The sequence below is a fragment of the Vidua macroura genome, chromosome 1 (assembly GCF_024509145.1).
Source record: "Vidua macroura isolate BioBank_ID:100142 chromosome 1, ASM2450914v1, whole genome shotgun sequence".
Taxonomy (NCBI): domain Eukaryota; kingdom Metazoa; phylum Chordata; class Aves; order Passeriformes; family Viduidae; genus Vidua; species Vidua macroura.
In genome coordinates this window covers 127,920,577-127,992,665 of record NC_071571.1, presented here as the reverse complement: position 1 = coordinate 127,992,665, position 72,089 = coordinate 127,920,577, and positions in this window count along the sequence as shown.

The following is a 72,089-nucleotide window of genomic DNA, read 5'->3' as shown; positions in this document are numbered from 1 at the left end:
TTGACAATCTTTAGCAACTGCATTGCTGCAGCTTAGCAACTTTCCCGTGTTATACTAAAATTAAATAATTTCCATTTTCAGAATGGAACTAAATCTCTACACCCCGTTCTTCCCTACAGCAGGTATGATATTTTTCAAGTAGTATTGTGCATCACAAAAAAATTTAAGATATATTATTTATAGCTTAAAGCAATGCTGCTGCCAAATGGTGCATTCTAACACTAGGAGAGGTTTTTTGCCCATCAAACATGTACAGTTAATGTCTGTTTGTCCTTGTTAAACACTATTGCTCTTAAAAGCTTTTGCTAGTATTAATATAATGTGGTTGAAAATTACTTTTAAGACCTTTCACTGATTTAGTGTTTCAGATAAGTGAATTTCTACTAACAATAGTTGAATGGAAAATGTATGAAATTTCTTATTGTAAGACCTATTATTTGAAGGACTGTAATAGTCACCTATTTTGTATTACACTCTGTATAAACACTAGCATATGCTACAAAAACAATCCTGTTTTGGGGCCCATTCTTGGACCATACTTTTGTCTCAGTTGAAACATTTGCTTTTAAAGATACATTTTAAACAACAGACTATCTTCAAAACAATGAGTGAAGTCAGCTAAATTGTAGTACATTTAATAAAACTTCTCTATTAAGTGACCAAAACAGTAGAAACATTTCTTTCCTAATTTCTTAACACTAACTTAATGTTTTTGCTGACATTTTTTATTTGCACATTACTGAAATTTCTAACTCAGCAGCTTTCCTGGACACATAAAACAGCAAATTCGTGCATAGACAAGAAAATAATTAAAAGGTAAATGGGATGGAGCAAGAAAAAATAAAGCTGTTTTCAGATTTTTGAGGTTCTGTTTCCATGGGTACCTCAGACTGCTTCACCAAAAGCTGTTGTATTAACTAGTTTCATGCTGCTCATAATAATCAGTAAAACACAGTAATAGCAGTTCCCAAATACATTAGAAGAGTTACAGGTCAGTCATGAATCAGCATATATATAAGTATGCTACTGCCCTAGTCACAATGAATTAATCTGCCAAAACAATTGATAAAACACAGAATTATGATCTTAACTCAAGATCAAGCATCACTATGAAACATGCCAGATAAATGGACATTCAGATTAGGTCTCTCTCACTCTATTTGAATCCATTGTGTTTCTGACAGTTTCTGTTTTCTTCATCAGCATGCTTTCTCATGGAAATGGGTAGGATTTTTAAACCCCATCATGGTAGCATAAATACAGCAATGACATTAATTTAGTTGAATCTAGTATATCCCTTATCTAGGAGCAGCACTAAAACCAGTGATGTAACCTTTTCTGGTGGGTAAAACAATTCAGACCATCCTTTACTTTGGCACATCATGTTCAAGGGATATGTATTCAAACATATTTTCCAGTTTTTTATTTTTCTGCATAGGTAATAGTAAATATCATGACCCAAAATGAAAATTAATATCACAAAGCTGCAAAGAAAATTGAAACCATAAATTGAATATGTTATCTATAACTGTAGTTTAATGTAATTGATTTTAGGAATTCATTTGGTACACATTTCTCTTCCATCAGCTCAGGAAATGGGGGGGCTTTTGGATGACATTTATTGTTTTAGTAGGAGCTGCTTTGATTGTGCTCTTGTTTCTTTGAGAAACATCAGATGGGAGAATTTCCTTTTGTTAAACCGCATGACCTTGCTCAATACCTTAAAATTCTTTAACACATAAGCAGGCACATGATAACATTCTGTATTTTACTAGTTACACTATTATTTCTTCTTTGTTCTCAGTATTTTTATATTTGCTAGCTCATAATTAACTACAGAATAAATGTTATCAACTTTATTTAATAGATAGGCATACTGAGGCAGCACAGCGTTGACTTTTACTAAAAGAGGACAATGAACTAGTGTACTGGTTTTAGTGGAAATGGACCTCTTTTTTTTTATAGCAGATGATATGGGGCTGCATTTTGGAATTGCTGAAACAGTGTCGATAAGTCAGGGATGTTTCAGCTGAGCACTGCTTATATAGCAGCAAGGGCTTCTCATCCCACCACACTGTTGAGGAGGCTGGGGGTGTACAAGAATTTGGGAGGGGACACAGCTAGGACAGCTGACCCCCAACTGACCCAAGAGATATTCCAGATCCTGTAGTGTTGTGGTCATCATATAATGCTGGGGGAACAAGAAGGAAGTGTGGGCGGGGGAAGTTCAGAGTGAAGACACTTGTCTTCCCAGGTAACCAACAGACATGATGAAGCCCTGCTTTCCTGGAGATGTCTGGACACCTGCCTGCCCATGGGAAGTGGTGAAAGAGCTCTGAAGTTTCTTTGCTTGCTCACACAGCAGAAGTGAGTAGCTCTGTGGGCTTAGCTGCCTATTGGAATTAAACCACCACTCCACATCTCTCAACTTCTGATGATTGAATTAAATGGAGAATACATTTACTGTCTTTTTAAATGCCCTCATTACTTTTTACTTTCAATATATTTTGTAAATCCATTTTGAAAAAAAAATAGGTATTTTAAGTTTCATACAAGAAAAAAACTAAAATGTATGGTTTAAATATAATTACATAGTCCAACTTTGGCAGTGTAGGTTGTCATCAAAATATTATTGGATAGATTGTTCTAGTTCTTCTAAGGTCTTGAACAGAAAAAAAGATGTTTTTCTTTTCCAAATGTGATTTTTTTATCATTGATAATCATAGAACAATACTTGATTATATGAAACATCAGGGTAAATTTAAGCTAAATGGCAGAATCACACATAGTGCATGGATTTTTAGCATTTTGATAGTCTGCATTCAACAGAAACATTGTAGTGCTGGAAGCAGGAGGTCTACAGAAAGTGAGATTACATGAGTAGAGAAATTCTACATTATGCAGATGAACTGTAGTGACTGTCTTTTATCAAGGAGTTCTTGATATTGGCCCCCTAAGCACTCATCAGTACAGCTACATGTGTCAGCTGGGTGACATTTATTCTTCATTGGCCTCTTCAGTACCTTTGGGCCTGGCTCGAGAAATGAAAGAATGGAAAATGCTCTTGTTTTTTGAGAATTGGCTTCCTTAGAACTTACAGATGTCCATCGGCCACCACTTGTACTTACTAATATTAAACTTTGGTACTGTAATGCATTAGTCACCTCAGTGCAGTCAGCAAATGCCTCTCTGTCTTTGAGAGTGGTTCCAGAAACTGTCCTACATTGAATACAGAACAAGGACGGACTATCCAATTCTAGGTAGTAAAACTTTTTTTATTTCTAGCACTTCATTTAAATTTAGATGATGCAAATATAGTCCTTTGCTTGCACAGCTAACTATTCCATGACAACTTGAATAATTTTCCAGCAGATTAATCTAACCTGGAGTTTTTAACTGAAATATCTAATTGCAAAGCCTCCTTAGTCTAGGTTGCCTCTATATTGACTTCATGGCACACTGATTTGGAGACAGGAAGCACTGAATCTCTGCTCAGACCAGAACAGACTGGTCTGACCTCTTGAAGTGCAGCTACATGTCCATTGTCAATTCATGAAGGGGGCAACCTGGCTGCCCAAACCACTGCATGCATTGCCAGTAGCATACTGGACAACGTCACTGAACTGGGAACGCCCTCCCATTTATGAGAGGATGGGAAGTCTGCTTAAAAACATGTTAGAGAACTGAGGCTTTCAACACCTATAGATTTTGGAAGCCAACAGATATGCATTTTCCTGCTAATCTTCACCTGTCTTCTAGCCCCTAAATTAGGCCTCTGCAGAGACTTTTCTTCAGGATTTACAGGATGAGGTAACATCTATAAGTTGATAGAATTAGAAACTTCAAGCTCTGAAAAAAGTTTCCTGGTTAAAACTGACGCTGTAGTTTCATGATATGGAAACAACAATTTGGAACACATGGAATCAGGAATCCCCTGATTCAAGGTGATTCATTATTATCTTTACTAAATGATAGAAAAAAATCATTTAATTGATTTGTCAGCGTTATCGCTGCTATTACCACAACAGACAGTACAAACACTGTCCTCCACTCAATATCCAGAGGGACGCCATGAAGCACCAGAGACAATGAATGAACCAAAACAGGGAAGTCACTGGCTTAGGCCAGGAGGTGAGAACACTGACAGCATGTAGACCATAGCTACTTTAGTCAAGGGAAAAAAAACCTAAAAGAAAGAAAAAGCTGTTATAGCAAAATTAGTTTATAATCATATTGATGAGGAAAAAAGTGAATTTTGTTCAAGTAACTAGCAATCATATTTAAATTTAATATTATAATAGAAATTTAAAGTAAATGTAAACACTTTTTTAGTGAATGGTGACATAAGATTTAATTCATCATATAAATAATTCTGAACAACATTGTTTGCTCTCTTGGCACTTTATTTTTACTTTATTTTTCCCTAAAATACTCTTCCTTCCAATCTTTTAAATGCTTTTCATGAAATTCATTTAAAAAATTAATATTGTAATGATGGAGGGGAAGGAAATAATTTTCAAAGACCTAACTTCATTTTTTTTATTACTCCAGATCCAAGGAGACAGGTAAACATTTGTTAAAATTTTGGAGTTGCCAAAGTTTTTAATGTTAAACACATGCTTGAATTGTTTGTTGGATCCCATGCCTACAACAGAACTGTCATTATGTGTAGTTTGGTAACAAAAAAAATGCAGCCATTTGAAGATAAAATTATTGTATCTTCATGTACTTAGGTACTACTTAGAAATATTTGACTTTATAAATTTGCAGAATATCTCTTGCCTTACAATGTATTGGACTAATAGTACTTGAGATTTGAATTTCCTTTCTTCTGCTTTTAGGTAAGTTTGGTCAGGACTGGAAATTTCTTTTTTTGCAGTAATAATTTTTCCAAAATTTAGCCGAAATTTTCTTTATTCTTTGTGGTTCATTTGTCTTATGATTTTGGTTTAAGTCTTCTGATTCCTAAAGGGTCCATGCACACAATGGCAAATTAACCCAATCCTTATGCCTACGAGACACTTCAGGTGGGAAAAAACCTGACAGAAGTCTCTACCAATCTCACTGCCCAATACTTGCCTATGTTTCCTGTCTTATATCACATCAAAAGTTCTTTGTTTTTTGTCCTCTATTTATTTTGCAGGTCTCTTGGGTCAGTGACTGTATTTTGGCATTATCTTGTTATAACAGTGTAATAGAGTTCCAGAAAGTTCAAATTAAATATAAAGAATTTTTTTTTCCTGATCTCTCCTCTCTGGTCAGTACCTTTGATACAGTGATTTCTGAGAGCTATTCTGAGATACAATTGAGTTGCTTAAATTCAATTTACAGATTAACTTAAAGAGAGTATGAGGGAAATAGTCCATATGCACATACAGTGAAAAGAAAATGTAATTTTTAGTAATTTAATATGTTTTTTTTTTTAGCAAGCCTCTTCTGGTAATGCTTACAACGTTTTAAAAAAATACTACTTGGAGTATTTTTTGTTGTGACTAGCTTGTGACAGCTCTGAGAATCTATTGTAAATACTTATGCTGTCATAAAGCATGGCTGCAAGCAATCTCCATATATATTCATTAGCAGGTGAATGAATTGACATAATAGCTTTCACTCACTTTCTGCTTCACTTTGCATTATTTTTTCCCAGACAAATGTAAAAATATTTATTGCTACAGTCATTTTTAGAGTATTATGCTACTTTGTATTCTTATTTAATGTGTTAGTATGCAATGAGCCATGCAGGAAAATGAATACTCTCATCATAATCTTGTTCAAATCTAATTTCCTCTTGAACAGTTTGAGGAAAATCCTTAGCTGGTGTAACTACTGTAAGTTAGTTCAGCATATACCCTTTCATTCATAAGTAGATGGAATCTCCAGATTCACTCGCATGTGATATTACTGAATATTTTTTTAGCTGTTTGAAGACAAAGCATTTGAGTGACCCAATACAAACCTAAGAGTAAAATAAAAAAAAATAATAAAAATAAACACAGTCTAATAGTTTCCAGGGCTAGTGTTTCTTAATGTGTATTGTACCCACTCTGAAGTACAAATGTTGAAATTTACTATGACTCGTTGAAATGCTTTCCTGTACACGATGCCTTTGATTTGTTTTGTTTTTGGACAAAGATATAATTTATTTTTAAAGTAATTTTCAGACTGACAAATTTTCAGTTTATTGTCACGGCATAATAAATTTATCTAAGGTGCAACCTAAAGGTCTCTTCTGAAGTTTGGAACTAGCCAATACAGTTTGCCTATTACATCAGCAAATTACTGGTCCTGAATTTTCAACTTGCTGACAGGAACTCTTTGACACACCCCAACTATTTCCCTCAAGATCCAAAATAAGTAGTGGAATGTGTGCACAGCCAAATTCATCTGCTTTTCCAAAGCTGGAGAGAGGTTGGATTCTTTGTTACACATTGGATATGTCTACCCCTAAAACTGTTTTGGAATTACATAAACCTCACTTATTTTTTAACTCTTTGTAATACTTCTCATGAAACTCTTAATATAACTTCTGACATGTACACATAGACATGCAACCACAGGGTAAAAGGTAGGTAAAGTGAAAAAGCTAAGAAAACATCCTATTACCATATCCTCTGTATGCTTTTAAAGGAGTGTGATGGAAAATGGAATTTTGCCCAAGATCTCTTCTGTAAAAACTCGATGTTAAATCAGATTTACAGCTCAAAGTACATTTAAGTACATTAAGTAAAGTAACTGTAGAATACTGTCAGGTTTCTCAGGGCTTAATCCTGCAAACACAAACAGGTACATAGAGTTTTATGACAGCTAATTTCCCATGGAGGTAAATGAAATTATGTGGAAAATTAATTTACTCCTGTGTGTGTCTATATTACTGAATCTTTCATTTTGTAACTTCTATAATCACAAAGCAATAAAACCAAAACCACTGAAACAGACTGGTTTGCCCTATAATGCAGGAAAAAGTAGCTAATAATAGAGATTGCCACAGTGGATGCGAAATATAGAATATAGGTCTGTTGAATGAATCAATTGGCTTCTGGCTTTCAAGAGTACTGGCAGGGGTCATTTCCTGAATGACAGGGAAATAATCTGCCCCTGGCAAGGAGAATTACAAACAGTTGTGTAAAGGATGTTCTATGACTCTGTTGTATAACTGTAGGCTATCAGTAATCACACTTTTGAGCAAAGCTAAATGTGGGTTATTGGATAATCATTGCTTTCCCCTGGCCATGGGAATGCACTCTCCAGTTTGAACTGCTGACTGGCAGAATACAATGGATGGAGCAGAGGCTGAATAGGCTAAGCAATATCAATGGTGAGCTACAGCCAGCATCTTCTAAATCTTTCTTTATGATGTTGACCTAGAAACAGCAGTGGAGGCAGACTGGCATCAAGGACACACAACATCAACCACTTCATTTCTCAGAGGGAAAGACTTCAAAAATATACTTATCTCAAGGCAGATCAGGCCAAAGGGCTTTCACCTTTTCTTTTGTAAGCACCATATTTCCTCTGTAGCTCTTTTCCATGTCCTACATGTGCTAGCTCACGACCAAAGTCTGTCTCTTCTGAGGCTGTAACACTGCTCTAACCCCATCATTAGGAGTGCTTGAGAATGCACACTACCAGCAATTTCATGACAAATTTTGTACCTGCAGAAGCAGACTAAATGATGAGCTCTAGTTAAGCTCAGGCTCTTACATTTTGCCCTTACTGTATTATTTTTTTATCGGTTGGTAATAGTGCCTGAGTGTACTCTTTCCATTAACTGCAAGTTTTGACAAGATGATTTCCTGTTCTCAATAAATGATGACTGACAAGTAAGATCTCCACTTTCCTTTCCCAGTCAGTAATAAAGTGAACAGAATTTAATGAATAAATATTCTACCTCACTGGCCAAAATATTATGCCATTAAAAAAATGAATTAAAAACCTTACTAAACAGTAGCAAAAAAGGCTTATTTCAAGTAGCAAATACAGCTGGTAGAAAGTTTAATAATTTCATAAGTAAAACCACCTTGTAAAAATGATAAATATTTAACAGCATGGAGAAAAACTCTCAGCTAAATCTAAAAATTACTGCAGATTTCAACAATTTTTCTTCAATCAGCAGAATAAACTACATTTAACTAGCTCTTAGTCATGAAATAGCACAACATGAACAAGAAAACTAAAATCAGAACATACAAATATAGTTTCCTTTCTAAAAAAAGAGTTCCAAAGAATGCATCACAGAATTGTTAAGTTCATATATTTTAAGACTACAAAATAATCTAAAAAAGAAAGAGTAGTAACTGAAATATTTATTAATTACTGACCAGAAATCAATTGAAAAATAATAAATTAGTATTTACTAATCCATCCATAAGCAAAAGTAAAAAATAATCCTTAAAATATATCATTTGTGTTTTTCAAATGATGAGATACTAGTTATAATTAGTGTAAACACTTCCAAACTAAAACAAATCCTGATGTAATTGAAAATTATTTTTTCACTGAGTAGATATTTAGCTGTTAAAAGGCAAAACCACTCTACCAGATCCTATTCATCAAGGCTAATTATAATGAAATTGCAGAAAGATGAAAGACTGCTTCAAGTCTTTAGAAGTCAACTAGATACAACTTTTGAATTGAACAAGAGCAAGACAAGATAATCAAGTAGGGTGCACCACAAAAATATCATAACCACAGAAAAAAAATTACTTCAGAAGGAAATATTATCCTGTGAGGTTGATGACAGCTATTTTTCTTTAACTTGAACTTTGTGGTAGATATCATCCCAGTACAAAAAATATCAGTAGTTTATAGCACTTAGAACATAATCAACATAGTTACAAAGAGAAAAAAAATAATAATCTGATCGAACAAAAATTTCTGCAAAGTATATATCACTTATGCTGTGGCATGTTATATTGGATAAAATAAAAATTAGCAGCAATAATAGAGCGATTTTGTCAAGGGTAAAAAAAATAAAAAATCCGTCATGGTTCTATAACTTCACATATGGTTCTGAATATTTCTTATAATGAAACTTGCTTCTGCATTTGGTTTCAAAGATTCACTGCTACAGTGAATGTTTAAAACAGCGCTCTTTAAAAGCATGCCTTTTCATGCTGTTTTTTATGTTATCTTCAAGTTCCTTGATAATCTTATCCTACAGTCTTTCTCAGTGGCTTTGACTTTCAAAATTTTATTCACCAGTAATTTCTCTCTGTGTATCATCGCTTCATATGAGTGATAAAATATTATGAGCAAAAAGAATTCATCTCACACCCTTTGATCATTCTTACTAACTGTGTGTCATGAAAGATTTATTACAATAATACAAACTCTGGTTACTTATAATTGCCCTTAAAAGCACACAACTGGTAACCAGGACACTTTCTTTTTCTCTATTTAAGTATGTAATTTCTTCTTCTTCAGAAAGCGCCTGTTAATTCCCACTGATGGAAGGATGTCGTACTGAGTTATGAACAGCCACTCTATCAATTTCAAAACTTGTTGCACTGCTGCCCTGAAAAGCCATAGATAGAACATTATATTATTTAGAAAGGTAGCTGCTTGCATTCGTCAGCAGTCTTATACTTTAAGATCCAGAGGTTTAACAAATGAGAGATGTTACAAGTAAGAACTGGAATTACAGGTTCTCTTTGCAGAAGGATTATCTACAAAACACTTAATGAGATTACGGTCTGACGTTAACTCTGTTGCTATGTTTGGTAGAAAATATCTGCAAAAGAATAAAAAATATATTTAGTATCTATTTCAATATTAGAAAACTGAGAAATGTTGACCTGATATATTCATTGACAAATCAGTCCTTCCCATCTAAGTAGTCACACAGTGAAGTATTCTCCCCTGAAATGTCAGTACTCTCAATGAGGTCAGAAGACACTTGACTTCATCAGCATCCTAGGTACGTGTACATGGGCTAAAAGGTGGCTGTGACTTAACTTCTGAATTTCCCTTTTGTATACTAATCTTTGCCTGATGTAATTTTTAAAAAATTGTGTTTTGGAGGCTGAAATTAATTTTTGGAATTGATTGCTGTTTTTCAAAGTGGTCTATTTATAATTCCACTTCTTTAAAATGGTGCAAATATTTGAAAGTGTAGAGTATGAAAGCTTTTTTTCATATGTGTCCATTTAAAAATTACCTTGCACAGCTATGTTTATTTTTAAAGGATAACTTTCAAGTTCAGATATCCTTATTTAGACATTGGTTTATCTAGCTCTGAATTGATTTCATTTTTATCAAAAATACTCAGCCCAATTTTCTGCCTAGGATGGCCTAAAGATTGAGTTTGAATCTGTTCAATATTTTCTAGCATATTCTATGGAACTAGAAAATTCAGACTGCCTTAAAGCCGTGTAATTCCTGAAATATATGTCTGTTTTCTTTGCAGCATAATAGTTGTTCATAATGTACTTTGTTTTCCCCGGTGTTATTTCATGTATAGCAGCATCCCCTTGGATGGTCTATTATTCTGATCATCTGCAGTGCCTAAGGAAAGAAAAGAGCAAAGAAAAATATTTGCTGGATCACCAGGAATATTTGGCTTCACTTTGCAATTTGCTATCACAAGCACTTGCAGCAGCATCCTGCCAAAGACTATCAGCCAAGGAATCTAACATCATTTTGGAGTATGATGTGCATGATTGCAAAGAAAGAAGACAGCCTCTTAAGGAGTTTGTCTTGGAAGAGTGTGTCTTGTTATGCTTGTTGGTGTAGTGGGTCACTGCAGAAGGTATTGGAAGAGCATGGTGTCTTTGAGTAGAATTTTCTCAGACTATAACCAAAGACATTGACTGTCAAGACTTGTGTTAGCAGTGAAGAACCACATACACCCTGTGTACAGCAGAAATTATTCATAGATTTCCTAATTAAGAAAACCCTGCTGAATTGTAAAGACTACAATGACAATGCACCTCTCTATGAATGAGATCTGTTTAGTGTGAAAATTTCAACCAGAGATTGGACAATACCTTGGAGATCATTTAGTCCAGCCATAAACCTAACATGCAAGGACTGGTCTGATGCTGCAGAAACCAGTTTTCCCAGCATCACAAGGAATGTCAGATTGCTATTACCTCTTATATTGCTTCTGCTAACTTCAGAAAGGTCATAAGATTAATATGACCTTTTCTACCATTTTATTGATATTATATTTTCTACTATTTCCATGCTTTGCTCAATAAATTATTCAATTAGCCCTGGGTGTCCATGCCTTCTTGAGATCCAAAAGGGAACAGTTTATCCTCAGTGCAAAGGAAGGAGTGTCTTACAAGCAAATTATATAAGCAAATTCCTATGTTTCTATGTCAGTAAAATCAGTATTAAATCACCATTTTTCTTGTGTGAAACTAAAACTTCTTCCCTTTAGATTTGAAGCTAATTATTCTTCTTTTCTGTGTAGACAAACTGTCATATACCAATTGTATGAGTTTGCTATACAGAACATATGAGCATTACCAAGTAATGATGGATTAAAAAAAAAAAAAAAACAGTGAAGGAAAACTATACAGCACTAAGACTTTTTGACTATGTTCTCTGTGATGTTGACAAAACAGATCAGATTGATTATGAGCCAATTGATAAGAGGGCCTCAGGCAAAAACTGTATCAAAAAGACACTTTACCGTGACAAGCTTCTACATATAAATTAAAGGGGAAATAGGAATACATGTGAACATGATGTAGATTAACCATGGATTTTTTTACTTTTTTTCCCCCTACAGCTGTAAACACATCAATAAAACAGTTTCTGACTTTTACTCATGATGGTTATTTTGTAGTATGGTTGTTATTACCTAGGAAGTGATTACAGTGCTAGCATAGAGAGCAAGTTTAACAATTTCACCACAACAGAGGTTTTGGCACCAGTTTACTTAATCTAAAATTATGACGTCTGTTCAAACCACAATATTTCATTTCTGGAAAATTCAGGTAACTAAAAATGTTAAAAATGTTTGCTTCATAAATAATTCTGCTCATTTCAAGAATTATTACAAATTTTCTGAAGTAACCTAAAGGGAGAAAGTTGAGATTTGTATGACTGGTCTAGAAAACACTTTAGCTGAATATAGGTTCTCTCTTATTTTTTTAATTTTTTGATCAATGATATTAAAGTGCAAGGTTGCACAAAATAGATTACATGGAAAATGAGAATGAAATCCAAAGCCTTATTAAAAAAAAAAGTCAAATAGAAACATTTAGAGTTTTGTTCTACTTTGGAGGTTTAGATATATGCATAAGTTATGAAGTACCATTAGTGCAGTTACTGGCCATGGGTCTAAAAATATCAGGCAAGTACTCGCTTATGTTATAAAGTCAGTTATCACCAGGAGAAATCTCAGTTTCTGTTGCTTTCCTTTTCCCCCTGTCCAGCATATGTACAAATACAGTTACTATAGAGGAGACATGGAGTAAGTCACCCTGGAGCAACAATTTAAATGCACTGGAGCCCTAAGAAGTGCTTACAAAATAGGTAGATTTGTAAATATCTGTTGTTTTTTAACTAGGTCTACAAAGCCCTGTATCTTGGAAGGAATTAATTTGGTTTCATTGTTTAATAAATTTGAATCCATTACCACCAACTCCATCTTATTACCTTCCAGTGTGTTAAGGCTTCTCTATGTGAGAGATTACTCTGGTACAGCTGTTTTTCAGCTGCTTTTCCTGATTCACTCTTTTGTGGGAAACCTTCAGTTTTGGAATAAGAGAGACAACTGGAATGAGACATTTTCTGGAATTAGAGAAATTGCAGATGAATCTAATCAAGATGACTTAAGTCAGTTTAAATTGACAGCTTACCCTATTCCAAATAAGTTTGCAAGCATAGGGATTATGAACATTAAGTGTCAATTTGAAAGCAATGGATTTACACTGAACTTGGGTGAAAAAATTTCCTCCCTCATAAGAATGTTCAAGAAATTTTGATTCTTTTTGTTAATATTTTTCTCTACTGTAATTATTAGTCTTCTCCCAAAAGGAAAAAGAAAACCCAAAAATCTTTAACTAGAAAATACAATAATAAAATGCTGTTAGTGGAAACTTGCACTAAAAGGTGATGACCTATAAAAGAGAATAATTTCCAATTAATTGTTTCTACTAAAAATTCCCATCTGTGTCAAAGGTTAATTATACTACAGCAGAGGTTCATTATCTGAGAAGAAACCTGTTATTATGCTTACCTCCAACATTTAGTATTCCAAACTACTATCAGAGAATATTCAGGATTTTTATATGTATAACCAAATTAGAGATGTTAAACAAATTACAAAGCCTTTATTCCAAAACAGACTACTTATTTCAGCTACATCCATTATATCTAAAGTTTTGGTATTGGAATGGGCTGCCCAGGGAGGTGGTGGAGTCACCATCCTTGGAAGAGTCGATGAGTCAACCAGACATGGCACTGAGTGCTATGGTTTAATTGACATGCTGGTGTTTGGTCAACAGTTTGGCTCGATAGTCTTGGAGGTCTTTTTCAAACTTAATGAGTCTATGATTCTATGATCTATGGAATGCTTTATTGTATATTCACAGAAGGGGTTAGGTTGGCAGGGATCTCCATGGGTCATCTGATCCAACCTCCCTGCAGTCTCCTAGAGCACATCACTCAGGACTTATCCAAACAACTTTTGAATACTTCCAGTGAGGGAGACTGCACAGCTTCTCTGGGCAATCTGTTCCAGTGCTCTGTCACCTGCACAGTAAACAAGTTCATATTCCTATGCATCAGTTTCTACCTATTTCCTTTTGTCTTATTTTTCTGCACCCCTGAGAAGAGCCATCCTCTTGATACTCTCCCTTCAAATACTTATAGACTTTGATGAGGTCCCCTCCCTGATCCCTTCTCCAGGTTAAAGAGGCCCAGATAATCCAGCCTTTCCTCCTAAGTCAGGAGCTCCAGTTCCTTAATCATCTTCATAGCTCTCTTCTGATCTCATTCCAATAGTTTCAGGGATCTCTTGTACTGAAGAAGCCAGAACTGGACACAGAACTCCTGGTGAGGCATCATCAGGGCTGAATAGAGGAGCAGGATCAGCTCCCTTGTCTATTGACAATGGTCTTCCTAATGCAGTCTAGATTTAGATCCCTTATTCCAGTTTAACCTAGCTTCATGATATTTTTATAGACATTAAACTTTCTAAATATTCAACATGTTGTACAAGAACTAGAACTTGTCCTTTCGTAACATTGGCTATGTTTTCCATCATTAGTTAATTCATAACCTTGTACAATCTCCTCAATTAAACCTATGTTTACCTCTTGGTATTGCTGACTAAAGAGACTGTTTAGAATATTATTTTCCTGTGAAAAGTTTATTTTACCAAAATACATTGTTTGTGTTTACAGAAAGCTGACTGTTTAATAAAGAGGTTTGAAAATGAACCAAAAATGTTAAAAATTTACTTTGAAAATCATGTAGACAATGTTGACTGAGAGAAGTGAAACTACAATAAAGTGGATGGATTGTGAAATGAGGACTCAGGCTAGTTCCCAGAATGTTTTTTATTGATGTCCATGGCTTTTGAATCAAACCTCCTTTATAAATGTCTTTTTGTATGAGGTAGAATTCTTGGGGATACACCTCTTCATATTTACAAAGACACAGTTTGCTGCCTTCCTTCCCCAATTCTTCTTGAAAAAGATGCAAACTGATACTCAGGATGTTTCTGACTTCCTCTTATACGTGAAAGCAGTTCTTAAAATGTGGATCTCTGCTACTCCCTATCTTATTTATTTAAGGGGAAGAAGAGAGAGAAGAGGAAGGGGATGGGAGAAGAGACAGCAAGTCAATGAGTGTTAAGTGAAGCAAAAACACAGTTGTTTTGACAAATTATGAAAAAGCTGTTAGGATGAGAAAAGGGAAGAATGCAATGTCCATCCTGTTATCTATCTTTGATCTACTTTTACAGTCAATTTAGCTGAGCTAGTGCTGACCACAATATTACTGTATAACTAGTAATAACAATCCATGGTCAGAATGCATTCAATTGTCTGAGATTAATTCCAGACCAGTTCACATAAACTGATTTCTGAAATCTGTTTGCTGAAACAGTGAATTTCAAATGTGCATATAAATCTTGTCAGATATTTAACAGTAGATTTTAAGAGAAGCTCAGTTATCATATGGGATCCTCAAAGGAATTTTTGAGAAATGATGAGTGTTATGAAGGATTGAAATCTACATAGTAAGCACCAAAGCAGAAAACTTCTTTAAAAGAAAGGTATCTTTCAATTAAAAAAAAAAGGGAATTGTAAACTTCACATTAATTCATTATTCATATTTGACTCAATCTTTGAAAATGAAAGCTAAAAAGATGCAAGAAAAAATAAGTTTTTTCTTTTCTGTCTGATAATTTATATAGTCATTTACTTTGCTCAAAGTGTAACAAAACATGCTATCTCAGAGTATTAGCATTCTTAAAGGCTTTAATGAATAATAAACATATATGCTAACTACAAATCAGTAGAGGATTAGAACTCAAACCTCTGATACCAATAAAATAAGGAAATTACAGGAAAATATCAGTAAAAGACATTGAACTACTCTAGGGAAGAGCCTGACAAATAAAGTGTAACAAGTGTGCTGAAACCAGAAATTTCTAGGACTTATATAGTAAATGTAATTTAATGCTCCTGAAATAATCAATGAAAATTCTAGAAACCTGAAAATGCTTAGAAGCACAAATCTAGATAAAAATAGCACAACACTGATTTCCATTTTCCTATTCAAAATAAATGACATTTGTACAATTGTCAGTTTTACAGTGAATAAAATTTTAGAACCCATTTTGAGGCATTCTTAGCATGCTCCATTCCATGTACAATTGTAGGGGAAATTTTGACTTTTTTCTGCCCAGAGTTAAGAAAAAAATTACTAAAGGATATAATATAAAATATTTCACATTTTGAAATATCCTTTCTTCATAGGCACATTGTCTCCTGGCTGTCTGTTCCTTGAAACTTTGAGGGACCTGTGAGATTTGCTGTGGCAAAAGGTTATCCAAGAACCCTATGAAAGATGTAAACATTTTTTTGTTTTTCAGGTACTACATTCAGGCACATAATTTTCTATCACAACAAACAAAGCTCCTCTATTTTTCACTGGACAAGGCAGCTATATTTAATCAGAATCTGTTTTCCCAAAGACCTCCTGAAATTCTGAGAAAAGGAAAGCCTTTTCCCCATGGAAATGTACAAAATAATCTCTTAAGTGTCTCTTTTGAAAATGGTCTGAAATTACAAAAGGTATGGGATTTTTTCCACCCATCTTTGTATTTCATATAGGTAGAGGGTACCTGCACAGCAAGGGAGCAATAAAACCACATCATGTTACAATGGCTTTATGCAATCAATATAATTATCCAGCTTAATAATGCTGGCAGTTGGGATGGCAGTAAAAAAAAAAAAGCTCTGTATCTTTGTGCAACAGAACCATTAAAGCACACATTGATTTCAGTCAATAACTTTTAGGGACTTACATTGTCAAGGAATATTGCTTTTCTTTTTCCTTTATAAACCAGTTCATTTTTATTTCTTAGGCTAAAATTGGCATTGGGTTTTATGTATATGGCAACATTTTGCACTTATCTCCAAGGTGCGGTTCCAGCTGTTGCAGCTCCTAGAGAGAATTAGTATCCATAGGAAGCTATAATGCTTTGCTCGTCCTTTACCAAACTAATATGTAAATCATAAGCCTTTTTTCAGGTGCAGAAAAATCAGTCTTACATAAAACTTTGCCTGTTTTACAATGTCTCCCTTGTGCTGTTTTAAATGCTACAAAAATACATACCAAATGCTATTAATTCTGCAATACAATGCTTGAAATAAATAAACAAGAATGTAGCGGCATAAGAAAAAAAAAGTCTGACATTATGCTGCATATCTTTTCAAACAATTAAAATGCCATTTTAAAATGCTAATTAAAGATTTTGTGGAAATCTAATTTTTTTTTTCCAAGGCAGTGTAAGGAAACCCTAAAAAAAAAATGTTAATCTAGGGCTTTCAATAAAGTAATAAAAATAAGGTTAGCTATTAGTAAGTAGTCCAAGGCTATAGACCATTGCTTGGTGATCTGCAAGTGCTCAGGCCTTGTAATGACTGGCAACTAAAGATTATGACTCTGTGATAAATCTGAAAAAACAGATTTAATTTTGTCACATTCATGCAATCATAATTTTCTGGTTGTTTTCCTAAGGAGAGACTCTGAAAAAAGATTTTTTTTTACATGCTGAAAAAAAGTTGATTTATTATATCTTAGAGAAAAAAGAAACAGATTACCTTATAGTTAATGATTGTTCATTCAATTAACTGTAAAGGAAGCAATAGTTTCATATGGGGGTCCCACCACTTTAGATGAAAAGCCAATAACAGAATCTAATGAGTCATTACGAATTGTTTACAAGTTGGTGTTTTCATTACAAGGCAACAGGTAGTTGTTAGTTTAGTTTTCCATAATTGAGGAAAGGTAGAGCAACTTTGAAAATAAATTATTCCATTGCAATATAATGATTTCCTGATATTCTCAGATATTCAGATTCACTATTTTCCCCAAACAGTAGTAACTAAATATTGAAATAAAACTATACAGTTTTGGGAGCATTCTCAGTATGTAAATTAGCATGAGTCAAAGATTCTTTTATATCACAAGTATTATTATTAATGAATCAACAAATTTTACTTATATACATGCCTGTTATATACATATAAGAGCAAACTGTTCCATAGGTATTTTTGGAAAAATCTCCTTCCTTGTTAATTCAGGAATATAAGGTCATATAGAAATCTTAGTCCATTAATTTTTTTTCATTAATAAAACCAGATTTTGTCCTTAAAAAGTCCTTGTTGGTGATCCTAGACTTTAAAAGATGATGACTAAAATATAACACTTGCAAGTGCAAATAGTGTAAGTAACACATATGTAATCCATAGGTGCATAGAGTTCCTGACAGATGTGTCTGCTTCAACAGCTTTTAACCACTCTTTATACATTTTCCTAGATATTTAGTGTAAGAATATTAGGTATTTCTATGCAAACCAAGACACTGGTTTGAGAAACAGAGATCAGTTGTTTGTAACCATTATAAATGGATTTTTTACTTCAGTGGGCAAACAAGCCAAAACAAAACATCCCCCTTTACTCTCAATTGTGAGATATAAACTGCTTTTATTTATAAATCTTTTGCCAAAAGTAACAAACCTTCATTTCACTGCCATTTCCCCCCACAATTAAACAAATATAAGTGAAACAGTCGACTCTTTCACATACTAAACACTATGTTTCTTTTCAGGTTCTCTGAGAAATTTAGAGAAAAATATAAGGTTATATTCACAAAGCAGCCAGAAGAGGATGAAAGGAAATTTTATACTCCTTTTTTATCAACTGCTTACAAGTAAAAGTACTCCAACTGAATTTTCTTTCTCTAGTGTTTGAACTCTAGCTCTCACTTCCCAGGAGGCCCAACAAGTCAAAAACACATTGGGAAACCAAGGGAGAAAGTCTCCCTAATCTCCCATATCTAGTCTCTTCTGTCTTGTATAAATAATTGAATATTCATTATGTTTAGGAACAAGGGCCTCTTCTTTCCAAAAAGCATCAGCCTGGACTCATTCTCACTTTCTCATTCTGTATTCCAGTGACTGTTTATAAATTTTATCTGAAAGACAAAACATTCAGAAGAAGCAAAGTAGGAGATTTACTAGCTAGCATAACTTATGTAAGAAATGGACAAGAAATTGACAGATTTAAGAGTTAATAAAACATAATTCAAGCTTTTATTATGACAAAAAAAGAATTCAAGTATATGTGTTCCATGGGCTCTGTAGAGGTCAGTACTCTACATAAACCCATTTTTTATCTGAAGGTAATAACTGTATAAATTACAGGTAAAAACTGAGTTATTTTAAAGGAAAGAATGTATTTATTTAGTGAAGTAATACAGGACTCCGTGGCAAGGAGAAAATTCAAAATAAGTTATCTAAGAATTTTGGATTTGGATTAGCCTCATATCTATAGCCTATAACATAAAATAATAAGAAGAATAACAATATAATTAGTCTATCAGACATACGGCAAAACAGCTGATAGATTACCTATGGGAATTAACAAGTGGGAGAACATAAGAGCAAGAATTGCACCGTAGATAGTAAACTGACTGAAAAGCAGCTGGTGACTGACATACCTGAGAAGGGTATAATCAAGCCAGGATAAACTACCGAAAGAGTTAGTCAAGGATTAGTCATGGTAGAGATCCTGTTTCCTATTTTCATTATATTTCATGCTGACACAAAAGTAAATGCTAGCTGATAAACTTTATCAAGCAAATAAAACAATATCAAGCAAACCACAGTATAGTACAGAAATCAGTAATACAGGATTGTATAACACTAAAGGAGGAGCAAACATTAAAGAAGGAACAAAAGTAGGTTCTGATCTCAACAGCTGGAAGAGAAAAAACATTGTGGAGCAGCTGGGTGATTGTTGACAACAATGTGTGCCATCCATCAAATAGCAAATGCAATTCTAAGATGTATGTGATGAGGTCCCCAGAGTATTCAAAGGAATATGAAATAAGACAAAAAGGTCTTGTCTTGTTTAATTTAGTAAAATGAACTGGGATGTGATAAGATTGCTCTACATAAATATATGGAGTGGTTAAGCATAAACACAAAAGAGGAAAAGGTATTTAAAAATAAGGAACAATGTTGACCTAATAAAAAATATTTCTAGATGGGCAATGAATACATTTGGGTTGGAAATTCAAAGTTGTAATCATCAGAGCTAGAATACTCTGTAACAACTTTCCAAAAGGAGTAGCAAGGGCAATAAACCAAACTAGTTTTAAGATGAAGCATGCTTCAGAAATAAAAATGTTATATATAAACATCTGTTTCAATACTTGCCAAAACACAGACAAGTATCCAATAAAACCTTGCCTAGTATTCTTGCCAAATTGTCCAGTGAGTTGCAGGAGAACAGAGATTTTTAGGATCTTTGAATGAGATGACTCGTCTCTGACAACTCTTTTGTAACTAGGGACTTCAGAAGCATTGAGAGTTAGAGATGTTTATTTGCTTTTCAGAATTCAAGAGCAAGCTGGTATTTCAGGCAGTTTGATGTTGCAGGAAAAATAAAAAAGGCATTTTCTAAGTTATGAAAATAAAGATCATAATTATTTGTTTTAAGCATCAGACCCTGAAAGTTACCCTCTTCTACCTCTCTTATCAGAAGCTGAGTTTCTGTTATCATGCGCAATAATATTCCTCCACTTGACTTCCACTCAAAGTGTAATAGAACAGGCTGCAGCAGTTTAGATTTGGCAACTAAAAGAAAGCCCTACACAGAGCAATAACATTTGGCTAAATTTTTTGTGCCTGACAGAAATTATATCAGTTGAAATACCTACAAAATTTTGCAGGTAGTAAAAATATACAGACATTGAGCAAACCTTTAAACTCTTCAGCAAAGCCCATTGCAGAACTGACCATCGTCCCAAGGGACAACAGGAACAAAATGCTTATACAATCAGGTCTGAATATACTGGCAGTCTAGAGCTCCTCTAAAGGAAAAGCAGCAGAACTTTGTTACATTGGAATTAGGTCTTCACTGACATAAGACACTGATCAGTCTTAGTTGACAGGATCTGTTTTAGCAACTATGTAATATGCAACAGCATACTAGAGAAAAGGGTGAGCTTAATAAGACTTGAAATTTGAAATCTGAACAGGTCTAAAATTCTGATCAAACCTATTAGGCCAATGAATCTGCCAGATGGTCTAGAAGATAGTAACATACATTTAGAAAAAAAAATCTTCATGTGTGAAATGTTAGTTTTATATAAAACACCACAATATGTATTTGTCTTGCTTCAGTTTATCTAATTAGTATGGAGAAAAAAATTGCATTATAGAAAGCATTATCAATGCAATGGTAAATAAAAGTCAATAATCTAAAAATTGCAGAGATATTCAAATATTCTTCTCTTTCTATGAATTAATAAGAAAAATTTTGTTAGACAATTTAGCATCTTTTCATAGCAAACCTTCATCACTATTGTCTGATGATGAGAATATGAAGTTAGGGATATGAATAATACAATGAATCATAAAATAAATTTAAGTTATTTTTTACAGTGGACAGAAACGCAGGCTAATTTTGTATACTTTCTGCAAGTGCAATTAACCATGTGTCAAACGCTGTTAGACACTATTTATATTCTTCAAATTCAGAGGTAGATGAAAACCTCAATGGAGTGAGGAATATCAGAGCACCATACACCTTGATCTATGTCACATAAGATGGTGTGTGTATGATATCAGCCAGTATTGAGACAGAGGAAAGACAGAGTACTCTCTCTACTCTTCATTTTTTCTCCAGTAAATATTCATCTGAAAATATTGAAAGTAAAGTCTCTGTCCCACAGGCTTTGGGATAACCTCCAGCACAGTGACAGGTCAGTGCCATGTATTATGGAGCAAGTCTGCATAGAATTCTTTGATATGAGAAAAGCTTGCAAAGTTTAACCATTAATTATTAGGCCTTGCCATCTTTGAGATGGCCTATTATTCCTCCTCCACTGCTGCTTTGAGATCTCTTTCTGGGACTCCAAACAAATCTGAAATTTCCTACATTGCATAGAAAACACACTGTGGCATAAAACTCAGAAAAATACAAAACCAGGACTGTTTATATTAAAGACAGGAAGAATGTAAGGGAAGATTTGTCTTTTTTTATCTTTTCCCCTTGTTTTCCATAACCTTGGGAAGAGGAAGACCTAGGTTAAACTGTTTGATTAAAGTCAGCTATATGGACTGAGAAAAGTCACCTCTTTTAAGTTTCTCCCATCTGTGTGAATGAATGGGCATGCCAAGAAGGAAAGCCTCACTGCATACCTAGAGTGTCATCAGCATCAGTATCCTCATTTTGACAGCTGTTGCAGTGGCACCTGAGTCTGTGGAAAGAACATGAAGGAGAACACTGGCATTACCAGAGGGTACAATCCCATGAAGCTGGCCTATAGCAATGCTCCTCATGCTACAAACCTGATTGATAAATAAAGGTTTTTATATTTAACACAACAGCTGCAGAAAAATACTCTACTCTAAAAGAAAAGGTTAATGTATGTATTCATACACACACACATGTATTCACACACAAATGTATATTCTGGGCATTTAAGATATTTCACTTGAGATTATTGCACTGCTCCAAATGTTTCTGTTCCACAAGAAAATGGGTCATGAATTTCTGGCTTAGCGCCTGAGAATATTCAAATGTTAATTTACTTCCATATTTTGAGCTATAAGTACAAGAGATCTATTAATCTTATAAGTCTTTATTATTTATCTTGGAAATTTAATTTCATGTGTTCAAAAAAGGGCACCAACCATGCATTAGATCTTTATAGTTTTACTTTTAATTGAGATTTTTATAAATTTTCCCATACTTTTCTACTTTTCTTGATGATATATCCTATAAATATTATTATAATAGAACAAATTACTTTGAGAAAAGATTATGTAGTTTGACCTTCTGAATACTGCAGGATATTGCTACAGTATTTTTTTTTTTTGGAGAGGAACAAATTAACTTCATTTGCACTGCGTAGCAGTGTGTAGATGCACCTCTGATATAATGAAACCAGAGGACAGAAATCAACTTATAAAAAATCATACCTTCTGTTAAGAAACATACCTTTTTTGATTATCAGTTCATCCAAGTGCAACAAAGCGCAATTTTTAGAAATGCTAAATTTTATTGAACAAAGGGTCATATTGCAGTCCTGTATCCCATCTTGGTTCATTGACAATTTCCCCCACGTGCTGATCCACACCTTAATTTGTGAGAATGGATTGGAAAAGCAAGAGTTTAAAGAAAAAAAGTACCTGCATGCAAGGCAACATGGCATATGAGAAGCGCTCTGAGGCACTACCCCCAAGGACAGTACTATTCCCACTCTGCAATTAGTGTTATTGAATCTGATCTGGGCACTGCATACAGCATTATAAAATTTAAATTCCACATCTACTTTACAGAGCAGAAGTGGCCTACAGGCTTAGTTTGAAATTAAATTTACCAACTGTCAACTTTGCTTAGCAAGTAGCCATCCTAAAAGCTGGCTCTGGATAATCTATACTGAACGACCCAATAAGAAGAAGGAAAAGGGAGTTGTATGGCTTACATTTGAGAATACCCTCAGATATACATACACATTGAGAATACACAGGAACCCCAGAATTCCACCTGACCGTGCTGTCTCATGGGCCACATACCTTTAACAATTTGTTTGTAACAAGACTGCATGCCTATTTGTAACAAGGCTGCATGACTTCTCAACAAAGAACCCTGCGGTGTTTCCTCAAAAGCAAAAGACAATCAAGACATTAAGATAGTTAGGCATCCTATATTAAGTATTTTAAGTTTTTCAAAATATTTTAAAATGTGTTTTGATTGCCTACAGAAATTTTACTTTTTTTTTTTTTCCTATTATTTTGGTCCAAAACAGAACCACTTCTTCACAGAAACGATGAGATTTAGTTAGCTGCAATAATAGCCCCTAAAACATATCACACTTCAGAAGGAACCTGTTCCTCCTACTCACCTTTATCATTCACGCCTAGGTGTTTCCAGATAAGCTTACACTTTGGAGGAATGCAGCAGGCACAGACTGCCTCCAGCTCAGACAGGCTCTTCAGTTACTGTATTTGTGTGGCATTTCTGGGATCCACAAGATCTTCTTAGTATCCCAGCCACTGTGAAGTAAACAGTGTGGAGTTGTGTTTTTAGGTTCCACTGTATGTGTGTTCAAGATGGTTTATCCCTCTGTACTCCCCCTTGTGCCTTTTTGGTTCATCCCAGGTTTTCCCATCAGCACCTGTGTGTCCATCAATCCCAAAAACCCTGACTCGGGCCCCTGACCCCTTCCAGGTGACTTGTCCATCCTTCCCCTCTGTCTGGAGGCTTCTGCCAGGGTCGCTGGGTGATGGACAATGGCCTGGGGTCCCTCCCCTCCTCCCTGCTCAGTGGATACCCCGGCTGTCCTTCCCTCGGAGGGCCACTCCCATGTCTTCTCCCATTGGCTGATCGGGTTTCCGCCCATCCTATATCAGGGTCTGCTCGAGGCCCAGAGCTCGCTCTCTTCTGGGACCTCTTCGAGTGCTGTTGGGCTCTGGGGCTCTCCTCAGAGTCACAATAAATCCTGGACCTACCCCCAGAAGAGTGTCACCTCCTTCCTTGCCGGTGGGATCAGCGGTGTCCTCAGAGCCACGAAGGCACTCTCTAAAGCCCAGCTGGGTTCAGCAGGGAGTGCCTCTCGCTGCCTTGTCACCCCGAAAAGAGCTAGCCAGGGCTAGCAAGAGATCTGCTCTTGCAAACTGGGGACGAGATGCGGCAAACAGCATTCAGCTTCTGCACGCAGCTCACCCTCCCAGCTCCATGTTGTATCCAGCTACAGAGACATGCCCTTTTTTTTTGGATATGTCTTTTGTTTTCTTTTTGTTTTTTTTTTTCTGTTCTTGGGACTCCTTTTGTTGCCATTGTTACAGCTGTCTTCTCAGGCCTTAATTGTTTTACAAGAAGTGATGTGGGTGCCATACACTATGGCTATTCATATGAGCCGTGCTTCTCCTGCAAATAGCAAAATTCCAGCAAATTCCAAACACAGAATTTCAAATATTGGAAACAGATATGAGCATATCTTGCATGCAAATGGATAATGAGCTTTACTATAAAAAGTCCTAAGCTTTTGCCTGGTCTGTAGCACATCTTTCATAAAACTATACAGTCCTGATATGAACAGTCTAGTTCTTATACATTATGCAATTCACCAGTTCTCTGAAAAAATTGCTCCAATTTACTTATCTTTGTAATTAAAATCTGCTTAATTTTCTCCACATATTTTAGATTTAATTTTCAATATTTGAATCAAGTCTTCCCTGAATGATGTTTGTGTGACCAGTTAAGGTATTATCTTCATTCACAAATCTGTTTTTCATGCAAGTTTTTAATTGGTCCAGTGGTTTGATGTTTGAATAAACTCATTAGTTCAAAATTCCTAACACCCAATATAAAGCATACAGGTCAGAAGGTAGGAATGTTTGCAAACAGGTTACACTGGGGTTTGGGTTGTTGGCATTTTTGGAGTTTTTTAGGGATGTGGGCATAGGGGAGAAGCCTTATAATTTATTGACAACCTTTTGAAACTAATAATTCCCCAAATTAAAAAAAATGTAAATCATCAATAATTTTTATAATTGCTATCTATTTTAGGTGTTTCTGTGACTGTGCTTTTGTTCATACAGTCAAGGACTCTCTGCTGTTCCTGCTGGGACCTGATACGGAACTGAATGTCTGAGTTTTCCATATTGTTCTAGCAGTTTCTATTTACCAGGATACACTCTTTCATTTCATGTTTTATGCTCTTTACAGCAGATACATTGGATTATTGGATGCTCAGGGCTTCTAAAACATATAAACTCACTTCAATGCACAATACAGACTGGTTTTAATTATTGATTTATATCCTGTATTGTTAATTATTCCTTCAATGTATGGCATCTTAAAGTTTAAGAAAGAATATTTTTTTTTCTTTTTGATAGACAAAAAGTGCCTGGATAAACTCACCTGGAAATTTCTGGCAAAAAGAATAAAAAAAAAAAAAAAAAAAAAAAAAAAAAACCGCCACAAGTAAACTGCTGAATTTCCAAAATTTTATTGAACTTATCCTCATCCCCAGTGGTAGCGCCACAGGTGATTTGACTTTTCAGTAAATATTATGTAATCCTGAATTAATAAATCTTACAATGCTCTTATTTCACCTAGCTTTACTTCTGTGTAACAAGAAAAGCAAAACACACAAAAGCATACTGAAAGAAATTTTCTGAAAGAAAAAAGATATAGAAGAATGTATATGCGTTACAAAAATACATTTCCTTTATACACTTCAGTTAAATCATTAATTCAGCATTAAGTCTTTTTCTGTCAGGAAGCTACAGTATCTATGGGGATACTGTAAAGTTATAACAATAGTAAATGGCAATATCAACCAACTACTGTGAAATTATGATGTGTTTAAGTATAAGCCTTTTCTAAAGAAAGTAAACAGATGTTCCTAACAAAAAAAAAAAAAAAAAAGAAAAGAAGTAACATATTTCTACAGTACTGAGATTTTTTTCTCTTGGAGGCAGGACCATTTTATTAACAATACACAAATCTTGAGTTCCAAAGCTTTCCAAATTCTTTCCCTGCTTCCCACCACAACTGTCAATGTCCACAGTGACAAAGAAGACTGTTAAACCTATTGTAATCCACAAACAAGCCTCTAAACTGGCACAAACTTGTTTAATTCGAGGTTAATTTAAACCTGTGACATAAAAAGATCTAGTTCAATACTTATAAGACATTTTAGGTTCCCTTTGTGTGAACAGTGATTATAAATATTTGCATATCAATATAATTCTGATTTATTCCATCACATTTTTTATGTCATTGGAAAAATAGTCATTGTATAATTCTGCTGGAAATACTTGCAGCTCCTTATCTTTTTAGTTATTTCACTGATCAAACAAGGCTATCACTACTACTACTAATTTTTATTAGATCACTACTTATAAAACTCATTGAACAGATGTATAAAAAGCTGTAAATATATTATGTCATTCCAGCTTCTCTAATTCAAACTCTAAAGTTGTGAACATAGATGACATTCTAATGAGCCTATGCTAACCTACAGTAGCTGTATCCTAAATTTCACAATAATTTTTTTTTTTTTCCCATAGAAGGAAGAAATAAAACCTAACAAAATTCATTGACACAGATCAAAATGAATTGCTGGCCTAGTTTTGCTATAGAGTGAGGTAAAGCATCCATCAAACCAGTTCAAATAATCACCTAACTCAGGTTTAGCACACTTCCTCTACAGCAAAAACAGCTTTGTGTTTTTGGCTACCACAAAATAAGAAAATGTTATCTAAGTCCTCAAGGTTCAGAGAATGAGAATGTTTTGGATGACAAAATATCTTTTCTAAAATATCTTGGAAGACTAAAGAGGAAAAAGACAAAATTGTAATTGCTTTTCACAGAATGAAAGCCTTTAGCTTACCACTATTTCTGTTCCTCTAAAATTAGGGGGAATTTATCATTGTCTTTAATGGGAGAAGAGATGAGATAAGGCTTAGTAAGTGTGAAAACTCAACCTATAATCTTGTTTCATGGTCTAAATTACATTCTAACAGCTGGTACAGAGAGAAGAAAATTCAGGCTGAACTGAATGTGATGATGCCAATAAAGAGGAATATTTTGAGAATCAATAGAGAAACCCTCCCAAGAACCAGCGAAACCATCAGTGTTGGGATATAAATGGCTGGGAAAGATATAAAAGTTATGAAAAGAAACATTCAAGAAAATATAAACTGTCAGAAAAAAAAACCCAAAAAACCATGTTAAAGTACAACATTATCGTTTGTGAAAATGATACAATATACAAATTAAAGCAAAAGTTGATAGAATGGACACTTAAAGAGAGTACTTTAAGCTTTCGTTTCATAATTCTTGAGTGAACAAGCTAACAAACACAAAGAAAATGACCTCTGATACCACAATCAGAATTTTTTTTTCAGGTAAATACAATTATATTTTGATCTCCTCCTGAGAAAGTGTCTAAAACCAAAACCAGAATTTTCTAAACAAGTGTAATTCCTGTCACCTAACATAATAGTGTAGCTAGTTTATGCTCATTTTTTTAGCTCTTCTTATAGTCAATATCTAGAAGAGAGCATTGTGAGGAAGTGATTCATTCATCACATCCATATCTAACTTAGAGGGTTTTCTTGGACTAAGGGGGTTCTTAGCTCTGCCCCCCAGTCTGATGCCTCTGAGCAATAAAGATGGTCTAGACAACAATGCTATTATTCAAAATGTATTTTGACTAAGTGAAGGGTAGGTGAGATGAACCTAATTCTGTTCCAAATTTTTACTTTCAAGAAATTACAATCAGATCTCCTGACATGATATTTTACAAATCAAACTATTAAAGAAGGACTAAAAAGAAGGAGTGGAAATTCATGGTCAGAGCCAAAATTCAAAACCACATTTTAAATTACTCTGGATGTGAAGCAGATACTAGCTCTATTATTTTTAATCTTCAAAAATGTTTTATATAAGAATTCCTAGTTTAACTTGTCTTAGATTTTGTCCAAGTAAGAATGGAGCTGAGTTTAATCTCAAGTGAAGATTTCAAAAACAAAAAGTAACTAGTAATCTCAGATAAGAAAGAAATAGAAAAAAGAAAAAGAAATAGAAAAAGAAATAACATTTTCATTTCCTTATTGGCTTACAGAAATTTTGCCAGTATCTCCATGAAAATCTATTTCATCAAATTATAATCTCTTCATTGTATTACAGTTGGTTTATCTTCAAAGTGATCAAAAATAAAAGTATTATAATTTGTAATTCCTTATGGTTAATTTTACATGCCTCTATACGTCTATTTGCCTAAATGTTTATTCAGTTATTATCGAGGATTTTTCACTGACTTTTAATGGATATCTTAAAACAATAATAGACTACATATATTTAACACATTTTTCATATTAAATATGTGAAATTTATAGCTATCCTCAACTTATTAAAAGACAAGTTTAAGGCATACAAAAATGGAGCAAAAGGTCTTCTGCCGTTCTATATCATAGATTTTCCCATAGTACAGATTTTTTTTCATTCAACTTAGTGAGTATCTCTAGAGTTGTGGAAGGAATAAGCAGCATGAAAAACAGTGACCAAGGGATTTGTTATACTAAATTAACTAAAAAATTACTACAAAGAAGACAATATGGAAAATGAGGTATATGTAAATATTATTATGTATTTCTTATATATCCTGTATATTTTAACACAATCCTAAAATACTGCCAAAAATAATTTACTTCAAAATATATGACATCAAAAATACAAGATATGGTCATAAGACGAATCATTGCCTCATTGAATATGCTGAGTTGGAAGGGACCCATTAGGTTCATCCAGCACAGCTCCTGGTCCTATGCGGGACAGGTCAAGTATCACACAAGGGGGCCCTAGAGTGTTGTCCAAATACTTAAAAAATATTATTACCAGAGTGTTTCTTAGGACATCTCATATAATTTACCTTCCTTTCAAGCCTACATGGATAAAAAGCTGTATAACTCGGCTTTGTGAGTTATATATATGTATTTATGTACATGCACACATATGAACCACCACAAATATTGTAAAAGTCTTTGTTAGCTCCCAAACCTTTACATAAATGTTCTGATAATATATAAGCCAGTTTTATTCTGCCCATGTGGCTATGACTAAGCTTGACTCATGACAGTGACAAATATTTCCATAAAAATGATCAGAGTTTGAAATGGGAAGATGATAAAACCATGAAAAAAGTTTATCCAATCCAACAACTTGACAAAATAAACAACAACGTGACAGAATGTTCATTTGCTTCATATAATTCACTGAATCCTGATTTGGCAGCTCTTGTCAACCCAGCAGAAATGGCATACAACCATTCCCAAGCTTTTTTATCAGTGAGATTTAAGTAGTCAGAGTGGGATTTTTTCACTCTTGTCTGGACATCAGTTGGTGTTTCTCACATTGCATCATATTCTGGGGCAAAATAGGCTGGATGTTGAAATTCAAACAATGGCGCACAATGACAAGTCTTTTTCAAATCTTTTAGACCTACCAGAGGGCTCATAGAACAAAACAAAACAAAAACAGTAAAGATAACCTGAATTAGTACGTGGTTTGGAGAATGAAATAAGCAGCAGGATAACACTTCTAAACACAGAAAGTTTTCTGTGCTTACAGCAGAGACTTTTCAAGGTCTCAGTCAAAGTCAATTTCCCAGATTTCCCAGAGCTCGGTCTTGATGCCTCACTCCGAGGTCCCAGTGCCATGTTCCTTCAGATGAGACTCGAGTCTAGAGTTGAAGTGCAATATCTTCTCCTACCATTGTCTTTGCTTCCTTCTCTCTCAAGAAGAGAGAAGAGGATAATGCAGATCTAGAGAAAATCAGTTCCCATACCGACTGCAGATCCATCTTACACCACTAGTTCAGATATAGCTATAAGGACCCTTCTACCTCTTGTCAGTTTTCCAAGCAGAGCAGGACCTCATTCCCTTGGAAATGCAGTGACCTCTGAGCAGTTGTGTGCAGTGGGAAAGAAAGCAGACCACTGGTGAGCACTCAGAACTTTTTATTTGTACTTATGAATGTGTTGAGGTGCTTCTGAACAGTCTGTGTTGTCCTTCCATCTGAAGGAAAAGGTGGCTGTATTACCAAGTTCTCGTTTTGGAAAAGCAGACACCATGGCCATTGCATTTATTTATACTCAGATATTTTCAGTGAAAATATTTCTCACAAAGTAAAGGCTGTCTGACATTTCCTCTAATAATCCTTACTAAGCCTGTCCAAATATCAAGATCTGGTATCTGTTCAGGGAAAATTTTTTGGACGTGGGAAGGGGGAGTTGAAACATTTCAGACTGAATGAAATTACAATTACTGAACAAAACTCTTCAATATCATATATTTCACTGCCACGTTTTGCAAACACCTAGCAGAATTTGCTGTATCTAGGATACTAAAATTTGGCAGAGACAAGCTACTTATAGGGGTGCTTTTCATCATGCTAGTAAAGAAGGTCTGCTTTAGTCATAAAGAACTATCTAAATAGAAACTGGCATATGCAAAATAGATTTAAATCTGGAATTTTTTATAATAACTACTTCTCTTGGATATCAAAGTGAAGATTTTACCCAATAAATGTCAAATACAACAGGAGTTTATACATGAGAAGTGTCAGATTGACTGTTGCATGAAACCATGTACAGAAAGTGTCTTTGTTAAATCTCCCACATTCTATTTAATAATTTTGACTGCAGTCTTGTATATAAATAACAGAATTTAACACTGATTAATATTTTAAGATCTTAACATATGCTGTGTAAAAATAGCAGTTCTTTCAAATAATACAGTAATTCTCATCTCTAGTGACAGAAAAGATTTCCTGAAGTGTAAGTACTGACTCTGGTGTGGATGCTGCCAGCAGCTGTTACGTACCCAGATCCTTTCTTCTCACCATCTACACCTGTGCCTTTGTTGCCATTGCCCAGTGAGCAACACATTTGTTGCCTGAGAACTTTGAGAGGAAATAGAAAGCTGATTCCAACAACAAATGCAATTTATCATTTAATCACAGAGTGATTGAGGTTAGAAGGGGCCTCTGGAGGTCATCTTGTCCACCCCATCTGCTGAAACAGGATCATTTAGAGCAGAGTGCCCAGAGCATTGTCCAGACACTCTTGAAAATCTCCAAGATGAAAACTGTACAGCCTAGGCAACATATGACTGTGCTCAGAAAACCTCACAGAAAAAAAAAAAAAGACATTAAATACATTTAATATATTTTAATTTTGAAAGGGAGGGGGGTTTACTTCTTTATGTTGAAGTGCTTTGTCTCTTTGAGAGTTAAAGGATTGGTTGGTTTTGGAAAGAGATCAAAGACAATCTCTAGTTTCAGAGACTGACTCAACAGATGACACTTTAAAATACCAGTTTAACAATTGTTTTGGGAATTTATTTGGGATTTATTTTAGTGGTATAATGTACTCAGTTTTCATGCACAATGAATATAGGGTTTCAGTTATAGTTTAGCCTAAATTTAATGCATTGTTATTTTAATTTCACTGATAATTATATAACACTAAATTGAATTAATATATGCAGCCTCTCATTGGTCTTAGACCCCAGGGAAAGCATTTCTGAGGAAGCTATAAAGAAACCCAAGTTTCCCACTGTGATCTATCTGTATTCTGCTCTTCTTACAGGTGTTCCCAGCCTCTTACGGCCTGGGGTTCCCGGGGTTTATCTGACCCCGGCTGCTGTAGGTGTCCCAGATAGCACTGGGCTGATAAGCACAACCTGTCCCGGTCCCTCAGGCAAGCTCCCAGCCGCAGGCAATCTTAGCAAGCAGCTCAGCTCTTAAGTGAGATCAGCTCTTCGGTGAAATCAGCTCTTTAGTGATTTCAGCTCTTTGCTGGCTAAGTGTCTCACAGACATATAGGGAGGGAGAGAGGAGAAGGCTGTATGAGGTTCCACAGCGGTGTCTTTATTGGCAGCTCCTGCAAAGGGTTTCAGTGACAGCTTTACTGCTGAACTGGGCAGAAATGGGGTTTTATATAGGGTACAGAGGTTTTAGGAAATGGTCCAATAGTAAGGGTCAAGGCAAATATGACCTATGGTTTTACAGAGAGATAACAAGGGTCTGAAGGTGGAAGAGGGGCTACTTTGATCCAGTCATCATGACTAGGCATTTCTTATCTTAGGTAAGGGACTGCCAGGGAGGCCTTGCAGGGCCTCTGGCTGCTACATCAGACAATAGCTCATACTTGCTGAAACAAAGTTCTAGTGCCATATAGTAATACTCAGCCTAAATTTGTACAGAAATTACATGCTCAACCATTACAGAGATGTTAACCATTAAAATACCTACATTAGATGTGATTTTTTTATCGCCCATGCTTAATGCCAAAGAAATAAAAATAAAAAAAAAAGACATGATCTCCTGTTGATTTTATTATGTCTTGAATAATAATAACACAGCTTTTAGGTCTGCATCATAATGTGTACAGTGACATCCTCATAGAAGACAATAAAATATAAATTTTCTAATGAAATGTATATAACCCAGAAACATTTCATTATTCACAGCACCACATCAACTAAAATCCTGTAATGAAATTCCTATGCATTTCAGTGAAATTATGTCCACGCTCTTAGTGAATTTTTGGATGCTGGACTCTTAACAAGTTTAGCTTGTATCTAACCTACTTAGTTACCTTCCCATGTTCTGTGACACAAAATACAAGTCCAGAATAATGCCTAGCAGATAAATATTAGGTTAACATTTACCATTGAAGGGTCTTGAGAATGCAATTTGTTATCTTGTTGGAACTGAAATTATACTTTCAAATATAGGTATCAATTATATATGCAGATATACACAGATAGATCTTAGAATGGAATAAAAATTCTTGCTCTGTGCCATGTTTGTAAAAGCATAAATGTTAGTTTTGGGATAAGTAATTTGCAATAACTAACTTAGTAGATTTCTACTGCCTATGTGACAGTCTCATCTTCAAGGCCAATTTAAACCTATAGACATATAAAGTAAGCATGTATGAAACACAGACTGCAGTATGTTTAATTCAAGCTGACAACAAGTATTATTGTGGATAATAAGTGAATGAATCCTGATTTTAGGATTTTAACCAAGAATCAGCATAGCACAGAGGCCAAATAAGTTTGGTCTTTTTCTTGGGGAAATATTAGGGATTTCTTTCTAAAAGGGCTCTGAGCTAAAAAATTGAAACACAGGAAGGCAGAGGAAAAAGCAGACACAACAAATTATATGATGACTGGCAACAGTGTTTTAATTCACTTATGTAATAGGGTGAAGGGTACTTAGAGCTAGTTGAAGATAGACTGAAAGAAAAGGGAAAAGGCAATGAGGCGAAATGAAAGCAATGAAAAAGGCTAAAAGGACAAATGTGGAAAATAAATTCTGCATGACATGAAGATTAGAGCAAACAGCCAAATCAGAGCAAATGAAAGTCTAGTCAGAACTACGCAGGGCTTTGAATGAATAAAAGTCCAAGCTTTGTCTGAGTCTGCAGCTAATATTAATAAAGTTCCTGAGTGATCTTCACAGCTGTCATCAAGATCAGTGATAATACACTATTTTGGTACATTAAGACCTGGACAATTTTCAAGATTCATCTTTATTTACCAGGTGTTCTCTAAACAATTATTAGATGTCTGTCCTTCCATTTTGTTGAAAGGTGTCATGAATTCCAATGTAACAGGGTATTGAAAAATTACATGAAGGTGCCCATAGCCACATTGTACTACATGACACATTTTTATTAACAGTAATGGCCTTTCACAGATGAACAATCAGAAATTTACCAGGTAAGCATTACATGAGCGGTTGTCTTAATTATCTTTTTTTTCCCTCTCCAGAATACATAACAGAATATTTTTATGCTTTTGGATAATCAAATATGTGATTAATGTTGCAACAGATTAAGTTAGCAGTTGTGAAAATTTATCACTGCATTTTCACATTCTCGAATTCTGCATATTGTCTTAGGAATAATCTTTTACTTGAATAAGCAGAATGTCTTTTTATTGTTATTGTTGCTGTTATTATTATTAGAATTACTATTTCTGTTCTTAAAATACAAGAAACTAAATATTACCTGGACAAACAGCAATGTTTGAAATGCTACAGGCAGAAACACATACACATATTTGTCAGAAGGAAAAAATGTGTTTCATGGAATACTTATAACTTCTGAGAGCTGGTGAACAGAGGCTGGCAGTTCTTTGTTTTTCCCAGGCAGAAGGTTTAGAACATGATTCAGTTTGCACTTAGACAAGCAGCATCCTTTAGATCCCATGGTAGAAGTGAATACTGGATTGCAGAATGCCCTGTACTCTAGTGTTGGTATTTTCAAGTATTACCCTGTATTCATTGCAGCACAAGCAACTCTTCCTCTTAAACAATCCTCTTTGCTGAGAAAGGTCAGGAAGGAGCATGTGTTCTCTTCCCCGAAATATATCTTGTTGCTCTTGTGGAATGTTTTAAAATACTATTTCCTTTAAATTGCCTCACTATTTATTTATATATATACTGGTAGTACTAAAAGTTTATCCCTTTTTTATCAAACTGCATAATTGTTTCAAGCCTCTCCAAGCTCTTTGGATCCAATCACTGGTTTCAAATAGTCTGTAAATATTTTCTTCAGCTTCTTTAAAAAATAATCTTATGCTCTGCCAAAAGTTTTAGAATAGTACTATTAAAGAACATATACAGAGGCAGGAGAGAGCAGTTGCTTTCTCAGATTGAAATTGTTTCTGAAAGTTTTCAGTCAAAGTATTTATATGAGCTGTGTTATGCTGGGAATTTTTTCAAATTCCTGTAAATTGCTATATACCAAGTGCTAGGGAGTTTCTAAAATACTGCTTCAGCCGCACCTTCTGTGTAGCTGCCAGATAAAAACTCAAGCCTCTGTGGTTGTGTGTTCCCAAAGGTGTTGATGAATGAGAGCTTTTCTGCAAGGAGACTGATGGGATGCTGCTGGGAATACAGGAAAGAGTCTGGGAGGGAAAAATGTTACCTGTCTATTATTTCTTTTTATAGGCCATTGAAATAAATTGGAATACTAACAGATGTGTAGAATAAACAGCCACCAAACAGGTAAGTATGTTGAAGAAAAATATTATTTTTGACATATGATTTTGTTCAGCTTCTGTTTTCTTAGGAGAGCACTGGAGCCTTGCAGAATGTATTTTATTTTGATTCATGAGAAACTGAATTAAGCAATGGGTCTATTTCCTTAAATTGGTATGTTTCTACTACATTTTTTATTTTTATATACTGAAAAATATATTATTAATTTGATTCCTCAAAAATGTATTCCAGACTTACAAGTATCATTTAGTGACTTACCTTAGTCAATTTTAGTATTCTATATACAGAATAAGCTTAATCTTTCTAGTGATTTTGAGTTCCTTATTTTTAAATTCTAATCAAAAATATGTGCCATTTTCAATATATTCAACCTTTGTTCTCTCTAGTGTTCCTTTTAGTCTTAACTAAGAACTAGAGAGAGTATTTTACGTGGCACTAACAAAAAATTACAAGGAAAATTAAAACTAGTATTCAAGTCATGAATATGTAAATATTTAAAAAACTCAATTTAACAACCACAGAGAAGAGCCCATTGAAAATTAGGTCTCTTTCCTGAGAAATTTTGAGACTTCAGTAAAGTTTCTTTCTGTTAAAGATCAAAATGAAAAGAAAAAGAAATAGGTGAATTAATTGCAAGTATTTAATTTCTCTTGCTGCAAAAATTTAATTATGTTATTTTAAAATTTTATATATAATTAGACAGTACTTAAAAGTTTTATTATGACAGGAGAATTTTTCATTGAAATAAGTCTGAAAAATGTAACCTAACTGGGACATTTTGAACGAGGACCTGCTGCTCGCCGAGGCCAAGACCATCAGCAATAGCGATAGTGCTCTGGGGTAGCAGATTTAAGAAACGGAAGAAGTTGCTGCATTTAAATTTCCACAGCATTTGCAGGTGAAGAAAGGAGTGAGAATACATGAGAACAGCACTTTGCTGACACCAAGGTCAGTTAAGGAGAGAAATTCCTCCAGGCACTACAGCTGAGATTCCCCTGCAGCTCCTGGTGCAGTCCATGGTGAGGCAGCTGTGCCCTGCAGCCCATGGAGAACCCCACTTTAGAGTGGGTGGATGCCCAAATGAGTCTGTGACCCTGTGGAAAGTCTGCACTGTAGCAGGTTTGCTGGCAGGACTTGTGACCCTATGCGATACTCACACAGGGGCAGCCTGTTCCTGAAGGAGTGCACCTTATGGAAGGGACTCCACAATGGAACAGTTTATGAAGAACTGCAGTCTGTGGGAAGGACTCACCTTGGAGAAGTTAATGGATCACTGTCTCCAATGGTGAGGACCCTACAGTGGAGCAGGGGCAGAGTGTGAGGAGTTCTCTCCCAGAAGAGAAAGGAGAAGCAGAGACAACATGTGGATGAACTGACTGCATCTCCATTCTCCATACTCCTGTGCCACTGTCAGGGAGGAGTTAAACCCCAGAAGAAGTGGGGTGGAGTCAAGAGAGGGAGAATGGTTCTTTTAAGATTTGGTTTTGTTTTCCATTATCCTTCTCTGATTTGATTGTTAATAAATTAAAATAATTTCCCCAAGTAGAGTCTGTTTTGCCCATAATGGCAACTGGTGAGTGAACTCTTCTTGCTTGCCCTTAACTCAACCCATGAGTCTTTCATTATATTTTTTCTCCCCTGTCCAGCTAAGGAAGGCAGTGGTAGCAGCTTTAGTGGGCCTTTAGCCCCTGGGCTTCCAACCAGGGTCAACCTAACACAATATGTTATCAAAAACTTATGAGTAAACTTATCAAATATTACAACTCTGGTGTTAAAAACCGAATTCCCAATGAAAGATCCAAGATGAATATGCTGAGCATCACTAAAATCAAAGTCCTTCCTTATCACTAAAATCAAAGTCCTTTCCTTACTGTTTAAGGTCAGAAACATGACATCAATATCTTCCTGATATAAAAACAAAAAGACAAACCTTACTTTTTACCAAGCACCTTTATTTCTGAGACATTGGCACCAATCCAGTATTCACTGGTCTAATTTTTCTTACTGCAGACCCATTCATTTTGTTCAATGTTCACTTCATCTAATCTGACAATCAAACTTCTCTCCAAGGGACAGCAGAGAATTAACTTTCTAACTCAGTAAGGGTGAACATTCTGAGCTGTAAGGAAAAAAATAAGTGCTAGTTAGAGGATGTGTCATGAAAACTTCCCAAAAAAACCAGATAGGCAATACTCCCATGGCCTGCTATCTGAGGAAGTCTAAGAGCAGTATTTTGTCAAATAGAGCAGCAAGTGTAAAAAATATCACAGAATCAGAGAAGAAGCTTAATTGAAAGGGACCCATAATGATCACCAAGTCCAACTCATGGCCCCGCACAGCACCATTCCAAAGAGTGCCTGTGAGTATTGTCCAAATACCCCTTTCGGGTCTGGCAGACTTGATGCTGTGACCACATTCCTGGGGTCCCTGTTCCAGTACTCAACCACCCTCTGGCTGAAGAACCTTTTTCTAATATCTAAACTAAACCTCACTGTTGCATCCCGGTTCAGATTAGGGGTTCTGATATATGTTAGTTAGCCGGTTCTGTGTACCCCTGCGTACCTCCATGTTCCCCCCGCGGTGGTTCGCTCCGGGTCGCTTACCATTGGAGTATCATCATGCCAGTCCTGTAACCACCCCCCTGTCCACTCCTGAGAGTTCTGTGTCTGTTACCCTGTCCCTGCATTCCCGTTCGTCCCGGAACCCTGTACACACCCCTGTCGTGTCCCCATTGGTTGCTGCAGTCTGCGTCACTCCCCCGTTGCCTGTCCCCATTGGGCGAGGAGGGCTTCTGCCCGCATCTGTCCGCCCCCTATAAAACCCCCATGCGTTCCTTTGTTCACTGCCATTTTGTCCATGCAGCCGAGCTGGGGGCAGATGCTGCTCTCCACCGCAGCACCACGCAACAATAAACCTTCTCCAGCCAACCGCAAGGACAGGTGTGCCTCCTTTGGCTCTTTGCCTTGTCCCAGTGCCGGTTACAGAGCGCGGCCAGCCCCACGCCGGTGCGCTGAACGCCACAGCGCCCAGACCACGCGGCACCCCAGTCCGGCCAAGAAGCAGCGCCTTTAGCCGGGCTCCCCAGAGCTGCCCGATACCGGGGAAAGGAACGCAACACCATACCTCACCTGACACAGCTTAAGGTTTTTCCCTCAGGTCCTGTCCCTGGTCACCAGAAAGAAGAGATCAGTGTCTGCCCCTCCTTTTCCCATCACAAGGAAGTTGGAGACTGCAATGAGGTCTCCCCTCAGTCTCCTCCAGGTTGAACAGGCCAAGTGACCTCAGTTGCTCTTCATTCAGCCTCCTGTCAAGGCTGTTCATCATCTTCATTGTCCTCTTTTGGAAAGTCTCTAATTGCTTAATATCTTTCTTATATTGTAGTGCCCAGAACTGCCCATAGGACTCAAGGTGAGGCCACCCCAGTGCAGAGCAGAGTGGGACAATCCCCTCCCTTGCCCAGCTGGTGACACTGTGCCTGATGCCCCCAGGACAGGGTTGGCCCTCCTGGCTGCCAGGGCACTGTTGACTCACATTCAACTTGGCATGGACCAGGACCCCCAAGTCCCTTTCCCCTGCACTGTTTTCCAAGATCTCATTCCCCACGCTGTCTGTAGGTCCAGGGTTGCCCCATCCCAGGTGGAGAATCCGTCAGTTTCCCTTGTTTAACTTCATATGATTGGTGATGTCCCAGCCCTCTGATTTATTGAGGTCTCTCTGCAGAGCCTCCCTGCCTTCAAGGGAGTCAACAGCTCCTCCCAGTTTTGTATCTGTAAACTTGCTCAGTGTCCCTTCCAGTCCTGCATACAGGTCATTTATGAAGATCTTAAAGAGAACCCTGTGGAACCCCCCAGTGACAGGTCCCCAGTCTGATGTCACCCCATTCCCTGTAACCCTTTGTGCCTGACCTGTGAGCCAGTTGCTCGCCCATCACAGGATGGGCTCACCACTGTGAGCTGGATACTTTATCCAGAAGGATTCCATGAGACAGCATTGGAAGCTTTACTGAAATCCAAAAAGATCAACAGGCTTCCCTTGAGAAACCAGGTGGGTTACCTTGTCATAAAAGGAAATAAAGTTTGACAAGAAGGATTGTCCTTTAATGAAGCTGTGCTGGTTGTGGCCAAAGACTGCATTTTCTTTTAGGTGACTTTCAATATCTCCCAGAATAATCTTCTCCATAACTTTACCAGGCACTGAAGGGAGACTGACAAGCCTGTAGTATCTATCCAGGGTCCTCCTTCTTGCTGTTCTTGAAAATCAGCACAACATTTGTCAGTTTCCAATCAGCTAGGACCTTTCTGGATTTCTAAGACCGCTCAAAAATCATCAAGAGAGGTTTTGTGATGATATCAGCCAGCTCTTTGGGGATTCTTGGATGAATCCCATCAGGCCCTATAGATTTGTAGCAATTCAGAGGGAGCAGCAGATCCTGCACAATTTTGGGATTGACTGTGAGTTGATCATATGCCACAAAATGTACACAAAAAGATGTACTCAGTGCTCCTGTCATCCATTCTTCAAACACAACTAGAATTTCATCTGTATGTCTGTGATGATAGATTTAACTATTTTCTAGAATAAATATTACATTTTGAAACCCCTGTCCTGTGCTTATTTTTTCTTTCAGTATTTTAACATGTGGCACACACCTCTCAATGCTTCAAAGGAGATTATTATGTAGCAATGATTTTCACCTTTCCCTTCTCTACAGAGAAAATCAGCTAAGTCTAACCATGAAGAGACAGGCAAATATAAACTTAATCTATGACCTCTTAAGAGGTTTTTTTTATTTCTCATTTGTTAGTGTTGCTTAAGTGAGCATCCATCAGAAACGGACTTTGTTAGTGGTACTGCTCTGAGTAGCTCCAGCATAAAAAACATGATCAGAAGCCCTGGGAAGACTCTTTGCACCATCTACCATCAGCTTCAGTCCATAGAAAATCACCACTCTTAATCTGTGATCACTCTGTGGATATCAGTGTGTATGTCAGCCTTCTCTATCTCTTACCATTCCTGGTTTGTGACACAAAGGTGAGGAGGGAATGCACAGCACTACACAGACTCTACCATCCAGTGCTGGACAATTATAGAAAGCAGCAACTGCTGGTGCCCACAGAATCACAGTGGGAATGGGTATCTGATCGCAGGGGTAATCCTCCTCTGAAGCAGCTTGAGCTGGAACAAGAAAGGGGGCATTTAAGTTGTTACAGAATCAAGGAAATGTTCTCACACAATTAGAAACTGTCTCAATTACCCAGTACCAGCTAGCATCTGAGAAGCGGTAAGATCCCTCTTAGCTCTAAATGACTGCTTCAAAGCGAAGTAAAGCATGTTGTCTCAAACTACCTACAGTGGCGGTTTGAACTAATGTTTAATTTTGCCATTAAATGGACTGTGAGTGCTCAAAGAGCCAGGAAACAGCTGAGAAGCAGTTCAAAAAGCTGTTCAGGCCATTTATCCTCTGTGCCTCTCAGCAGTCAGTTACTGTCTGCTGATTCAGAAGTGGCATGCGAGTGCTACCCATATAAATGAATTTAATATGGGTAAACATGTCAAATCTATGACAAGTTTGGGATTAAGCTAATTATATAATCACTGGAGATCAAGCCAAATTTTCACTGGAAAAATCCAGTTCACTCAACCTTTAATAATCATTCTTAAATAATTTACATTTAGGAAACCTTTGTGAAAAAAAACAAGTTAATGAAATCTGTAGCAGAACTCAGCCTAGTAAGGCCTACAGTAATTCATATTTCATAAAAGTTTTTAACAGCATAGAAAAAGTCACCATATCCATCTCCCCAGATTCATTTTTTTTATGCAGTTATGTCTGTCCCATTCAGCAAAGAGAAATGCCAAAAAGCAAATAAATAAATACATTCCAAAAGGAAAACCAAAATGTATTGGCCCTAAAGTTTCTAAAAAGCAAATAACTTCATATAAGTGCTCTGTAGAGCAGTAAATTAAACCTTTTGACAGAAATGATATAATATTCTGTGATGGGTTTACCTGGGCTGGCTGCCAAAAGTTCACCTACCTGCTCTCTCTCTCTCTACCTTCTCAAAAGGAAAGGGGGAGGAATTAAGATGGAAAAGGTCACAGGTTGAGATAAAGACAATAAAATAATTTACTACTGGCTACCAACATGAAAAAAATCAGCCTTTTCTTGGGAAAAAAATAATTTGATTTATTGTCAATTAAAAACCTAAACCAGCATTCCTTCAAGCCCTCTCTCCTTCCTTTCAAGGCTCAACTTCTTTTCTTCATTTCTCATTCCATCAACCCTACTTGGAGGGATATGGGAAATGGGATCTGTCCGTAACAGTTCTCCCTTGCTTCTTCCCCTGCTCTAGCATGGGCTGCAATCCTTTAGGACAACCCAAGACCAGCATGGGTTCTCCATGGGCCTCAGCCCCTGCAAGAAATATCCAGCCATTCCAGTACAGGGTCCACTTCAGGCTGCAGTGTAAATATCTGCTATGCTATGCCATCTCCATGGGCTGCTGGTCAGCCTCTGTTAGGCTGCCTGGAGAAATTCCTTCCCATTATTTTTTTTTTGGCCTTGGTGCTCACATTGTTATTTTTCACTTTTTTTCCTTACTCCTCATTGCTTGCTCTGCATTTTGCTCTTAAGTACATTTTCCTGGAGAAGCCCACCATGTCCCAATTGGATCTGGTTGGTTGCAGCACCGGGTAGCCCTGACTTGCCCTCATAGAGGCTGCCCCTCAGCCCCCCTGCCAGTACCTGGGCACCAGCACCACAGTACAACATCACAGAAGACTTACAATTTCACCCCTACTCTTCACACCTCACAAAACTGTAATCAGCATCCAAGTGTGCCATCCAACGTGGGTAGTTTAAAGAGAAATGCTGGCCAGCTCCATCTCACAAAACACAAGGTACTTTCATGGCCTCATGGAGTTAATTTGCAGTTTGAGGGAAAAGAAGTGATTCTGAAAAGAAGAATCTGAAACTGTTCCATGTTTTACTTGCTCTGCTGATCAACTGTCCCATTAAGAACATAGAGAGACCACCTTCTCCAGTGATTGTGTCTTCATAAAGGGACTTTTTTTTAAGTGTGGACAGGATAATCTGTGTTATTCTGCTGAAAGTTCAGGTGCTCTAAGACTTAAATGGGGGGGTTTTCTAAGGCAGAAATCAGTCATCCATTGCTAAGTCGATGACCAAAATAAGTGGTCCAAATAAATATAAGAAGAGGACAAAGTTTTAAGTAATTCTTGACTTAATTAATCACTAAATCATTTAATAATTGCATCTAGACTGTGGTGAAAATGAAAAGTGTAAACATGGTTGTAGTGTGATGCTGGTTTGGGTTTTGCCTTTTTTCCTTTATGTGTTCTCTGTATTCTTTGCACATACATTTGTAGCTTTGTAGCCTATTGTAAAAGTGGCTAGTTTTCCCAGTACTTTTGCATGGTCTTTCCCTAGGCAGAAAGCCAAAAGAAATTCCAAGCCCCGGGGTGTACAAAGCCCCAGTTCTGTCTTGGTTCTTGCTGGGAACCAAGGCCAAGAACAATTCTTTGAGATAGTACAGCCAGTGCCGAGGGGGAGACTCCAGAGAAGGGGCTTGACCCGGGGGAATTGCATCACCACTTGTCCTCCTAATTGGTGCTTTTAATAAGTTACGCTAATTTCCTAAAACCTATAAATATGTACTCATCTCTGGAGGGAGTGGGCTTTTATGGACATCTTTCCATAACTGCCTCTGAAGGCCTTCAAATAAGGATCCCCTCTTACCTCCTTACTGAAATTATCTCGAATTTCATTTCCAGGTTAGGAAAAAGGCAACAGTGCCTATGAAAGATGATGGTCACCTTAGTAATGGTTTGTTTAATCTCAACACCTCTGTTTTTTCATGTCTTTTCAAGAAAAGCAGAACCCAGCTTCTAGTCTCACTTATTCTATAAATAAATATTGGGCAATGAGGCAATTTATTTACTTATATGCCATGCACTAAATGTACTCTCAGTAGTTCTATATGTATTTGGTCCTTGAACTTTTTTGACTCTCAATAGGTTGATTGCATTAGACCCCCCACCACTGACTCTCTTAGGTGTTCATTAAAAAAAAAAGCTCCAAGAAACCCACAAACCTAAACAAGTTTACAAAAACCCAGAAAACAAACAATAAAATCGGAAGCAGAGCAAAATAAAACAAAACAACCCCCCCCCCCCAACAATATAATTTTAGCCATTGAATTTAAGTTTAAAAATTGAAGGTTTTAAGGCTGGAATACACCACGCTGGTGTAAGTGGGACATTTGTACTTCCATTATATATACCATTTGAAGACTGTGATAGCTTCCCATGCAAATTAATTTGTTTCTAAAAGCAACAGGAAAAAGGCTCTAATGTTTCCAGGTCATTTATGGGAATCTAGCAAGAAGATATAACATGAGAACAACAACAACAACAAAAATAATAATAGTGTGAGTGCCAGGTCTTTCACAGGAAAGAAATTATACTTTTACTTGAAAAATATCTAGTTTTCAATAAATAGAAATATAATCAATCCAAAAGCCAGAAAATAGATATTCTATATATGCAATACCTGTTTTCTATGTGAGTAAAGAAATAATCAGTTGTTGGGTATAGCTGTTATTTTCTAAAATTCATTGTGTTACACATATTTAGAAAATGAAACACACTTTTTTACTTGGATCAACACCAAATGTCAGTATCAAAATACAGAGGGGGAAGAATGAGTTTTTAATGCTTGCTTGCTATTTCATGGAAAGATTGCTAATCAGATTAATAATGTCCTTAACAGAAAGCAGCAATGCACTACATTATTACTGACAGGAGTTCTTTTTAAAAACTTAGAACAGTGAGAATGCAAAAATCTAATATTGGTAGTTTTTCAGTTTTGTGACAACCAGCTGAAATCTATGTTGTCATTTGTTTGATTTCTCTGGCAACCACAATCTGATATATTATTACAACTAAACTCCTACTCTATATTACTTTCAGTTACATTACACTAATATTCTCTTTCAAAGTAATGGAAGTTCTTTGAATATGGATCTAGCAGGCAATGGCTTAGCTGAAAGTAGAGGAAGCTGAAATTAAATATGTGAATTTTAAAATTTAATTAAAATAGAGAGACCAATCTGACACTGAAACAAATTTGTTAAAGGGTACGAAAAGTGACTTAGCACTTTTGAGGAGCACTGAAATCTCTTTAATAGAAAATATGTTTGGTGCAACCACTTGTTCTTGGCCATGATGCTGAAATAATAATAAAAAAATACTGAGACTTTTACATAGGAAGCTAGCCAAACATACTTAGGCTTAAGTAGCTCTCAAACCAAAATTACTCGTTGCAGTTTCCATGGGGTTAATATTTGCCCACAAATATTCTATCAGAAAAGAAGATCACCACATTTAACTTAGGATTACTGTCATTATTTACAGAACTACTGTGGCTTTTACTTCCATAAGTGGGTATGCATATGAGAGCAATTGTGCTATATGCTCTCATGGAAATCAGGATACTCCAGGTAAATTTGCAAGCTATAATTTGCATAATGAATGTGCAGGATCAGGTCTTTGATGAGGAGTTTTTTTTGCTCGTTTTTTTTACCATTTAATCACACTGATGTGCATGAGCAGGTGAGATTAATTCTAAGTGAAATCAATGGATTTGTATGCATATCCTCTATGGTCCAGTATGTCCATTCTCTTCACAATATTGACTAAAGTAAAGGCAGCTTCCCCACACATAAATAAATATACTTAATGCTGTTACAGGTTGAGGAAGTCAAAACTGTCAAAATATCCGACAAAAATTTGCAACCATTTCTAACTGATGACCAAATTCAGCAGAATAGTTGTATTTAAGCAGTTGTCTAATGCATCAAGATTATCCTATTTTTTTATACCAAACCTTTTATGTTCCAAGTATATGTTGCATATATACTTCCCATATAGTAAATTATTAGTCAACAAAAACAACAGAAAAGGAAGTATTATTGTAATGAGAACATTTATATGATAAAAATGGTGCTAGGGGAAATTCTAGTTTTTTTATATATTGGGATGGCAGAGATTCTATGTCTGTTGCTACATATTTCAGTGGTTCCTTTTTTAGAAAAGGAGAGGACCCCTTCCACAGTCCTTAACATAACAAGGTGACCTAACATAGTATCAAAGGTAGAAAAGCTATTGAAGGAAAAATCTGATCAGAAAAGAATAGAAATGAAAGATGAACATTGGAACTGATAACAAAACCTTTTTTTCCTCAAAGTGAAAGAGTCTCATTAAATTCTAGTTTCCAACCATTATGGAGATGAAACAGGAGGAAAAAAACACCTGACATTTCAAATTATTGCCCACAGGAAAACTCAAAAAATTTCAACTGAATTAGAATGGCATTAGTAGTGCCCTGGCCACATCTCCCATACTAAGAATTCAGGGGTACTAAGTCACATAAATAATGACCTAGAAAATAGAAAATTTAGGGAAAGAGATTCCACTCTGCTTTTCCTGTGAATTTATAACCTGAGAAAGGAATAAGACAAATATTTCTTACTGAATATCCAAGACAGATGAAAGAACCTCAGCTCAAAACACAGAGACTCAAGAACCTTTAAATACTTAAGAATGAGGCTACCAACAATCAAGTTTTCAGTCTTTAAATTTATGTTCCCAGGCATCTACAGCTAGTTGTCAGCTTTAACATCACAGTGCAAATAAATGCAATTTTCAGCCATAAACACCTTTAAGATTTGCAAAATATCATTACATTTCATCTACACTGAGAAGCTTAAATCCAGTAGGTAACCTCAAACCACAGTGACTTGACTCCATTCCACACAAAATACCATTGCAGTTGCTCTCTTCAGCCATTCACCACTGTCGTTACCCAGCTGATCACCAGTCATAAAAAAGTCCTTTAATTCCATCCAGTTAATGCTGAACCTGATAAAATACATCAAATTATAATATACCTCCAGAATAAAAGTCTCCAGACTTGAATAGGAAAACGAAAAAGTGAGATTTTTCCTTTAATATGGTGTCTTTTCATTTATTCTTTGTGTGTAAAAAGAAAAAAAGAAAGTGTTTTATTCATCATTACAATTCATCTGGCTTCTGCTTCTAGCTCTTTTGCTTTCTTCACTTGATTAATGTATCTTTTTTATTCAATTCTTGTATGGGGACATGAAGATACAAAAATTCATACACCTCTGGTCCTTTCTAAAATCAAGAATAAGAAAGTTACAGGAAAACATATTCTGCCAATAAGCAGAGTGACAATAATTATTTCCTCAGTTCCTAGCCCTCAGTCTGAAACGATCAAAAACTCCGTCTTGTTTTCATTTCCCAAATGTTGGTACAAGAGCCTGAAAGAAGACACAAAGAATCACATTATTGATGTCTCCCTAGGGATCACCTCCATTGACATGGAGACTGGTAAAATTACCCAAAAGACAAAGAAGTTAAAAAGACAACAAAGAATGGAATGGAAAAAACATCAGAATAAATATAAACATGTAGAAATTCATTAATTTTACAAAGAGAATAATTTGAAATACTGCAAAAAGGCCAATCATGTCCTTTACATTGAAAAAAATATTACTGCTATCAAAATATAATTCATCTCCAGTAAAACAGACAAGTGAGAGAAAACAGTCTTAGTCTGGGTAGAATGGAGATGATATTCAAATGAAATTTACAGATTTGTCATTGTTCAAGGTCCCACAAAATTCAACTTCTTCAGCAATACTTTTAAGAGATATTTAACTAAATATGTGTCTTAAAAATCTGGATGCACAGATACCTAGACTACCTTAAGACCTTGAGAAGTATTAATAATTGTTAAAAAAAAAGAAAGTGAGGAAAAGCACCAGATAGATAAGATTCAAATTTAACTGTATTGTACATGAAAGTGTGAGCTTATGATTTCTGTATAGAATTTGGAATCAAGTAACTTCCTAATCAGGAAATGTTTGCTTCCTGATCAAAAGAAAATGAAACTTAATAACAAGAGTAGGCTATGACTTTTCTGTGTGCTGAGCTGGTTCAATATCCAGAGAAATATGTCTACAATAAAAATAATGTGGTGGTAAAAAAAGTAATGAATGCAATTCTTTTACATTTCTTATAAGACCATTTCCTCTATAAATGTATTATTATCAAACTGTTGAGTATTTAAATTTCATCTTATCTGCAGAAGCATTTCATAGTGGAGATAAACTCAAACCTAAATACTCAATATTTCAAAACTGTTGACTTGAGGATTTTTCTTAGTTATCTTTAACTGTATTATGAATCCCAACCATCAAAGAAAACCAGAACATGCCTGAAGAAGTACATGTATTTGTAAATAGAATTTGATAAGAAAATCTTATTTATAATGTATGATTTACCATGTCAGTTAGAGGAAACCTTATGTCATTACACATTTCCATCCAAACTAACATAATAGAAAGAGGACCAAATAAATACTATCTCTGTATGGATCAGATAGTTTTTTTAAAGAGCTCAATTCTGATAATTTTCATTTAACTGCCAAATATGTGACCATCTTTTCAGATAAGCCTGTCTCCAACACTTCTTCTGTACTTTCCCAGTTAGAAGCTCCCTGGGGGAGCCATTAAGGAGCTGTGATTTCTGCAAAACACCCCACTCTCCGTTGCTCACAGCAATAGCCACAATGTGCTCATTTTTCTGCACAAAGGGGTGGGCCTCAACCTGAAAAGGTCACATGTCCAGAGCAGATGCATGTCAAAAGTACACAGAAATTGAGGAAAAGACAAGATGTGGAAGACATTTACACCAACTAATTGCAATTTGTTTGGACACTGGAACTGACAATCTAGGGTTCAGCTTATGCTTTGCTCAGACTGGGTTTAAACCTAAAATTTGACTCTTCTAGACTTCTGATTTGCCAGTCATGCAACCATTCAAGGAGGTCTCACACAACACACAGTAGTGAACAACCTCAAAGGTAGATCTTCCTTTCTACCTTTGGTGAGCCAGGAAAATTTTTTTCAGTGGAAAATACATACTGTTAACTCTCTCTTAGATGGAGCTGGAGAAGAAAGCTTCAGCTAGTCCTGCCCTAAGCTCCTGCTTGCCAGCTGAATCCAGAGCCCAAACTACAGCAGCGTGAGTTGGGGTTTTTTGCCTTTCCGAAAGGCAGAACCAATCAATAGTAACCATAGTAATTCCATGTGTCTCCATTCAATAATTCATTCTCATCTCATCCATAAACTGATAACTAGCATCAAGGAATGCTCAGAAGCAGTTTACTCATTAGTCCTTCAGTCTCCTGATTTAGAGAACAAAGCCTTTTAAAAGTGCACATGCCTGAACTGGCACTCATCATCAGACTAGCTGTGTCAATACAACACTTATGAGACTCGAGGGATGGTGACTGGCTTAATCTTTATTATGAGCTATTCCTTTTGCAGATTTTTTTTAACTTTGATAATTTCAGTAACCTTGCTTACAATGGGATCCATACGCAATTATACTAGCACAACTGAGTGAACAATGAAATGCAGCATGTGGCAAGAGCTTTTTTAATCAGCTTTGTCATCCAACTAGCACACTGAGAAACTCAGCTGTGACTCATCTTCTTTCTGAACAGCATATTAATGTTCAGCATCTTAGCACTTCTGATTGCAGGTCCCCCCCTACAGATCTGAAGTTCTACCTGAAGAGGCATTGTTAAGGATGGAAGTGTTACTACAGTGAGTGAACCTAGGGTGCCTGATGAATTTCAGTCAGGAAAAAACACCTAATTTCTTCATCTTATACCAATGAGTGAACCTGAAATTGCAAGTATGTAAATATTCGTGATATTTAGTTGGACTTTTCCAGAAAACAGAATCCCACATGCCCTATAAAAGTTCTTTCCATCTTAATTTGAAAAAGAGATGCTCAGAAATTATGGATATAATATTGGTCATCATAGCATGAGTCATCACTTGTTTAAATGGTACAGGATTTCCCCCTATCTCCTTAAAGTTAATTTTTTGTCAAAGTACTATTTAACTACTTGGCATCAGCTACATATGTACATGTAGCCGTTCCGCAGAATATCATATCATGCTAATATCAACCAATTGAAAATAAGTCATTACAGTCTACTATCACTAGGTTAAATTAATTACTAGTGAAGAATTCAATAAAAAACTTACTCCAATTGAGTATACTGTAATAATATTTTACTTTTATACAGCACTTTACATTTAGTGTTTGACCAATTAGGCTGAGAGAGCCATGCTAAATCCCAGCAGGCCCCTTGGAAAAAGGGCAGCAGCTAACTGTCAAATTCTTCTACTTCACAGTGGGGAATTTCTCACAATAACAGTGGGCAAAGTCCTATTCTCACATCATGCAACAGACATTTTTCAGATTTTGAAGAAAAACAACATGACTCCAGGATTATATTCATATCCATTCTCTTCAGTAGTCTGAGTATTTTATCCATTATGGTGGGGTTCTTTTTGTCTAAATACAGCCTAGAACACCTACAATGAGGCTAAAATACAAACTGTATGGCTTAAATTTGAAGGGACCCTAAATACTTCAAACCTGTTTTTTAAAATAGTTACACATCTCCAATAGAATACAAAGATTTTTGTGGCTGCACTCTGTCATAGGTTTTTTTTTCAATCCCTCAAAAAAAGACTGTGTCTTCAAAAAATATATCCCCTCCCATTTTTTCTTTATTAAATCTTTGAGGCTTTTCCTATGCACTCAGCAAAAAGTAGCAAAGTTTAGAATCTAGTTATAAAAAAAAAAAATCACCCTTCAATCTCAATCTGTAGATACGTGTGCTCACTTTATGTCCATTTAACTGAGAAATGACAGTCATGGTTTTAAGATCTGTCATCAACATAAAATAATGTGTTTTATTCTATTATGGGATTGGTAAATGGTAAAGGTATTTGAGAAATTGTTTTGTCAACAAAGCATATTCTCTACCAGGAATATATGGAAGACAATAAAAGAACCACCCCATTTCATTTTCCTTTCTTCTTTTTCTTTTTATTTCTAAGTCACACAAATACTCAATGAATTCAGCTAAATTGGAAAGAGTTAATTGCTATGGTCAGTAAACTGAAGCCACTGCAGGTGTGAGATTTAATTGAAAGGCAGATGCACAAAGACAGCAGGTAGAGATTAAAATTAGGTTAGGAAAGGAACAGGACAAGGTGAATGCAGAAATCTGAAACCTAAATAAAACCATACACATTTAAACAGTGTTTTTCTGTGGTCCATTCATTGTAAATTATGTCAGGTGGTTTTTATTTGGGAAGAAAGTAATGATACCTGTTCCCTAATAGCAATTATTCTTCTCCAAATATTCTCCAAATATTCACCTTGTTTGGAAATATTCACCTTGTTTGGAAAAAAAAAAAACAAACAACTTTTTCTTATGAGTATATTTTCATTTAAAGCTGCTGTTTGGCATACATAAGGAGGTATTTTTATTTGCCCCCTACAAGAATTAATGATGCTATATGTTACTGGCTAACTTCTATCAAGAAATATATCCTATTGCTCACATATTGTTAAAATTAATCATCTAAAAGGAAAGGCCAATTGCTTCAATCACAGCTACTTCTAAAAGCAATTTTACAGTGTACATTTTCAGGGGAAAAAAGTTACGTTAATAGGAAGATCTGCAGTCATAACATCATGAGATGCCTGGGGTTAAGACTATTGTTGCAGCACTGCTGAGCCCTAGTGGTAGGACACAGCTTGTACTGGGAGCCAAAAGACAACATTTGGCCAAGATTTTCACAGAATCAGAGAATGTGCTGAGCTGGAAAGGAGTCACAAGGATTATTGAATCTAACTCCCTGCTCTGCACAGGAGACCCCAAGAGTCACACCATTGTGGTTGAGATTATTGTCCAGTCAGGCTTATGCAGCATCAAAAAAGTTTGATTTAAATCAATGCCCTCTCTGGAAAGTTTTAATGCATGCTAATGTGGACCACTAAAAGTATGCATACCAAATTAAAAGCAAAATTGTTTCTTAAAATATATGTATACAAAGAAGCTATTTCGTTGCTTGACTAGTTCTTTCAATCTTTGTTTCAGCTGGTTTTCAGTTTGGAGTAGACATCCGTAGACAATATTTTCCTACATTTTCAAAGTTGAAAAGGCACAGAGATTAAAAAATTCCTGAAATGATGCTCACTGTAGCATGATGTTACATGCTTTTTTGACCCTGAAAATATTGTTAGATTATGTGATAAGAGTCTTGCACTGCACATGTTAAGGATTCCAAACAACAAAACAGAATGTGGGGAAAACCCCAGTTACCCAGTCAGAGAAATAACACTTTGCCTCTGCTGCTCACAGGTCTGTCAAAGGAGAGACATCAGCTCTGTAGGGTGGAAGTCATACCCTCAGTGGGAAGATTTCTATTTTGTGAACGTGTTTGTATGTGAGTGTCTGAGTACTGCAGTCATGGGTCAGAAGGGGCATGTGTGAATGTCTCTCTGGTGTGCCAGCAACTGAAGTGTGGAGTGACATGCACCCAAACTAGCTACTGAATGGGACAAGCATCATGGAAGCCAAGTGTCCAAGTGGCTGTAGGTCAGGGAATAATACATCTGTGAGTGTCTGTGACTGTGTAGGATGCGTCATTGAATTGCCCTGCATCATGCATCATCCTTGTGTAGAGAAGAAGACATGATCTTTAAGGAAGCTTGAAAATGCTTTGAGAGCCAGGAGAAAAATGGAGAGTGTTGTAGTAATGTCCTTTCCTTCAGCTACCCTGCAAATTAAAATTTTATTCTTCTTTTTCACCATGATTATTAATAATTTATAACTGATTGTAATCACAAACCAAAATTAATGACCTTCCCACTTTAAAAAGAGTACCTGATGGATAGTACTAACACAGGAATGCTATTATGAGCACTTTTTATTGCTAAAAGTTATGTGCAGCTGAGAGCCTGACAAATAACCACAGGCATCCTTTGTAGAGCTTACTTCTCTGTGATATAAAGCATATGTGTGTGGAAATCCTATAACTGTAATACAAAAAAGTTCTCTTTGATCAATGATGCTGACCACGAACATCTACATCTTACTCTGTTTCACTGACTCATTTGAGCAATCGCATGTCTCAAAACTACAGAAGCCTTTATAAAACATAACAATTAACTTACCCAATAAAATAATTGTAGAGATCAAATTATGGGTGAAAAGGATGATGATTTCTAATAAGGTTATATTGCATATCCTCTATAGAAATTATAAGGCGTTTATTAAAAATGTATTTTCTTACCTAATCATTCAGACTCTGAATGTACACACATATAGGGATTTCGATAACCATCACGAGCAACATTTAAAACTATGCATAGGAGAATAGGCAATTTTAATAGCAAATTTATCAAAATCTTCTGATAAGATTGCTGCTTTCTCATTTGGGGGCAGATTATAAATATAATTCATTGCAGCACAAGCTGATTAAAAGCTTCTTTCAGTTTTCATATGAACTTAATAGATTCCAATCTTACCTAATTATGTCTATATTGAACTCTTAAACAGAGTAAGAATGAGAAATAATTGAAAAATAGTGTAAGAGAACAAACACATTAATCCTTCATCAATTATGTATAACCTATTATTTTACTCTAGATGTTCACAAAACTGACTTTGTTTTGTGAATTTACAGCCTAACGAAAAAATAAAATGAGACTAACTGACCATGCCTTGCAGGAAACTGTCTCCATTGCAAATGAGGTGCTAACTGGAGTATATACAGCTGTGCTTGGCCCTGATAACATGAGCAATTCTGAATTAATTCTTCCTTAGCAACTCCTGAACTCTTAGCAACTTCCAGAAAAATGTTCAAACAGCAATATTAGACAACATAAAAAACATATAAAAGGAAACATGGCAAAGAAACAGAAAACAGCTAGGATAACAAAGAATAAAGAAAATACATTTGCTTTTTAAAACTTCTGTGTAGCAAAGAAAGTTTTCATAGCTATTAATTTTATCTTTAAAAAGTTTACTACAGCATAATTGAATCTACTAAAAGTAGTAAATACAACCTGAGGAATGTCTATTTGATATTAATATTCCTAATTGTGAAATTCTTTGGGGCCATTTTTCTTGGTGAATAAAAGAATATTCTAAAATCCTGTTTCTGCTGCAGAAATTAAATACAAAAACCAGTTTTTTGTAATTTTCAGCATAGAGCTACTGATCCTTTGAAGTATTAAGGTTTTCTTTAGCAAATCAAGTACAGCTGACCTATGCAGCTATAAGATGATTCTTAGAAGTATCAACAAAATGTCCTTCTGTGCTCTTTAAATAATATCTCACCACAGCATAAAATGTCTGAATACTGAGATCTTTCAAAAAAGACAGTACAATCTATGATACCCCAGAATCACCTGTTCTATTTCCTTCACTCATTATCTTACCTTTTAGCACACAACAATTTACCTTACTCAAGAGAGAAAACTTATCCAAAAATATTTGGTAGAACATATAGGAAGAAAGAATCAGGAAAAACAAAGTTTTAAAGAGCATAATGACTTTCTCAAAGAAATCTTGGCCCATCATTTCTATCATCAATATAAAATTCATATTCATGTAACTTGGAAATCCAGCAACAGCTGGTTTTAAACTTTCCTTCTTTAGAAATTAATCTATTACCAATTCAAAACTTTCTTTTATAGGAATATATGGCTGTTCCAAGTTTACTGACAAAATTTTTAACTTACTCAATCACTGTTAAAATCTGCACTGGGCACTCTACTGAATAATAGCCATCATTGGGAAACTTATGGTGTCTCTTCTAGGTTTCTGAGCACTTTTAGAAGATCATAGTCACCCTCTGTACATAGAGAAATACAAAATAATATGGGAAATCCAAATCCTGGAAAATTCCCTGGTGCAATCTTGACAAGTCAGCCTGTGCACTTTCCTGGGACTCACCGGAGAAACACCCACTGATGGAATCTCGTCAGAACAGAGCAGCTCATTTGAGTCTCAGCAGTAGCTGCAGCTACAAGACTTTCAGTAGTCATGTTTCCATGAGCATTTATGTACATGACTTGCATAGCCACTTAATCTTAGTCATATCTCTTAGAACTAATCAGAAACTGAGAAACTAGATTCTCTTTTTCTGAGCTGTCACATTTTCAAGTATCCTTGTGGAGACATAGAGCCTAGTGGAAAGTATCATATTTTTGCACAAAAACCCAAGGCATATAATGTGTACTTGTACAAAATTTCCCATGTTAGCAATTGTTATTTTCTGGTTATTGGTGTTATATTTGAACATGGTGAACATTTGGACTGTGCAATAATTCCTCTTATTGCTAAGAGGACTATATTCCTGTTAATAATTTAAAGGGCTACAATGACACATAGATTTTTTGCAGTTTTAGTGGTTTTATATTTTATTTTCCAAGGGGCTTTCATCTTGAGGATTCTGAAGGGCTTTGAACCTTGATCTGAAAACCTGAAACTGTATTGCGGCACACCAGTTCAAATCCCTAATAAAATGTCAATGTAAACATAACTCAAATTCCTGGACAAAATTTTTCCTGGATGCTTTTTCTCTAGCCTCTCATTTCAAAAATTCCTACTTTCTTCTAGCTCTTCCTGCTTCACTGCAATTTCATTCCATGTACACCTTCTTTTGGCACTAGTGGCAGCACAAATTCTAATGGGACCTTAGAGATACACAGTTAATTAACTGGGATAAAAAAAAAAAAAAGAAAAAAAGTTGGAAGAAAAAAGAGGAAAGGGGGAAAGGGGAGAAGTAGACATAGGAAGAAAAAAGAGGAAGGGTCTCTAACCTTGCTGACAAGGTGCATGGAACTATATTCTAAATCAGAAAGTTCACAAGTTCAAATTTAGCTGAGGAATGAAAAACTAGCAAAACCTTTCAGCCAGCCTTTTTTAGCACTCAATAAAAATTAATTTTTCATGTCATTTGATTAGCCACAGGTAGGCACATTACTATTAATTTTCAGTTTAGGTTAAAACTCCACAGAGACTCTCAGGTTTTCAGTGCCTGAACTGGTATCTGACAATTTGTGAGGTGTCAGGTGAGTACTGATGAGGTTGAGAACTAGGTGCTGTCTTGTTAATGCACTTGGCAGGGAAGCAGAACAAATTCACAGCAGGAAAAGCCTGTAGTAACTCATGACTGAGGATACACCTCAGACTGGATGATGTATTTTAGAGGTCTGAATGCAGCAGTTTAAAATGGGATTTGGACTTTTAACGTTATGAGGAAGGAAAGTCATTATTGCAATTTCAGATTTTGAAGTGGGTTTAAACAGTACACAGTGTAATGTAATTAAAAAATGCTTTTTTTTACACACTTAAGATGTGTGGCTTAAGTCTGAGACTATAACTGGAAATAAGAAAAAATATATAATTTATGTTACAGATATTTCAGCTTACAAATGAACTATAAAAAAGAAAAAAATTACAAAGAGGCTCTAAACTCATAGTATTACTAGAGTTTGCATCTTTCACTCTCAGATAATCTGAGCAGGAAATTTAAAGAATTTTACAGCTCTCTGTAATAATTGATAACTGGATACTATGCACTTTTGACAGGAGCATTCCACAACAGCTTCCTTGCACAAGTCACCAGAAATCAATAAAACAATAAATATAACAAAGGTAAATTCTCTGCTTGCCTATTTAATAAACTAATAGATATCTTTTGTGCCACCACTTGCATGGATTATTTTGTATGCAACCAAATATTTTAATGCAGTTGTCTGTGCTGATTCTTGATGTATTTTGATTTTACAAAACACAGACAAACTGTGCTCTTTGTCAATGACTGATATTTAATGCATTAAACATGTAATCATGTGGTAATTAAGGATAGTGAAATTAGAATAGTATGATAATGAAGTTCATTTTGAAACAGTATTTGATAAACAACCTCTGTTCAGGATCTCATAGCAAATATTTTTGATTGTCTCTTTTGTTTAAAAGAATTTCATTGCTGGAAGATCGTAGGAAGGTGTTTGTGAAAGACAGACATTATCAAAGACACCAGAGAGGATGTGTCCAAACCAAGGATTATGTACATCACAGAATTTTGTCAGTTTATATAGATTCATAGAACCATCTAGTTTGTAAAGGATCCTTAAGATCATCAGGCCCAACCATCAAACCTAACACTGCCAAGTCCACTATTAAACCATGTCCCTAAATGCCACATCTACATATCATTTGAATACCTTTAGGGATATTGACTACACCATTTATACGGGCAGTCGGTTACAATGATTTAGCACTGTTTTGATGAAAAAAATTCTTCTAATATCCAATCTAAACCTGCTCTGGAACAACCTGAGGCCATTTTCTCTCATCCTTTCATTTGGTACAGGGCATCATCTCTCTCCATTCCCTTGTCAGGTGGTCGGTGAGAGTTATAAGGTCCCCTCTGAGCACCTCCATGCAGGTGAGGAACAAGCTGTTGAAGATATTCTCCTGAAGATATTTCCCACACACCACAATTCAGTTTTTATGCTAGAGTAGTCTTGAAGAAGTAAACTTTCGCCCTTTTAGATGAAGTTAAATTGGTCACCTGCTCATCAGATTTAACAGAACTTCTCCACAATGCCCTGAAATCCTCATAGTGTAGGTGCTGGGTTTTCAGTCCATTCACTCTACTGATTGGGTTGCATTATGTGCTCTTACATAGTTGGCCATAACAAGATAAAGTAAATTGTATAAGGAAATTTCTGAGAGGTAAAAGTACTGATTAACTCCACTCTATAAATTTTATCCAATTCTATAGCTTTCAGAACTTTTTAGAAAAGCTCAGCACTGGCAAGGATAGGAATCTCCACATATCTTTGTTAGACTTGTCAGATTCTTTTGATGCCAAGATTCTCCTATACATAATCATTTTAAGCTTCACCTTCACAAGCAGTTGTAACATTGAAGCATAACATAGACAACATCTCTAAAAATCTTTGTTCAATTGTTTCTAACAGCATTCTTTGTAGTGCCAATTCAGTGAGACAGCACCTCATCATATATTCATGATTCCAGAAATCAGGAGTGTCAGTGCTGTCAGTGTTCTTACACTGCTGTGATGTAAGAGAAATAAGCTGGTTGTGAGTTACTGATCTCATTTTTCCCTTATTCCATTTGCTCTATTATCAAAAATAATGTTCAATTAACACATAATTTCAGCAAGCAATATTCAAAGTTTTCTCTGAAACGGAAGGTTCTGGTTCCAATGCTGATTTTGTAAGAACCCGCCACTATTGCATCTCCTTCTAAGTATGAAGATATTTAAATCTATTGAGTGTGAGGAATATTAAAAACTAGAACTGAATAACAACTTTTTTTCTAATTTCTGCTTTCTTTCCCTTATATTTTAAAATCAGATCAAATTCAAAACAACAACAAAATAAAACCACTTGCCGAATCTTTATTTGAAACATTTTCTTTTTAAAGTGTAAATTTTCTTTACATTTCCCAGTTAATTTAATAAATTATTTAAAAATAAAAAAATATTTTTTATTGACAATTTAAAAAATAGTTTCAAAATAACATGGTGGAAATTCATCCTAATTATAAATTATATACTTTAAACATATCTACAGTCAGCTAACCAATTTTTTTCTCAGAAATTCAAAACACATACTTTGAAAATGTAAATTTTTTAGAAAAATATATTTTATTTTTTCTTCTATAGCAAAAGCTTTACTATAGAAAAATAACTTACAAAGATGCAGAATTAACTTCCTTATCCTATTAATTAAGCACTAAATATCAACATTAATTATTTAAAGTTTCATAAGCAAGGTATGTAGTTTTGTTTTGCTTCCTATTTCTCATCTATTGACCCAATAATAATGCAGTAAAGTATGAAGAAAGCAATTCCAAACTCACCTATTTTGATATTTGTCTAAGATAGGTAAATTTCAGATATGACAGGACACTGCTTACAAATTTAGCAGGTGGCCACAACAGTTCACAAACTGTTCTTCAGATGTCCAGTGTAAAAACCAATAAAGGCTGAAATGTTTCTGCTTTTAGTGCCAATAGGAAATCTCCACATTGTGAATCAGACTGAGCATGCATGGAAAACAATCTGACCACAAAACCTGCAGCCAGAAATGCAATTGAGCGTGTGTCAACTGCATGTGAGAGTGAGAGGAAAATGAAATTTGAATTATATATTTTTTCTAAGAATTTCGGAGGAAACGAATGGAACTAATGTTCTATGTTTACTGATTCAGAGAAACAGAACAAAAATCATTATCTAAAAAATACTTCTTCCCATCTCTCTTTCTCTTTATTAACAAAGCGTCTTTTCCTCACCAAAAAAAAATTGCTTAGCTATTTTCTTCAATTATTTCTAACTATAAGTGAATTAAAATAAGAAAAATAATACTAATGACATATTTGATAACATGATCAGTTCCGCATAACTTTTGTGTGGAATACGGAGCACTAAATATTTGCTGTAAATAGCATACAACAAAACCAAAATCAGAAACACTTTAAAAAATATTAATGGAAAATCATTCTTGCAAGAAAAAGGCTTCCTCCCTGCTCACACTGCTAGAGTCATTATTACTGCTTACAATTACTCCACCACATTCTCTGATTTATCCTCAGGAAGGAATGTATGGATTTTTTGTGCTGTGGGAATGTGCATTATTTTCTGTGACGAGCCAGGGAAGTCCTGTCATACAATTAATGCTACATGCATGCAGTGCCAACAACTTAGGCATGTGCAACAAATCTGTCACTTCCCTGAAGCACCAGTCCCACTGTGTTTTTGCAGATGGATTATAAAAAATCTGGCCAAGATGGCCAGAAATGTTACAGTAGATACCACATTATTACAGAAATAGATATAATTTACATCTCCAGCTAAACTTAACTGTTCTCTTTATAGATCTTAATGTTCTGCTTCAGAACTTCGGCCCAGTACTCAGAAAACATAATTTTCTATGCAGAGATATATATTTAGGGTTTTACTAATGGGAATTTATGTAAAAAGTTTTTGAATCTCCAAGTAAAGGTGGTTTTTTTTTATTCAGTATTTGCTTGGTTATTTTTCTGCACAATGACCCTTAATTTAGTCATATTTTTATTTCACTTTGGAGTTTTCAAGGATTCAAAGGCCTTTCTCAATATCAAAATCCCCAGAGGGGCCCTTTTCTGAAAAAGGAAGTTATGTTGGAAAAAGGAAGTTATCCTCTCCAAGAGGATGTCTTAAAAATTACCTACTATTCTCTGAAACAAAAACATAAATATGTATATATTTACATGTACCTTCCAGGAAAAGGAATGAAATCTTACGATTTCAATGAGGATAAATTGGGCAAGCTTCAGCTCATTTCCCTGCACTTCTTGTCATCCCATCCACTTTTATTGTTTTCACTGTTTTTCAGAATTTTCTCATTCTTTTCACATTTCATTTCTTCAATATGTTCTCCTGTGTCTTTGCTTATCTTTCTTCCCTGATTTTGGGATTTCGATGGGAATAATTTTGGCAAGTTTCGGTGCTTTTCATTGAACCTCATTTCATCTCAGTACATTTGGTTGTAGTCACTCCATTTCCAAATTTCGCATTTTTTTTCAATATCATTGGTTTTGGTCATATCTCCTTGCCAGAATGTTTGTTCCACTTTCTTTTCTGATTTCAATATTTCATTCCCTTTCCTGAAAGGAAATAAATATATAGAGATAGATAGATAGATAGATAGATAGATAGATAGATAGATAGATATAGATATAGATGATATAGATAGATAGATATAGATATAGATATAGATATAGATATAGATATAGATATAGATATAGATAGATAGATATAGAGCTAGAGATATAGATACAGATATAGATCTATAGATAGATATAGATATAGATATAGATGATATAGCTATAGATATAGATGTAGATAGATATAGATATAGATATAGATATAGATTTGGAATTAGAAGAGAAAGCTGGGATAATGAAAACTAATATTTTAATAGCAAAATTTATTTAGAAAGTAAATGCAAAACAAAGTGTAACAGGATTTGTTTTGTGAACCTGGACATAGGACAACTGTATTGGAGTAGAAGATACCCACATTTGGTCAAAGCAGAATCTTTAACATTCCAGATGCCCATTCTTTCTTAAAGTATTATCCACCCACATAAGCAGAAAAATTAAATATGCATCTTAAAATGTCCAATATCTTCATGTCTGCTGCCTTTAGTTTGACTGCAAAAGATCTTGACCTCAATCTCTGCTTCAAGAGATGTTAAAGAAGGGTTGAAACTACTGCCCCAACATCTCAGAAGTGTCAAATGATTACTGAACTACCTACAGCAAATATGTGAGCATGCTTCCCACATCTCTCTCTTTGTCTCAACTACCTGCTGTGCTAAATGAATCTTAGTGTGCCCTGTGTGATTGGCTCAAGGTTCCAGACTGGCAACAATTAAATTCCAAGATTCCTTTTTTTTTTACAGATTCTTCATTCTCAAGTCATCTCTTTCATGACACCAGTAACTTGTGATAAACTCAACCAAAACATCTGCTTTCCAAACTTGAACCTTATTTCTGAAATAAGTTCTCTTGGGTGATCTGACCCTTTCTGAGGTGCCATGCCACCACAGACTTTGTTTTTCAAGATCTGGGATGCTGCTTTGAATGGTAAGATGGGCTATAGGGTGTTTCCAGCCAGCTGATGGTCGGCTCTGCTACAATTCACATGATGCTTGCCTTGGTGAGCTTACAACAGTGTGACATACTGATGTCCAACAGCCACTATTTTGCATTCATGTCTGCATTCATGTATAATTCCTGCAATGGTTTCAACAGGCAGGTTCACTCTCAGCCATAGCCCACATCCATGTTGCATTTCTCTCTAGGGCCCACAAAGCTATTTATAGCTCAACCTTATGTGTCCAGTCTAGGTTTCTCTGAGACACTTTCATTCTTATTCTCAGTCATATTTATGATGCATTATTCTTCAAACAGTTCTGTTAATTTCACCAGGGCTGTTGGAGGAACTTGACAATGTTCAGTATAATTAAAGAATTAGGTACCATAAGAATATATGACAAGGAAATGCCAGTTTAATTTACCTTTCTGCTTCAGATCAGATATAAATTGCTTATATACTTTAACATCTTTTAAAATATTTTGCTATCCTTGTATCACTGAATTTACTAAAACTTATATAGAATTCTTTCACTATCAAACACATGTTCTGTACCTGAAGAATGAAGCAGGTGAAATTAGAAACATGGTTCCCATGCACAGAAGTTGAGTTGCCATTTGTGTTAATGCCTTAGTCTAGTGCTATTCAAGGGAAATGTTCCTTGATTTTCCTGATCACAGACATAAGAAGATTGAAGAAATAATGTAAGGAAGCATGATTAAAATATACCTGCAATTTTGACAAAGTCTGCTCTACAAATTTGTTGCACCATAGGTCAATAAGCTCAAAATAACTTCCCCTACAGCCTTATAAATACCAAAGGCAAAGCCCCAGGGATAAGATTAACAACCCAGACCTTGCAAACTTACTTCTGTTTGTAAGATTTTGCTTCCAAGATTATCTTAAACCAATAATACTTTTTTGCTGCTAGTATTTAACTGAGTGAGATGAAAGCTATGGCACACACAGCCATATAACTTGCAATACTATTCTGGCACTATAGCATACATTTGAACCCACTACCATGAAAAAACATAGAAAGCATATACTCATGAGTATTTCACAACAAACCCCTTTTACCATGTCTTATAAATGAAACTTATTTTTTTTTCTTAATCTAATAATGTAGGAGTATAAATTAAATAATAAGCAAGTTTTTATCATACAACTATGGAAATTAGTACAGGCAAAAACCAAAAGGCACAAAGTACTGTTGATGAATTGCAGCTAGCACACACAACTATACCAAAGGCAAAGTACATTACTGTTTTGGGAAGGACCACACATCTCATACAACAACATATTAAGGCTGCTAAGTATATCATTGCAAGCATAATTTGACTTCATCAGGGATTTGAGTTTTGATAGAAATAGTAAAGGTTAGAGAGCTCTCAAGGGCTTCAGGAAGAATGCTATTTAAGTGGAGTTCTTAATAATTAATTAAATAATTAACTTGCCTCCTTATCCTCAACAGTTTCTCACTAAATGGGACTACTACAGATGCAACTTGCCTTGAATGGCAGTACCTTCCTTGAAAGTCTAAACCACAGGGAGCAGGTACATATTACTCCATGACAGCATCACCTTACTAAAAAGGAGCAGTTATGAGAATGAAACAGTTGTCATACTTGTTATCAAGTACATTCATTTATTATTTCAGACAACATCATTAAACAATGATTTAATACAACTCCTCAAACAGAATAATCAAATATCTGCTGCAAGGTAATTTGATTCAGAATTTTCAAATTATTTTTTGCCTCGGTCTTCACTGACAAGTGCACCAGTACAACTGTCCATGTCACAGAGACAAAGGCAGAGATGGGACAATGAAGACCCACCCACCATAGGAGAAAATCTGCTTCACAAACATCTAAGGAACCTGAAGTTGCACAAGACTATGCATAAGACTTGATAAGATGCATCTGTAGGTCCTGAGGGAATCGGCAAGAGTGTCTAAGCCACCATGCATCATATTTGAAAACTCATGGCAGTCCATGAAATTCCTTCTGATGGGAAAAGGGCAAACATAACTCCTGCAGGGGAACTGCAAACCTGTCAGTCTCTCTTCTGGGCTTTTTGAGAGCATGGAGTGAATTCCCCTGGAAACTTTATTAAGACACATGGAAAATAAGGAGGTGACCAATAACAGCCACCTGACTTCACTAAGGGTAAATTGCACCTGAAAAATTTAGTGTCCTCCTTCTACAAGGAGGTTACAGCATTAGTCTATGAAGAAGGAGCAACTGACATCTTCTTTCCAAAGCTGGGCAAAGCATTTGACACTGTTCCAGATGACATTCTTGGTCTAAACTGGAGAGAGACATGGATTTGATGACTGACCACTCAGTGGATAAGGAATTGGCTGGATGTTCACACTCAAATATTTGCAGTCAACAGCCTGATATCCAAATAGAGATCAGTGATACATGGCATTCCTCAGGGATTGGTAGTGCAACTGACACTTGTTAACATCTTTTTCATCAACATGGACAGTGGGATTGAGCTCACCCTCAGCAAGTTTCCTGACAGCACCAAGCTGTGTGGTGTGCTCGACATGCTGGAGGGAAGAGAAGCCATCCACAAGGACCTTAAGAGCCTTGAAAGGCAGGACTGTGCAAACCCCATGAAGTTCAACAGAGCAAGAGGCAAGGTGCTGCACCTGGGTCAGGGCAATTTGAAGTACAAAAAAAAAAGACGGATGGAGAATGGATTGAGAGCAGTCCTGATAGAATGGATTGGGGGTGTAGAGACTCAACATGACCTGTCAATGGTCTCTCTCAGCCCAGAAAACCAAATGTATCCTGGCTGCATCAAAAGAAACCTGATCAACAGGTTGAGGAAGGTGATGCTTTCCCTCTACTTAGATCTTGTGCGACTCCACCTAGAATATTGTGTCCAGCTCTGGGGGTCCCCATGGATTTCTGAGTGAGTCCAGAGAATAGTCACAAAGATGATCAGAGGGCTGGACCACCTCTCCTATGAGGAAAGGCTAAAAGAATTGTGATTGCTCAGCCTGGAGAAGAGAAGGCTCTAGGAGACCTTCTAGCAGTCTTCCAGTACCTAAAAAGATGAAGAGGGACTTTTTTACAAGGACAGGTAGTTATGGCTTTAGTCTCAAAGAAGGTAGGTTTAGTTTAAATATTAGGATGAAATTCTTTACTGTGAGGGAGGTGAGACACTGGAACAGGTTACCCAGAGAAGTGGTGGGTTCCTGTCCCTGGAAGTGTTCAAGGCCAGGCTGGATGGGGCTCTGAGCAGTCTGGTCTAGTAGAAAGTGTACTTGTCCAAGTCAGGGGGACTGGACCTGTACATTCTTTTAGGTCCCTTTCAACCCGACCCATTTTATGATTCTATGATTTAAGAGAATATGTTGGAAGAAAATGAAGTACACATTATGTATAAATGAAAGCATAATAAAAAAATGATGATATTTCCCTTTAGCAAACACCAGCTTCTGTTTTAAATCTTGTATAGTTTTATTATCTGTAGACAGGAAAATAAGTGAATTATACATTATTTTTTTCTTTTTGCATTGTAAAATATCACAAAAATATGGTGTAACAGAAGAAACAAGAGAAATTCCCATAAGGAAAAGAATCCCTTAGGAATAATAGAAAATCCTCTTTAATAGCATAGGATATAAACAAGACATTTGAAAAAGTCTTCAAACTGAAATTACTTAGTGAGCACAGGTTTTGGTTCCTGCATTGACTTTTCACTGACATGGTAGTAACAAAATGGAGTTGATGGACTATGTACAAAGGAAATTCTTCCTTTATTGTTTTATTAAAGAACATCAGTAAACTGGTTTAATACATGCTAATAAAATTTAACATTTTAATATATTTAACACTGGAACAAGTAAATAGATTCAATACACAGTAATGCTTTCAGCCTCCCTTAAAAAATATATGTGAACAGTTCCATGGTTATGTTTACTTTATAATGGAGGAAAATTACAAAGACTTTCAGAATATTTGGCAACACATGCTCACACGTTATAGGCTATAGAGGGGTTTTAAACCATATGGATCCAGATGGTTATTGTGTTTCCTCTACCCTGTGGGGATATAGAAACTGGACATGGTAAATACGCCTGGAAGAGTCACCCTTACAACAGGTAATAGCTGTTGTGAAATGTATGAAATAGTCATTCTTCTGTAGCTACCTTTCTCTTATGCATGGAGAGTAAGAAAATGTATCTATATAATTATCTATCTAGATCTCAGACATTTATTATTTAAACTATTAATTTCTGGTTAACATGTTCCTTTTCAACTTTTCTGTGGGGAAGAAACAATGAATTCCATTCCCTGGGACTTGGGGAAGAGTGTCTGGAAAGCTGCTTGGCAGAACATGACCTGGGAGTGCTGCTCATAGGCAGCTGAACATGAGCCAGGGTGTGCCCAAGTGGCCAAGAAGGCCAGTGGCATCCTGGCCTGTATCAACAGTAGCGTGGCCAGCAGGACCAGGGCAGTGACTGTCACCTTGTACTTGGCAGTGGTGAGGCCTCGGTCAAATCCTCTGCTCAGTTATGGACCCTTCACAACAAGACAGACATTGAAGGTCTGTAGCAGGTCCAGAGAAAGACAGTGGAAGTGGTAAATGCTCTGGAGCAAAGGAGGAGTGTTGAATGAGCTGCAGTTGTCTGAAAATTGTTACAATTTTCTGATCTGGGCCAGCCATGGTTTTGGGGACCTCTACCTCAGTCCAGAGATGTTATTCAGGTTAGGATTCAGATGATCCCTCTTTATACATACTCATGTAAACAAAAATAAAATCTATATCTAGAAACTTGCAATATAGCAGGAGAAATAAAAATTGTTCCTGCTGAAGAAGAGCAAAGGTATCGCTTTCCTATCTTTTGATAGATTTAAAAGGTGAAGCAAAATAAAACCCCAAACACACCAATGCTACTGCCCCTTTTCTTTTGAATAAAGAGTTCATAAAGTATACCTTATTTTCAAATTCAGTCATTTCTAAGTGTGTTTGTTTTACATACCTTCAAAATATAGTGACAAAGATAAATTTGAGATTATCAGAGTTCACCCAAAGGCAGAACCACTTATATGTAGTGCTTTAAGATTTGTTCTTGTAGAGCTAATGAATTTATTGTTTAGTTCTATTGTTGAATTTCCAGTGTCTAGCAGATCTGCAGTACTTCACAAAAATTATTTTCTGTTCCTTTCTTCCTGATTTTTTTACCTTATCAAACATATATTTAGGCACCATGTAGCAGCTGTGCTTGTGCCACCATATAATTATTGTGCATATTAAATCAAAGAGTGCCACCAGAGGAAAAGGGCAGTTCTTAATAATGTAATAATGATTTTTTATCATATCTCCTCCAACACTGAGAACTAAAATTGACTCTGTATAATGCTGCCTTCATTTCTATATAAAAACCCCACTTACTTAAACACATGTATCCTCAAAGTCATCTAGAAGGGAATGTACCCCCTTTTCAAATCTGAAGTACATTGGACTTTACGGAAAAGAATTAATACAGCCCCAGGAAATGGAATTCAGCTACCTCCTCTAAGCTATTGGTATAGAGCTAATTTTGTTTCTCCACAGAGACTTTCTTTCCTGAAGGCTAGAGCAGATGTCAAATCTAACGTCCTGGCTCTCCAAGTCCTCTGCCTCCTGCAGCTCACCCTGCCCAGACCCAGCACATCAGGGAAAGTCTGCGGTGCCACGCCTGTGTACCATGTGGCACAAGGCGAGTGAACCACTAAGGTTTTGATGCTCCAGACATCTCTGAAGCCTTGAGGCTAGAATACATTTCTCCCTCTTATATGGAAATAGATTTCCAACTGCTCAGCAGGTGCATAAATTTTATTATGGCGTTCAGCCCACTGCCATAACACAGACATAGCTTCAATCTACTGTTTATCTTGGCTGATGCATTAAAATTATATCCTTAATCACCTTTCATGCACTTGAGTTTCATTCAATTACATAAGCTTATAATATGGCATTGAAATTATAAATTTATCCACAATGTATGCGAGTGTTGCCAGTGCTGAGTGTGCAGACATCAGAAAGAAGAAATTCGTGCTTGGATTTCTCAATAATTTTACTCGAAGCATGCAACCTGCTCAAACTGAAGAGCTCCAAAGAGATACAAAGTTTATTAAACACACATACTGCTTGTGTTGAATCATTGCTTAAATTTATGAAATAGAACAAGCCAAGTGTCTCTCTGCACTTCATATTATAAGAAATAGAAAACCAAAATATTAGCAGTTAAATAGCTTGAACTTCATCCATGTGATTTCATAAATATGAAATTTACTTCATTGCATATCCTGAATTTGAAATACTCACAGCTGGAAATAGCATCAATAACATCCATTTCCTGCCAGAAAAATCCAATTAGTTGTATGTGGCTAAATCCTTTAAATTCAAAATATGATGGAAAGTCCCTAAAAGAGTGAATATTTAAGAATTGGACTCAATGATCTTTTGGATCCCTTCCAACTCAGACTATCCTGCGATTCTGTGAATGATTCTTCCTGATTGTTAGATGTGAGATGCATACAAGCACTAGGAGGTTTGTATTAATTTTACATTTTCAATATAAATTATGTCCCAGTGTTGGCATATAAATTTAAATAACTCTTAGAACAATCAATATTTCTGCAGCGAGATTTTCTGCAGATTAAAAAATAAAATTTTTGCCTTGCTTTTTTGTCATTCCTCTGTATAGAAGATCTTTTGTCTAATCACTATGTTTGTATGGAAGGTATTTCTAAAAATAGAAGCAAATTAAATGATTTGTCTTCACGGCTCATCAGCTTTTATCTAATCAGAGTGCCTTTGATATTGATTTCCATTTTAGTTCATCTATTTATATTTCATTTGCTTTTTTTTTTTTTTCCTTTTTTCCATTTTTTTCCTTGGCCACATGTTTACTATTACCAGTGATGGTTTTATTTAAACAGAGATTGTGCTTTTCTCTCTCATGGCTCTTCTTGATAGATGAGACAAATATACCATAGAACTAAGAGCCATAAACTACAGAAAAGCAGAAACATGGCCCCTACTGAATTCCTGAAGACTGGAGTTAAAGCATCTAGGAATTGATCAGATCAATACCTAGACCCACAAAAAGTAATAAAGCTAGATTTATGAATCCTCAAAATTTTTATTTTTTTAAAAAAAGTTATAACACAGAGCTCCCCTTTTTATGCAGGGTGTGGAGAGTGGGAAGGAGAGAAGTTTCAGTCAAAGATTGTTTAAACAGCACACAGGATACAGAAAATGGCAAGGCAAAGAAATTGCTTCTGTATCACTGCTGGGTTGTTTTGTTTTTTTTTTTCAAGTGTATTTCTATAGAATGTTGTTCTTTAAGATTTGTAAGAATTTTTGCTACAAGCATCCATCATCAGGAGATCATAGAAGAATATAAGAATTTTCTTGAGGACAAAACACAGTAGACAAGATACTTCCATACTTAGAACTGCATCAGGAGGGAAATTTCTGATGAGAACATGGAAATATGAATGCCATTACAGTATAACTGCATGGCACAATTGTATTGCCTAGCAATTCCAGTTAAAGCAATCTGAAGGGGAAGTACGGGATTCTGAAGAGACTGCTCTAAAGAGAAAAAAACTTGTGTGGTTGGCTGACCTTGTCTGGCTTCCAGGTATCCATCAAGCCTCCCCTTTCTCAACACGACAGAAGGAATTATTAGGAAAATCTTGTAGGCAAATATAAGGACAGGGAAAAATCACTTATCAATTACTGTCATGAACAAAATTAACTCAGGAATATCAACTGAATTTACTGCCAATAAATAATGTAGTGATATAGTGAGAAATAAACATAAAACTAAAACCACCTTCCCCACACATATATTCACCCTGCCTCTTCTTCCCAAACTCAGCTCATTCCTAACTCTTCTGCCTCCTCCCCTCAAGTGGAGCAAAGGGTGAGAAATGTGGGTTGTGATCAGTCCAATAGCCTTAATCTCTGCTGCTCTTTCTTCCTCACACTCTTCCCTGGTTCCAGCCTGGGGTCCTTCACACAGGAGACCTGTACGATGCAGTTCAGTGTGGCCTGGAGTTCATGAACTGCTCCAGCATTTTCCATGGGGTGCAGTCTTTCAGGAACAGATTTCTTCAGTGTCAGATTTCTTAGTCAACTAAAAACTGAAAAATATAAGGAAATTTTTCCTTTTATTTTCTATAACCCAATGTTCATTCTAGCAGGAAATTAGCACATTTCTTTATTGTCATTTCTTTTAAGGTTCTCAGTTGAGGAATTTATGATTTTTCTTGACATCAGTCAAACAATGTTAAGTAAGAAGCTGTAAACTTAAAGGCCAGTCCTTAAATAAATAGGCTCAGAAAACCAGCAGTCATTGTTGACTAAGTAATAGACAACTAATGTTTGCTGGATGGAGTGGATTGCACAACATTTCACACTGTGTGAATTAAAAAGCAAAAAGATCAAAATTATCATCAAACATACAAAGAAAGGGTTTTTAAAAGAATCCCAAGAGATAATTTGAATACTGCCTCTAATCTGAAAAAAAAAATCTAATTTTGAATGGACTGGGTAAAAAGTAAAAGATAATTGATCCTGTCTCCTTGTCATTCTCCTTAAGGTGAACTGTTTTATATTGGTGAGAAGGCATCAAGAAATTAGAATGTACCCTTTTGTGAGACACTAAATCTCAGTCTTGAAGGCATTTAGAATTCATTTATTGTTTGTTTCGATGAGACAAGATATGTTAGTGACAATAATGCTTAACATGGTTGAAGGAATGCTTAACAGCATCAGTTCCAGCAGGTTGATGTAAGCTCATTGTAAATGACAAAGCCATTCACACAAAATAGAATGACTTCTCAAACTTCCAAATGTCAGTAAGAGCTATTCAGAATACACAACAGCAGGGACAGGCAATTCCAATTTCCACAAATCATCTTATATTACCCAGTCAGTAATTGCTGGGTGTTCAATTAATCATCCATGTTAGTGCTTATAAGCAGCCCACAACCACTTGTTTAGCGGGAAGCAGATTATTTCCCAGAATGAACAGGCTAAAATATAGTAGTAGTCTTTCCTAAATGATAAACAGAGGTTAAGGTTAAACATGCAGCTACATGCTTTATGTAACATATTATAATAAGTAACTACAGAAGTAAATATCATTGGCCTTTTTTTATTTTGAAAATTAAATAGAAAATGCAGAAAAATAAAACCTGAAATTACTGGATTAGGTGTTTAGTAAGATACTAGATCTTTTAATTAAAGTGGTAAAAAACCAAAATTTATGAATAGCCTTGAAAAAATTACATAAGCTTTTTTTTCTTTGTCTAAAAAGGGTTAACACAAAGACTTCTTTGCTGTTGCCAAGGTATGGCAGCTAGATATTTGAGGATTAATTTTAAAGGGTAATGAAAAGCTTTTATATTGAAATTTGTACTCAGAGATTTCAAAGTCAGCAATATTATGTTCAATTTTACAGATGGAAAAATTCTTTAAACATGATCGAACAAAATACAAGCTTAAAGTACCTTAATTATATAAAGCTTTACTTTTTTTCCACTTTGCAAGGGCTGATAAGAAGCATTAACAAATCTCAACCTTGCTTTTATAAAGTAGTCCATATTAAGCAGATAGGGAATAAGATTTTTATTGTTGCAGACAACTGGAGCAAGGATTTTTATGTTGCAGACAACAAGATATATACATCTTTTCATAATTCTCATTAAAACAATAGTTATTATGTAATTGTGTTTATATAGCTGGGTATCACCATATACCTTTGATCAAAGGAAGGTTCTCAACATTTAAGTGGATGACTTGAAATCATACAAGCAAGTTAAATATCAACCTGATGTAGTGCAGTTGCTTTTTAACAAAGATATGAGGCTAAAATATTTTCATACTCTTGCATTGGACAATTGGACACAAGATTTTAAGAAAAGTACTAACTACTCTACTACTAAGATTTTCAAAGTATTTGGTTTTGCTATAATTTGTACCTAACTAGATAAATCCTTTACTGAGCCCTGAGCAGACTGAGGAGATATCTCCACAGGAATCAACATTTTCTTTCAAATTATTCTTCTATAAAGTCTTCTTTAATATTTATAGGAGAGTTCAAATATTTCATAGAAACATTAGTTTTCAACTACTGGAATAAAACAGAGTGTAGCTCCTCAAGGTTTTATGGACAGACTTATTAGGTACTATCTTAAATCATTTAACATCAATTAATAGTTCTGCAGTGTAATCACTGGAACAATTTATACATAAATTAATGTGATTTTTTTATGGTTTAAATTCCTATCATAGACAAAAGTGCAAGCAAAAAATTGATATTACAAGCTAAGCACTTAATGTGAGAAATATGCCTGTTTGGACTTTTTATTTAAGAAAAGCTTATTTCGGGTAATTTATTAAAGCTGGTAAATCATATGAAGAGCATCTATAAATAATTTGGGTGTGGTAAAATTTAGGAACACTTTAAAAAGTACTTTTAAACAGTTTGTACTTTTATCTAGGTCACACAGTCTAGTGTTACTTGACCATGCACATGCTGAATTGAGGTAATTTCAAATGTGCATGACCAAGCACTCAGTACTCCATGATTTCAGAAAACTTTTGGTGATGTCTTTCCTACCACAGATGTTTGAAAGTCCCTGCTTTAAATAATTCTGAATGATTCAAGGCAGAACAACTTTCCAAAATCTTTGTAATCCCTGTCTTTACAAAATGGTGTGATAAATAGTATTTTAGGTTATCCCTCAGATGATCTTCAAAGGATCCTTTAGGTTACACTGCCCATTCACATTTTTAAGGAGTTACAACTTGCCTCAGCAACAGAAAGCATTTTTGCAATCTCATGGCCTGATTGGCTGACAATGACATCTGGAAATATATATATAAAGTATTCATCCTCACTTCTATTTTTTTGACTCTATTAATGTGTACAGGAGTTATTTCTACTACATTTTCACTGCACCAAGTCCTACAAGACCACAGACCATATACATTGGGTCATGTATGTACATACACGGACCATATACAAGGTCATATACTTTAGGATTTTAAACAAGTGTGTTTATTAAAAAGCATTGACCACTGAGTGTGAT